The sequence below is a fragment of the Taudactylus pleione genome, unplaced genomic scaffold (genome assembly GCF_031769625.1).
Source record: "Taudactylus pleione unplaced genomic scaffold, aTauple2 ptg000027l, whole genome shotgun sequence".
In the NCBI taxonomy this organism is placed as follows: Eukaryota; Metazoa; Chordata; class Amphibia; order Anura; family Myobatrachidae; genus Taudactylus; species Taudactylus pleione.
In genome coordinates, this window is record NW_028284429.1 from 3,749,874 (window position 1) to 3,821,962 (window position 72,089).

The 72,089-nt window shown below is 45.9% G+C and overlaps 1 protein-coding gene across 2 annotated transcripts; it reads left to right on the forward strand.

Moving 5' to 3' along the window:
- The first annotated feature begins 1,819 nt into the window (after window positions 1-1,819).
- NAP1L4 (nucleosome assembly protein 1 like 4) lies at window positions 1,820-48,714 on the forward strand. Of its 2 annotated transcripts, none has more exons than XM_088451807.1 (14): window positions 1,820-1,926; window positions 19,930-19,989; window positions 20,150-20,249; window positions 22,157-22,298; window positions 23,669-23,761; window positions 25,087-25,206; window positions 25,687-25,758; window positions 26,088-26,227; window positions 28,238-28,383; window positions 32,334-32,350; window positions 40,344-40,463; window positions 40,789-40,818; window positions 42,029-42,085; window positions 47,934-48,714. In XM_088451807.1, the coding sequence occupies exons 2-14, from the start codon at window positions 19,956-19,958 to the stop codon at window positions 47,970-47,972; spliced, it is 1,110 nt and encodes a 369-aa protein (XP_088307933.1). In that variant the 5' UTR covers window positions 1,820-1,926; window positions 19,930-19,955; the 3' UTR covers window positions 47,973-48,714. The 2 variants fall into 2 exon arrangements, with proteins under 2 accessions (XP_088307933.1, XP_088307934.1); XM_088451808.1 differs by lacking the exon at window positions 47,934-48,714 and adding an exon at window positions 43,905-43,944.
- The last annotated feature ends 23,375 nt before the right edge of the window (window positions 48,715-72,089 follow it).

Genomic DNA, 72,089 nt, shown 5'->3' on the forward strand with positions numbered 1-72,089 from the left:
TAACATCTGACACTTATGTAATGCTGTAATGTTACCTCAGTATACAATAGTAACATCTGACACTTATGTAATGCTGTAATGTTACCTCAATATACCATAGTAACAACTGACACTTATGTAATGCTGTAATGTTACCTCAGTATACATAGTAACATCTGACACTTAGGTAATGCTGTAATGTTACCTCAGTATACAATAGTAACATCTGACACTTATGTAATGCTGTAATGTTACCTCAGTATACAATAGTAACATCTGACACTTATGTCATGCTGTAATGATACCTCAGTATACATAGTAACATCTGACACTTATGTCATGCTGTAATGTTACCTCAGTATACCATAGTAACATCTGACACTTATGTAATGTTACCTCAGTATACCATAGTAACATCTGACACTTATGTCATGCTGTAATGTTACCTCAGTATACCAAAGTAACATCTGACACTTATGTCATGCTGTAATGTTACCTCAGTATACCATAGTAACATCTGACACTTATGTCATGCTGTAATGTTACCTCAGTATACCAAAGTAACATCTGACACTTATGTCATGCTGTAATGTTACCTCAGTATACCATAGTAACATCTGACAAAAAGGTCTAAAAACACTGAAGCAGCAAACTTTGTGACAACCAATACTTGTGTCTTTCTCAAAACTTTTGGCCATGGCTGTAAATAGATAGCATAGGGACTGGCAGTAGTAATATATATAGATATAGGGACTGGCAGTAGTATATACAGTATATAAAGATGGCATAGGGACTGGCAATAGTAATATATATGACATAGGGACTGGCAGTAGTAATATATATATATATATATATATATAGATGACATAGGGACTGGCAGTAGTAGTAGTAATATATATAGATGATATAGTGACTGGCAGCAGTATATACAGTATATAAAAATGGCATAGGGACTGGCAATAGTAATATATATATATATATATATATATGACATAGGGACTGGCAGTAGTAATATATATATATAGATGACATAGGGATTGGCAGTAGTAGTAATATGTATAGATGATATAGTGACTGGCAGTATATCTATAATATATATATATAAATGGCATAGGGACTGGCAGCAGTAATATCTATCTATATATATATAGAGAGAGAGATGATATAGTGCCTAGCAGCAGTATATATAGATTGGCATAGGGACTGGTAGCAGCAATATATATATAATATAGTGATTGGCAGCAGTATATATAGATTGGCATAGGGACTGGTAGCAGCAATATATATATATATATATAATATAGTGACTGGCAGTGGTATATATAGATGGCATAGGGACTGGCAGCAGTATATATAGATGGCATAGGGACTGGCAGAGGTATATATAGATGGCATAGGGACTGGCAGCAGTATATATAGATGGCATAGGGACTGGCAGTTTTATATATAGATGGCATAAGGACTGGCAGCAGTAATATAGATATATATAATATAGTGACTGGCAGTAGTATATATAGATGGTATAGGGACTGGCAGTGGCATATATAGATGGCATAGAGACTGGCAGTGGCATATATAGATGGCATAGGGACTGTCAGTGGTATGTATAGATGCCATAGGGACTGGCAGCAGTATATATAGATGGCATAGGGACTGGCAGCAGTGATATATATAATATAGTGACTGGCAGCGGTATATATTGAGTAACATAGGGACTGGCAGCAGTTGGCACTGTCAGGGGCACATGCTGCTGAGGAGAAGTTGCCGCCTCGTGATCCGGGCACTGACAGGGAACAGCTGTAGTTATCAGAGTGACAGCCGCTCCGCCAATCAGCGCTCACTTGTGTTCCTGCCCCTTCCCGGGCTCGGCCAATGGGAGGCGCTGTGGCTGAGCGGCGCTGGACGAGTTGTTGTGTGGAGCCGGAGTGCGGGGATCTGAGGCGGCAGGTGAGCGGCTGGGGGCCGGTGGCGGGGACTGGGTGCAGAGCACGGCTGTGGTGCTGACCCGGGGTGGGGGAGCAGTGCTGGGGCGTCGGGCGTGCTCCGGTGAGGGAGGTTGACGGCGTCATGTGTAGGCCGGGGCCGGGCTGCATGGTGCCCTGTCATAGCCGGAACGTGGCCGGTAGCCAAGGCGCCCCCTGCCGGAGTATGCTGGTAGCGGGCCGCATGGTGCCCTGGCGTAGCCGGAACGTGGCCGGTCACAGTGCCCCCTGCCGGTGTAGGCCGGTATAGGCGGCTGTAGTGGGGGAGGTGGTATATAGAGTGTGGCTTTGTACATCTCATTGTCTGCATCAGGTGTAGCTATCCCTATATATCTCATCGTATAACCACCAGGGGCCCAGTGCCAGCTGTGACATGGTGCTGCCCCTATACCTCTCCTATCTGCGTATTGTTATGTTACCAGGCTCCATATGGGGCTGCTTATCCCATACATACACATACTATGGGCTGCATTGTGTCTTACACCCCCCCTTCCCCAGCACCCATATGGGGCTCCTTATACCATACATACACATACTATGGGCTGCATTGTGTCTTACACCCCCCCTTCCCCAGCACCCATATGGGGCCTCTTATACCATACATACACATACTATGGGCTGCATTGTGTCTGACAACCCCCACCCACCTATATGGGGCTGCTTATACCATACATACACATACTATGGGCTGCATTGTCTTACATACCCCCCCTTCCTCAGCACCCGTATGGGGCCTCTTATACCATACATACACATAGTATGGGCTGCATTGTGTCTGACCCCCCATATGGGGCTCCTTATACCATACATACACATACTATGGGCTGCATTGTGTCTTACACCCCACCCACCTATATGGGGCTCCTTATACCATACATACACATACTATGGGCTGCATTGTGTCTTACACCCCACCCACCTATATGGGGCTCCTTATACCATACATACACATACTATGGGCTGCATTGTCTTACATACCCCCCCTTCCTCAGCACCCGTATGGGGCCTCTTATACCATACATACACATAGTATGGGCTGCATTGTGTCTGACCCCCCATATGGGGCTCCTTATACCATACATACACATACTATGGGCTGCATTGTGTCTTACACCCCCCTTCCCCAGCACCCATATGGGGCCTCTTATACCATACATACACATACTATGGGCTGCATTGTGTCTGACAACCCCACCCCCCATATGGGACTCCTTATACCATACATACACATACTATGGGCTGCATTGTGTCTTACACCCCCCCTTCCCCATTACTCATATGGGGCCTCTTACACCATACATACACATACTATGGGCTGCATTGTGTCTTACACCCCCCTTCCCCAGCACCCATATGGGGCCTCTTATACCATACATACACATACTATGGGCTGCATTGTGTCTTACACCCCACCCCCCCAGCACCCATATGGGGCTCCTTATACCATACATACACATACTATGGGCTGCATTGTGTCTGACCCCCCATATGGGGCTCCTTATACCATAAATACACATACTATGGGCTGTATTGTGTCTGACCCCCCATATGGGGCTCCTTATACCATACATACACATACTATGGGCTGCATTGTGTCTTACACCCCCCCTTTCCCAGCACCCATATGGGGCCTCTTATACCATACATACACATACTATGGGCTGCATTGTGTCTGACAACCCCACCCCCCATATGGGACTCCTTATACCATACATACACATAGTATGGGCTGCATTGTGTCTGACCCCCCATATGGGGCTCCTTATACCATACATACACATACTATGGGCTGCATTGTGTCTTACACCCCCCTTCCCCAGCACCCATATGGGGCCTCTTATACCATACATACACATACTATGGGCTGCATTGTGTCTGACAACCCCACCCCCCATATGGGACTCCTTATACCATACATACACATACTATGGGCTGCATTGTGTCTTACACCCCCCCTTCCCCATTACTCATATGGGGCCTCTTACACCATACATACACATACTATGGGCTGCATTGTGTCTTACACCCCCCTTCCCCAGCACCCATATGGGGCCTCTTATACCATACATACACATACTATGGGCTGCATTGTGTCTTACACCCCACCCCCCCAGCACCCATATGGGGCTCCTTATACCATACATACACATACTATGGGCTGCATTGTGTCTGACCCCCCATATGGGGCTCCTTATACCATAAATACACATACTATGGGCTGTATTGTGTCTGACCCCCCATATGGGGCTCCTTATACCATACATACACATACTATGGGCTGCATTGTGTCTTACACCCCCCCTTTCCCAGCACCCATACGGGGCCTCTTATACCATACATACACATACTATGGGCTGCATTGTGTCTTACACCCCACCCACCTATATGGGGCTGCTTATCCCATACATACATATACTATGGGCTGCATTGTGTCTTACACCCCCCCTTCCCCAGCACTCATATGGGGCCTCTTATACCATACATACACATACTATGGGCTGCATTGTGTCTTACACCCCCCCTTCCCCAGCACCCATATGGGGCCTCTTATACCATACATACACATACTATGGGCTGCATTGTGTCTTACACCCCACCCACCTATATGGGGCTGCTTATCCCATACATACACATACTATGGGCTGCATTGTGTCTTACACCCCCCCTTTCCCCCCCCCCATATGGGGCTCCTTATACCATACATACACATACTATGGGCTGCATTGTGTCTGACCCCCACCCCCAATATGGGGCTCCTTATACCATACATACACATACTATGGGCTGCATTGTGTCTTACACCCCCCCTTCCCCATTACTCATATGGGGCCTCTTACACCATACATACACATACTATGGGCTGCATTGTGTCTTACACCCCCCCTTCCCCAGCACCCATATGGGGCCTCTTATACCATACATACACATACTATGGGCTGCATTGTGTCTTACAGCCCCCCTTCCCCCCCCCCCATATGGGGCTCCTTATACCATACATACACATACTATGGGCTGCATTGTGTCTGACCCCCACCCCCAATATGGGGCTCCTTATACCATACATACACATACTATGGGCTGCATTGTGTCTTGCACCCCCCCTTCCCCAGCACCCATATGGGGCCTCTTATACCATACATACACATACTATGGGCTGCATTGTGTCTGACCCCCCCATGTGGGGCTCCTTATACCAACATACACATACTATGGGCTTCATTGTGTCCTTCCTGGGGTCCCACTGGAAGGGGACATGGGGCCCTCCTCCTGCTGGGGAGGGGACATGGGTCCTCCCGCTGGGGTGACCTGCTGGGGAGGGGATGTGGGGCCCCCATCCAGTGTGTACATTTAGAGGCATGGTGGTGCCCTCTTTTGGCTTCTTTACAACCAGGGCAGCGTACATTAGGTAAGAGGAAGCCTGTAACACTATACACACGGTCAGGTTGGTGACAGTTGGTATGTTCCAGCACTTGGACGAAGTAATCCTTTTGTGTAGATACTGCACATTGCTCCAGCACACATGTTGCAACACATAAACCATGTCCTTCTATAAATAGCCAGCTTCTGGTTTCTTGGGCGCACTTCTCTATTAAAATAACATATTTTTTTTCCATATTTTTAACTTTTATGTTCTAAATACAGGTTCCTGCCATATACTGTGTTGGAGTCAGCATATGTTATCAGTAGCACAATATAAGTAACATGTTGGTGGATCAATTATTTTGCAGAGTTCCATTCCATGTGCAGTTATCAACATATGTCTACAGCTGTTCATGATTAATTTAACAGTACATCCTAATTAAGTTGTCTTGGAAAAATGCTAAAGAATTGAAAGGATCACTAAATCCCCCAAATTAAGTTTTCATAAATGAAACCTGATGGTAAGAAACATTATTCGGTAATGCCCTCACATGAATGAATTTGTAAATTTTTGGGGTGATCTCCCCTCCCCTTCCCTTCCCTCCCCATTAAAGACAGCTGGGGACAGATCTTTAGGATTCTGTCCTAGGGGATTTGATACATGTCAAACAGCTGAAATGTCAGTAAGTTAATCTGCTGTGACATGTGTGAACTTGTCCATTCACTCTGGGCCTTTCTACAATCCTATCACTCCCGTTCTGCTGGCTCAGATAGAAACGTGCCTTGTGTAGTAAGCAAAACGAAAGTTTACCTCGGATGGGTCTTTTTTTTTTTTTTTAATTAGCCTGAAGGGCAGTAGCCAAGAGTGAGCGTAGCCAGTCTGATAGCTGGCTTGCTCCCAGGTAGGGGGTAGTAGGGAGTTTAATTCCCAGATGTCTTTCTGTATGTGTAAATCAGACCCTGGAGACATCCAATCTGTGTGTGCATGTTTATGCAGTACATATCATTTCTGTTAATTTGCTTTTTTTTTTTTTTTTTTTTTAAATCATATGTATTATGTACTAATTGCAGCAGTGCATTAAAATCTGGGTCTGATTGTGTTTTTGCAAGAATCTATATATCCAGTTATGGGGCTGATTCTGAGGTGGGAGCAAAGTAGTTTATCTGGAACAAACCATGCTGCAATGCAGGGGGTGCAAATCTATTTATTATTTTACCTGCAGGGTAAATACTGGCTGCTTTTGCATGTAGCCCTCAAATGCTGGTCAGCTTTATTTTTACACAGCAATTTAGATTTTTGTATGAACATGCAAACTCCTCAATCTAATACACTCTGCACATTTTACATCTACCCCACCTGCAGTGCAACTTGGTTTTGCCCAGGTGCACATTTCGTTGCTCTTTTTTTGCATTGCTAAAAACTCAAACAGCCCCTATGTGAAGAGTTGCGTCCCTTTCGTATATAGATAGTTTGTCCTGTCAGTTATATAGCACCATAGACCTGTATGCCAGGCAGGCTCTGGAGCGTTCAGCTTTTCTGTATATGAAATAGAAGTGGCAGGAATATCGGGTTCTCTCTTGGTGGAAATCGTTCAGAATGCCTCTTGTTTCTTGTTCAGCGATAGGATTGCCTTATGGCTATATCACCTGCCACAGGCGAGCAGTAATGTCATCACACACCGCAGATACATCAGGTTTCCTGTTTATGTGTAATACCACTATGCACATTCTCATCAGAGGGCTCGGCAGTGCACAAGGCTGGGCCTCACTATCAGAATGATTGCCATCTGATGCTTCTGTGCCCCCCCCCCCCCCCCCCCAGATACTACCTAACAGCAAGTTGCTGTGTTTCAGGGTCTGGTGTTCCATTTGCGTCACTGAGCACTAGATGATGCTGTATATCTCCGGCGACCGCTGTCAAACTCTGCTTCCTGCAGCCTAACAAGTCGCCCTTTGTCTGTCCCAACAAGGCGGTCTGTGACCAAATACATTTCTTATGTGAGTTGGGGAAATATTTACTAGACACACAAGTGCTGATACGGTTATGGCACCAAGCAGTGACGTTGTTTCAGATTGGTATCCTCTGTATTGTTATAGCTGCAGCTCAAAGTTGCTAATTTATTTGTATAAATAACTTACAGTATAAAAATATATTGTATTACAAAAGGACCTAGCAAAGGCCCCAGCATCTGACGGCTTACAGATGACCCATACAAGTGGTTGTATAACTTGTGACATTGTTCATGGTTACTAGTATTTGTGTGTAAAACTTGGGACTTGTTGTGATATCTCTATTTAGATAGCATTGGTTCCACTGTATACTTGTGATGGAACTAATCAAGGTAGCATGAGAAGGAACGGGGTCTCCTTATATTTACAGGCTCATCATCCAGGCAGACCTGATTAATGCCAGCAAGTGTCCAGGGCTGGCTGGTCTTGTGCCGGGCAGAGTTTATTGCAGGATGATACAGGAGTCACTCTTCATTGTAATGCTGTCTGGTGTGTGTCCCAGTGACAGCTCCAGTGTGTGGAGTCAGCAATAGACTTTTAGCTGAATCATCCAAAATGGAAATGTAGTAATTGTACTATGTGCTGTGTGGTAGCCTGGTCCCCGGTGAGAAACATTAACTATGGGGGGAGAGGAGCGTTTCCAGTTTACATGGTCATATAACACAGCTGTAGGTTTTCTGTGAATGCAGCCGTGCGTCTTATCTGTGACACCATATGCATTTGATCAGAATTTTCATTTGTAGACTTTATCATCTGTGACCTCACTGGCGTCCAGTCAACGGGTAGCCGCCTTATCATCATGGCTGCCTAGGAGTAGGGAGTGGGCCCACTAGAATTGGTTTGTTTTCTGCTTTCTCCCCCAACATCCAAAGACACACTTGGGCCAATTTGCCAATAATCGTGTGATCTGCCTGATTTATTGTATAGTCATGAGCTTTTCGGTGTTTTACCTATAAAACAGTTAAAAAATAAATAAATCCACAAAGTTTCTTTCGATTAGTCCACAGGTTCTCAAACTCCGTTCCTCAGGACCCCAAACAGTGCATGTTTTCCAGGTCTCTTCAAAGAATCACAAGTGAAATAATTAGCTCCACTTGTGGAACTTTTAAAATGTCACTGAGTAATGAATACACCTGTGCTCCTGCTGGGTGACATGTAAAACTGTGTGAGGTCCTAAGGACAGAGGCCCTGATTCAGAGCCGGACGCTCTGACAGAGCGCTCGCTCTGAATAAGGGCCGTCCTTCTTGATTTTAGAGCGGCCCATAAGTCCTACGTTTTCCTGTGACTGTCATCCTCCTTGTGGGCAGACATATGCAAAATCAGTGTGGAGTTGCGGAAAAAGCGGTAACTTCTACTAAAATTCTGCATGATGTGTAGCACGGATATTGGGGCTTTTAATTTGTCAAAATATCACCACGTTTGTTGGGCCAATCATATTAATTGGAGAGTGTGTACCTAGCTTTAGTGATGACTTGTACTTTATCCAGCGAGTGCCGTGTTCCCCATTTACAGCCACCGAGTGTTCCTGGCTTTTTAGTAGTAACCATTTGTCCTTCATGATATCATCCATATACCGCAATGAAAGAAACATGTATAACGCATTTTGCAGTGAGTACGGTTTTCTCCACTTGCTGCCACAGAGCTCCGGACTAATTCTGGGTACACACTGTTGTGTACCCAGCACAATGTCGTCCGCTGTGGGTCCCGACGGTGTTGCCAGCATCGGCAAGTGTACACACACTTGCCGATGCCAGAAGCAATGGAACGACAGCGGGGGTGTTGTCAGCGACAATGTGTAATTGGACGATACGATCCACTGGATGTAATGGCCACTAGACGATAAGTTGCTAAACATATCGTCTAGTGTGTACCCGGCTTTACTCGTAGTAACCTTTGGTCCCTGATGATTTCATCTATACACTGCAGTGACCTAAATGTGTATATAGCACATTGGGGGGAATTCACTTGTTGTTTTGCGTGCCCGTTAGTAATGGGCATCCGATAGAGCGATTGAATTGGAGCTCCATCTCGGGCGCGAGAGCATGGATTTCTATTTGCATCCTCCTGATTTGTCTTATGGCCTGGTTCAGTATCTTCCAATTGTGATCACAGCTATGAATTTGCGTGGAATGCAGCTGCGAAAATATGCTAATGTATGTGCTCAGCCAGCATAAAGACGCCCACTACTGCGTTCTCACATTGTCCAATGTCGCTCTTCTGCGTAAACATTGGTACCATCGGCGCACAACAGCCAGTCAGACAGCATTTACACCAGGTCTGACCAGCTGCAAACACAAGTCTCCTCGCACACAGAGGGCTCTCATGCTGTGTATGTAATCTCAGTGGCTGAGTTCTGCATGCCCAGGGACCGGCGTTCAAATGAACAGACATGGCTGCGTTTTATCCGCCTCCTTCCTCTGTGCGTCTGTATTCACAGTGCAGTGTGGCTTATACACATGCGCGATAATAAACCATCGGCTGCTGTACTTCTGTAATTGCACTTGTGTACGCTACTGAATCAGGGCCTAATTCACACCCGCTCGCGAGCGCTGAACGCTCGCGAGCAGGTCGATGTTGGGCCAGTGCGCATGCGCACGACGGTGGCGGCTCCGTCGTGCGCGAGACCCGGATAGCGACGGGCAAGCCGTCGCTCCGGGGTCTCTACAAAGGGGGCGTGCTGTCGATGGTGAGTTACAGCACGCCCCCTTTGGGGGCGTAGCTGCCCAGACAGAGGCGTTCCCATGGGAACACCCACCGTCTGTGGCCGGCCCCACTGACATCACAAGTGATGTCAGTGGGAGTGCCTTCGGCTCTGATAGAGCCGAAAGAACTCCGGGCTTGCGACAGACGAGACCCTACCACAAGGGTCTCGTCGCAAGCCCGATGGTCGCGATGGTCTTGACCATCGCGACCATCTTTTTGGCCGCTCGCTATAGCTGTGGGTGGTCACCCACAGCTATAGCGAGAAGCCAGGAGGCCGCTCTAAAATTCAGAAGGACGGCCCTGATTCAGAGCGAGCGCTCTGTCAGAGCGTCCGGCTCTGAATCGGGGCTTCAGGCCCTTAGTATTGGCCATTGCATCCAGTATGGCCAAAATCGTTGACTATCATTTCTTTCTTTTATACAGACATACATGTAATATTGAGTCAGTTCAGATGAATACCTGTAATTCATGGTCATATAAATTCAATGTCCGTATTTCCAGTCTAAGGGCCAAATGTAATAGGGTGAGAGGTTAGAACATGTGAGTTTCTCACACTTTTTAAACTGGGCCAGCGTAATAGAGTCCTAAACTGGGCCAGCGTAATAGAGTCCTAAACTGGGCCAGCGTAATAGAGTCCTAAACTGGGCCAGCGTAATAGAGTCCTAAACTGGGCCAGCGTAATAGAGTCCGACAACAAAGTAACAGAGCAAACTCGCATGTTTTTCAGACTCAGAAAAACTCTCACGATTAGAAATCTCATCCATATGTTTTCCCATTTTGAAGGTAAAAGTCGACGAATGTGAGACCTTACTGCTAAACACTCACATTTTGAAACCTCTCGCCCTATTACATTTAGCCCTGAATGGCGGGCTTGTTGCCAGTGTTGGTAATGCCGGGCCCTGCACGGCTGCGTGCTGCTGGCAGACAGATGCTGGTTTGTGGTTACGGAGATCCCTGCAACCGCGGTGTGTGCTGTCAGGCCACGATCGCTAAACAGGTACGGCGAGTTTCTCGTGTTCCAGCGTGCTCTGTGTACATTAGTCCTCACAGGTCTCAGCAGGCTCATTTACATACCATCCACAAATTCATTTAATCAAATGTCCTGAACGTTTTGTGTAGAGAATGAGGACTTTTGGGCGTGTTAGTGATTACTAACCTCTTTGTTCTGTGCTTAGAACATGAGTTTTATTTTTTTCTTTTGTCTGTGCATGCCCTTTGATTTGCCATGCACAACTCAGACTCCCTATATTCTGCCTGTACTAACGTATTTGTTGTTTAAAGAACATATTTCTGTTTTATTTTGGTCACCAGACTGCAGTGGGCAAGGACCCCTCAGTGTTTGATAGATATTCATAATGCATATTTCATTGTAGCGGATTGTGCTGGATTATTCAGAATGGGTCAAACACCCAGATTACAAATATAACGCTTCGCAAGAGTTTACCGTCTAGAAATCCCCATTAATAATCCTTAACCTCAAACTAAGAGCCGTATTCAATTTGAGCCAAGCCGAGTTAAAGTTAATGCGGCCCGGACTTAACACCGACTTTGCCTGTTTTGTAAGCGTTAATAGTATCGCACGTGTGCACTCTTTACCCCGTATTCAATTTCAAAGTACACGTAATCTGCACCCGGCGATACTGTAACAAGCGGAAAGTACTGTAATTTTCGGGGGAATCAGCCTGTCACCCCCCAAATGATGCTCTAACATGGGGGTTCACTATGGTACCCCCCGATTTGGCTTGCTGAAGGAATTTGGTGTTTTTAAATGGGCTCAATAGCTACTAAATAGCGTCTCTCTATACCTGATGCAGAATAGTATTCAGGAGTTTTTTTTTCCAGAAAATAACTTCTCAGCAAATTTGGGGTACTTGAAAATGGGGGTCAGCATATTTAAAGTTGAAAAAACGTGGAAAATCCACCTGCTGCAAACACCTGCAATAAAAAAAAACACCTGGGGCATACTTGGGGACCCCCCCCAGAGTCAAGTTTGCTAGCTTTTAAGTTTGTTCCCCACAATTTTTTTTTCTCCCCCCTTTTACAAAATACATTTTTGGGTTGTCCTTAAGTTTTTTTTTTTGTTTTTTTTGACAGATTACCTTTTGGGGGACTGTCTGAAGGTTGCACGGGGGTTCCCGCAACTTTGCACCCCAAAATCCCAATTCTGCACCCTTTTTTCCGCCTGCCACTCATAGGCGAAACTTTACTGCCTATTACATTGCATTGACTTTCCACCTAGGCGAAAAGTCTTTCAAATTGAATACGGGAAAAAACCAAAACAGGCGATAATGATGTCATCTGCGGTAACTTAACGCGGATCCGGACTTAACGCTTCAAATTGAATACGGGCATTTTCCTGTTATTGAACATTGCTATACAGTAAATCAAAGCGTGATAAATATTATGATATATATATCTCTATCTGAAGAGTTTGTCTCGCTAGTTACCTAGGAGTATCCTCGTTTGTTGCTTATAGCGCAGTGAGGTAATCATGGGGGATGTAGGTGCCATCCCAGTGGTCAGGATGATGGAATCCCAACAGCAGTCAGAATCCTAATCGCCAGAATCCTAACAGTAAAGCTGCATACACACAACGATTTTTTGAACGATTATCGTTAAACGATAATCGTTTGAAAAAAATCGTTCACTTTCTGAGTGAAATGATGAACGATTATCGTTCATGCGCGTTCAAGTTTGTAGTTCAGTCAGACTTGTCAACTCAACGATTTTCAGCCAGGGAATATGCAAAAATTGTTTGTAGTTCATAAAAATCGTTCATTGCACTTTAAAAAAATGTGACAGATAATCTGACAGAAAATCGTTGTGGATGTGTGTGCAGCTTAAGTGTTAAGGTTAGGCGAGGGGAGGGGGGGAGTTAGTTTACTTGCCTGATTGGTTGAGATTTTGACTGTCTGGATGCTGCTTGTCTGTTTTCTCACCACTGGGAACCGGTTCCCAACCCCATCATGGCTGCTCCTGGAACATCATAGATAACTTTAAAAATAAATATCTGTATTTTCTCGGCTCTATTCCCGATTCCATCTAAAGCTGACGAGCATGTGACCTGTCTGTCTCTCTGCCGACGCTGCCATGTCTAATGTACTTTGGGCGGAATTCAATTGATTTCGCGGCCCGCATCTCCCGTCTAAAGTGACAGGAGATCGCGGGCCGCTATGCAATTGTGCCAGCTTTTCACGCTGATCGCTCCCCATAGAGGTCAGGTTTAGCCGCGTAAAGCAGCTAAACCCGACCAAAGTGCTAGGCGCGATCGCAAAAAGTGATGTTTGGGTGCCCAAACATGTCACTTTTCGCACATGTCAGCTCTCATCCCCCAGGGGCTGCGAGCTGAAATGTAGCGCTTGGCAGCTGATCGCGCCCGACAGTAGCAAGAATAGAATAGATCCGTCGGGCGCGATAGGGGATGAAAAGAATTGAATTCCGCCCTATGTGTTACTGCGCAGCTGACAAAGTGTACAGTACTATGTAATAATGTTGGTGGTGATGATAAATGCAGCTGTATTTTACATCACACCGGAGGGGAAGAAATCGGGGAGCCGACTGCCTAAATATCGGCAGCCGGCTTCCAGACTGTCTTATCCCGGCATGGGTGAAATGCCGGGCGTCTAGATGTAGACCCCCGCGTTTCCCCGACGCCGGGAGACCGACACCCGGCATCACGAACTTTGTAATGCCAGGCGCCGTGGGGGGGGGGAGGGTTAGGTTTAGGGCTCCCGGGGGGGACTTAGGGTTAGGCACCCCCTCGGGAGGGTTAGGGTTAGGCTAGGGGGAGGGAGGGTTAGGGTTAGGCACCCCCGGGGGGGACTTAGCGTTAGGCACCCCCCCCTGGGGGACTTAGGTTTAGGCAGCGGGGAAGGGGGTGGTTAGGGTTAGGCACTTGGGGGGGAAGTTAGGGTTAGGCACCCCTAAGGAGGGTTAGGGGAGTTAGGTTAGTGTATACTTGCCTATCCACGATCGGGATTTCCAGCGCTGTCGGGCTTCCGCTGCTTCTAACTCTGCTCCTCAGGCTGCCGCTGACGGGAATCGAACCGCCGGACATGCGGCCGGCGGTATATCATACCCATTCCCACCGGAGTGCATCCACACAACACAAAGCATTAGACCTTTCATGAATACTTTGCAGTTTACAACCTATATATTGAACATGGTGGATTTGTACAGTACCAGTTAAAGGTTTGGACACACCTTCTCATTCAATGGCTTTTGTTTATTAAAATGATGTTCAACATAGTAGATTAATACTGAAGACATCTAAACTATGAAAGAACACATATGGAATTATGTTGTAAACAAAAAAGTGTTAAACAAATCAAAATATGTTTCATATTTTAGATCCTCAAAGTAGCCCCCTTTTGCTTGGATGACAGCTTTGCACACGCTTGGCATTCTCTCTGTCAGCACCATGAGGTGTCTCCTGGATGGTTTTCCAACAGTTTTGAAGGAGCTCCCAGAGGTGCTGAGCACTTGTTGGCTGCTTTTCCTTCACTCTGCCGTCCAACTCATCACAGACCAGATCACTTGGGTTTAGGTCGGGTAATTGTGGAGGCCAGATCATCTGACACAACACTCAATCACTTTCCTTCTTGGTCACGTAGCCCTTACATAGCCTGGAGGTGTGTTTGGGGTCATTGTCTTGTTGAAAAACAAATGATGGTCCCAGTAAGCACAAACCAGATGGGATGGCATGGCGCTGCAGAATGCTGTGGTAGCCATGCTGGTTAAGTGTGCCTTGAATTTTGAATAAATCACCAGCAAAGCACCCCCCACATATTACACCTCCTCCTCCATGCTTCAAAGTGGGAACCACACATGCAGAAACCATCCGCTCACCTTCTCTGCGTCTCACAAAGACACGGCGGTTGGAACCAAAAATCTCAAATTTGGACTCATCAGACCAAAGTACAGATTTCCACTGGTCTAATGTCCATTACTTGTGTTTCTTGGCCCAAACAATTCTCCTCTTCTTGTTGTTCATCCTCAGTAGTGGCTTCTTCACAGCAATACGACCATGAAGGCCTGATTCACGCAGTCTCCTCTGAACAGTTGATGTTGAGATTTGTCTGCTGCTTGAACTCTGTGAAGACTTTATGTGGTCTCTAATCTGAAGTGCTGTTAAGTAGCGGTTTCTGAGGCTGGTTACTCTAATGAACTTATTCTCTGCAGGTAACTCTTGGTCTTCCTTTCCTGGGGTGGTCCTCATGAGAGCCAGTTTCATCATAGTGTTTGATGGTTTTTGCAACTTCTCTTGAGGATACATTCAAAGTTCTTGAAACTTTCTGCATCGACTGACCTTTATGTCTTAAAGTAATGATGGACTGTCGTTTCTCTTTACTGAGTTGAGTGGTTGGTGCCATAATATGGATTACAACAGTAGTCAAATAGTGGTGTCCACTGTGTGCTTAACCCTACCTCTGCACAACACAACTGATGCCTTCATAATGTGTTTGAGACCAAGTAATTCCACAGATTGACTCATGACAAGGCACACCTGTTACTTCAAACCCATTCCAGGAGACTACCTCTTGCCAAGAGTGTGCAAAGCTGTCATCCAAGCAAAAGGGGGCTACTTTGAGGATCTAAAATATGAAACATATTTTGATTTGTTTAACACTTTTTTGTTTACAACATAATTCCATATATGTTCTTTCATAGTTTTGATGTCTTCAGTATTAATCTACTATGTTGAACATAATTTAAATAAACAAAAACCATTGAATGACAAGGTGTCCAAACTTTTGACTGGTACTATATATACAGTACGGGATAGATTTATCAATGGTAGGCAACGTGTGGCACTCCACTACAATGTTTGTATGTCCTGACATAAAACCTATGGCACCGCATGCTGGGATGTGTAGTTCCACAGCAGCTGGAGTGCTACAAGTTGCCTACCCCTGAAATAGATCATAACCAACAGCTATACACGTCGATAAGGGAACGTCTGAGCAAGCTGCAGGGTAGGTTGGGTGGGCTACATGTCTGTTGTGAGCAAGAGAAACGTGAAGCTTTATAGTTGGGTGAGGCGGAACTCTGCGCTTTATCCCAAGTTCCTCATATAGTCCAGACTTTTCCCTGCTGTCCATCTCACTGGCAGTGCATCAAATTCAACTCTCTTCTGTTTAAATGTTCTGGTGTTGGCAATAAACCTGATCGTACTTAAAGGATGAATGCTGGGTGTAGTTCCATAAATTAGACATTAACCCCAGTATATTAGTCACAGGCCCGGATTAGCATTATTTGCATCCCTTAGGCCAATGTTTCAGCGCCCCAACACCTTCACTACTGTAACTGTTTGGTTTCCACCCTCACTATGCCCTACATATTTGTAGAGCATAAAAGGAATAATTGAGCCTTCATGTGCAAAATAAAAACATGAAGACAAATTCGCTGGGGTTGCCTGTAAACAAGTCTAGGCCTGATAAAGCTTCTGGGGAAGGGGGGGGATATACCTCCCAATCCAATAGGTATCCCCCATGTCTGTCGCTGTCCTGCATGTCCCTATTGGCGACGCGTCCGTTGATGAGAGCGCTGCTGGACCGTGGCAGAAGTTGGGGGACTAAGCCGGATCAGGAGGAGCGCTGGGCGCAAGGATAATCAAAGTTATGTCGCAGATAATCGCCCATATTGATTTAAATATCTCTGACCTTTATAATTGACTAATGCTCTACTGAGGACTAGGTTTAATTTTGTTTGACACAAAGTTCTTGCATGCTTTAGATCAGGGCTTGACAAATGTTTCTATAATCTTGGAGCCAGGATGAAAGTGTAGGAGCCAGACCCCCCCCCCCCTTCCCCCGGGGCAGCATTACTGAGCACCTATGCGCCAGGCAACCAACCCCCGTGGCCACACCACTAACTGGGTACCCCAGGTAAACCACCCTCCCACTGCCACTTTACTGAGCAGCTATCTCCCCTCTCCAAGCAACCAACCCCCAGAAAGACAACCCCTCCGTATCCAAAAAACCCCGGGCAAGCAAAGCCACCGCCAGCAGTGGCCGAACTAGAGTGGTGGGCCCAGGTGAAAGAATATGCTTTGGGCACCCCTATGTAGTGCCCCCATTAGTGGTCCCCCCTATGTAGTGCCCCCAGAAGTGATTCCCCCTCTATGTAGTGTCCTCAGTAGTAGTCCCCCTATATAGTGCCCCAAGAAGTGGTCTCCTCTATGCATTGCCCATGGCAGTAGTCCATCCAGTAGTAGTACCCCTAAACAGTGACGCCTATCAGCACCCCCCCCATACAGTGTCCACAGTAGTGGCCCACCCATACAGTGCCCCCAGTAAGGGTCACCTCCCCTTTGCAGTGCCCCCTGTAGTGGTAACCCCCTATGCAGTGCCCCTTAGCAAAACACAACTTACCTGAATCCCCTGACGCTGTCCGCTCCAAGTCCCGGTCCGCTCTTCTCCTGCATGGGAGAGAAGTCATGACGTCTCTCCCATCACCCGCTGCGGGGGGGGGACCCGGATGGCGGAGCTAATGAGTGAGCTCCAGCTGGCTCACTCCGCAGAAGCCAATGAGAGTCTGTCTGACTCTCATTGGCTGCTATAACAAGCACACAGCCGCCGCTGGCAGCTGTGTGTTTGTTACTGTGTAGTGTGCATCGCGGTTTGCACTACACTAGCGGCGGTGGCAGGGGTTGCTGCAGATCTGGTCGCCTTGGCGACCTGGCCCCCGGGTTTTGTCGAGCCCTGCTTTAGATCAATGAAAATGTCAACATGGGGGTAAATAAATCAGCACTTTTTGTGTCCTAAATCCGGCAAAATTCTTATTTAATCTCCTCCTCATTAAAATAGTGTAAGGTTCGATGTTACTGGTAGTAAAGTCTTTTATGTAAACCTCAGATGCCTCCTGAGCAGTATGAAATTTAGCACCAGCACTGTAATTGGTGTCCTCGTGGCCTCACCTTGGTGAGAGCTGTGTAACATATAACTATCAGGGAGGAACGGCTGCTACAGCCTCTAACTTTCTGCTTGTGATCTCTGTAGTGTATTAATGATTATGATGGCTACAGTTTCAGCCTCCGCATCAGTTTGCAGGGTTACGGTCGGTGCTATGGAAACATCTGTATAGTGTACAGTGTATACTGTTTGCACTGCCTGTATGTCTTTAATGTCTCCTAGACTTGTATTCATTTGACTGTCATTTTATATTTATACATGGAGTCAGCGCTAAGGCCATAGTTTACAGAGTATATGATTTATTTGAATATTAACACTTCTGTCTACAATCAAACCCCCCCCCCCATGCTTTTCTAGGAGCAAGACAGCTTAGTGACCTGACAGGCAAAGTGTGAAGATGCAGCAAACAGCGACTAAAATAAGAGGTGCTCGGGGGGCGTATTCAGTGTGATTCACAAGTTGACCCCAGTGTCTTATGTGTGAAATGTATGCACGTTTGGTGTTGTGTGTGTGAAATGTATGCATGTTTGGTTGTGTGTGTGTGTGAAATGTATGCACGTTTGGTGTTGTGTGTGTGAAATGTATGCACGGTTGGTGTTGTGTGTGTGAAATGTATGCACGGTTGGTGTTGTGTGTGTGAAATGTATGCACGGTTGGTGTTGTGTGTGTGAAATGTATGCACGGTTGGTGTTGTGTGTGTGAAATGTATGCACGGTTGGTGTTGTGTGTGTGAAATGTATGCATGGTTGGTGTTGTGTGTGTGAAATGTATGCACGGTTGGTGTTGTGTGTGTGAAATGTATGCACGGTTGGTGTTGTGTGTGTGAAATGTATGCACGGTTGGTGTTGTGTGTGTGAAATGTATGCACGCTTGGTGTTGTGTGTGTGAAATGTATGCACGCTTGGTGTTGTGTGTGTGAAATGTATGCACGCTGTGTGTGTGAAATGTATGCACGCTGTGTGTGTGAAATGTATGCACGCTGTGTGTGTGAAATGTATGCACGCTGTGTGTGTGAAATGTATGCACGCTGTGTGTGTGAAATGTATGCACGGTGTGTGTGTGAAATGTATGCACGGTTGGTGTTGTGTGTGTGAAATGTATGCACGCTTGGTGTTGTGTGTGTGAAATGTATGCACGCTTGGTGTTGTGTGTGTGAAATGTATGCACGCTGTGTGTGTGAAATGTATGCACGCTGTGTGTGTGAAATGTATGCACGCTGTGTGTGTGAAATGTATGCACGCTGTGTGTGTGAAATGTATGCACGCTGTGTGTGTGAAATGTATGCACGCTGTGTGTGTGAAATGTATGCACGCTGTGTGTGTGAAATGTATGCACGCTGTGTGTGTGAAATGTATGCACGCTGTGTGTGTGAAATGTATGCACGCTGTGTGTGTGAAATGTATGCACGCTGTGTGTGTGAAATGTATGCACGCTGTGTGTGTGAAATGTATGCACGCTGTGTGTGTGAAATGTATGCACGCTGTGTGTGTGAAATGTATGCACGCTGTGTGTGTGAAATGTATGCACGGTTGGTGTCTTAGGTGTGAAATGTATGCACGGTTGAAACATTTACATTACCAAAACATGAATTATGATGCTTTGCTCGCTGTCATCTACAACACTGACTGCACAGTATAGTAAGAATTTTGTGCTGTGAAATAGGAGTGTAAACTTTGGGCTATTGACACTACCTTAATTAGGGATGCAGAGTATGGAATGGAGGCTTTAATGGTGTTTATGTGCCTGGCCGCCCATGTTTAGCTGGTTCCTGCTACTCTCTGGAAGCAGCAGTGAGCCCAGTGCAAGCTTTGTATCGGGGAACATCCCAGCAGTGAATTACTCTGGCTGTTTAGGTTTTGGGAATTGCAATTACAGTAACCAATTACTTTGCTGGGAAATGAGCATTTTCTCTCATGAATATATTGCAATAGTTCTCGAATTGTCCTTTAATTAACACATTTAAATTCTGTTTCTTTTATAGAAAAGCCGACTACAGCCGGAGAGCCCATGGAAGGACATAAAAATGCAGGGGACAAGAAAGGTGAGTATTACGGCAATACAAGCGCCACCTGAATGACTACAAAATGACTAAAGTTACTATAGAGGTCCGAAATAAAGTCATTCAATAGAGTAACTAAAGGTCCAAGTGCTTTATATATTTGTTCTGACGATCGACTCTGATGTCTCTCTCCCATACACAGAGAAATTGGCGGATCAGATAATGCAGAATCCCCAGGTTCTGGCTGCTCTTCAGGAAAGACTGGACACGGTTTCTCAGACGCCATCAAGCTACATTGAAACGTAAGTCGGCAAATAACGTCACAAACTATTTCCAATACCTTGAATTGGCTGCATGCGGACGTTTTACGTGAGTCCTCACCGTGATCTTGCTCAGAAGAGCCGATTTATACATCGGTCAGCATTTTAAAACTGAAGTTTTCTCCTGATTTCTGTGATCATTCACAGGAGCCATAAGTAGATACATTGCACGGTCTCTTGTCATCGGTGTAATCTACATATCTCGCTTTTTGTTTTATGCTTCTGTTGAAGTACTATCTCCTCACATAGCTGCGGCCCTATTCAGTCAGTACCTGCACTAGGCTAAAGCTGTGCCCTCTCTGCACCAGCCGACAGGGACAGGGTAGCCGATAACCTGGCAGCGTGTGGCCAGGTTGTCGTGCAGCGTGTGGCCAGGTTGTCGTGCAGCGTGTGGCCAGGTTGTCGTGCAGCGTGTGGCCAGGTTGTCGTGCAGCGTGTGGCCAGCTTAATACAGCGCTGCCTGGACTTGTTCCTCTCCCTGGTTTCCCACACCAAGAGCAGTAACATTCTGGTGCAGGGTGACAGCTTCTGAATTGCGAGGGCCCCTGGCATTGGGATCCCGGAGTCCTTTTAGTTTTGAGTGAGGGCAGAATTTAGTATAAAAATATTTGTGTATGGAATTAAGGGAGCTACTTACCTCTGGGACTCCGGTGGTCGGTGAGCCGGCGCAGGGACTCCCCGCGGTCAAGATATTGACCGCATCCCGAATTAAGGATGATGGCAATTATTATATGATACATTTATTTTTATTTGTAATATTTTTAATACATATTTGTAACATACAGAGGACTAAATAGAATACTGCTGTTTCTGAGTACTTTGTAAAAATGTCATTGCTCTCGGTAATCTCTGCATGCTATTACAAATGTCTCCTATATCTTTGCTGCGTACACAGCGAACCTTGCCACACATGGCGCGAAGCGTGGGCCAGCGAGCGGATACGCGCACTGCTTTTGCACCCGTGCCGCATATATAAATGCATGATGCGATCGCAGTGCGCTTCATAGGCGTAGCGCATGCTGCTGCGGGTAATCGCATGGCGTGATGCGTGCGCACGTTTGTAGCGCGATCGGCAAAGATGTAGCAGGACATCTCCGTATCTTGCTTATTTTAGGTTCCATAATGCATTGCTCTGCTCTCTTAGTTTACGCTGCTGACGTCTTCCGCAATGCAGTACCTGAGATTACTGACATGCATGCCAACATAAGTGACCAGTACCCTGGCAGGCTTAAGGTGCGCACACACTAAGCGACATAACAGACAATATATCGTTCCGATGCGGATCGGAAAGATCTATCTGCCACATCACTCAGTGTTTACGGGTGATTGAGCGCTCCTTTGTGGTGGTAGTCGTCGCATCTTTGGGCATGCACGGCGGGTCAGACATTCCGGCAGCCGATGCCATACCTCTGGCTGCGGCGGTGGAACAATATATCGGGCAGTCGTAGACCAGATCGTGCAGTGTGTACAGACCGCCCGATATATTGTACTGTTGCATCTGCCGTTGCTGGGTACACATCGTCTAGTGTGTACCCAGCATTAGACTGCTAGCTTATCTGCAGCTGCCAGGGAACTAAAAATCGCAGAATGATGACATACCCGTATTACGTAATCCACATGTACACTGTATACCAGGGTCCGGCAACCCGTTGGATTACCATTTGCCCGTTGGATTACAATTTGCAAAACGATGGCTTTCAGAGCAGGCTGGGTCTTGTAGTTCCATTACTAGAGCAGCACATTTTCAATCAATGAATTTTCTTGTTTTAGTTGGTAACGTCTGCTTTACCACGGCCACAGGGAAGACAAAACTCCCTGATGATGAAATCCCTTTAGAACGGTCTTTATTAGGCCTGGTAACATCACAAATCTGTTTCTTTGTGTTACAGTCTACCAAAAGCAGTAAAACGAAGAATCAATGCCCTGAAACAGCTGCAGGAGAAGTGTGCGCACATAGAGGCCAAGTTCTATGATGAAGTGCATGAGCTGGAGCGGAAGTACGCCGCCCTGTACGAGCCCCTGTTTGATAAGGTATACACTGCACATATTATTATCACCACATCTCCCTGCCCACTGTCCAGCTCAGCCATGTCTGACATTCACTGCGCTGGGCCAAGCAGCCGGATCACTTCTGCCCTGACTGGGGCCTGTTGGTAAATTACTGCATACAAGACACTTTTTTTTTTATTTTTAGCATTTGTGGCCAATTGACTAGCGGCAAATACCGAGGTTGATGATGGATCCATCTTTATGCTGCTTAGTAAAGAACCTTTATAGGGTGAGCTCCTCTGTAGCTATCAGAATCCCATGTCCGGGACGCCACAATTTCAGCAATGCCTCACAGCGATTCAGTCTCCTGGTGCGGGTGACTCCTGTATGATGTGCAGTGCATTAGTGCCTGCCTTAGCACCATTCATTACAGAGTATGCTGATTATTGGATCCCCACTATTCTGATGAGGGGGGAGATTCCTCTAAAAATGAAAGGATGTGTACACCTGCCTCCTATACACTTTTTATGGGCTTTGCAAACAATGAATATTGTAACCTGACTTAATTTCATGCTGGGGGGGCTCTTGGATACTAGTCAGGCACAGTCTCCGTCATGTCGGGGCTTCTGGAAATTAGTCGGACACCTCCTGGTATAATGCCTCCTGGATATTAGTCAGACACTGCCTTTGCCATGTCAGGCAACCTGGATAGTGGTAAGGCACGGCCTCGGTCATGTCCAGCCTCCTGGATATTATTCAGACACTGCCTCTGCCATGTCAGGCAACCTGGATAGTGGTATGGCACGGCCTCGGTCATGTCCAGCCTCCTGGATATTAGTCAGACACTGCCTCTGCCATATCAGGCAACCTGGATAGTGGTAAGGCACGGCCTCGGTCATGTCCAGCCTCCTGGATATTAGTCAGACACTGCCTCTGCCATGTCAGGCAACCTGGATAGTGGTAAGGCACGGCCTCGGTCATGTCCAGCCTCCTGAATATTAGTCAGACACTGCCTCTGCCATGTCAGGCAACCTGGATAGTGGTAAGGCACGGCCTCGGTCACGTCCAGCCTCCTGGATATTAGTCGGGCGCCGTCTCAGTGATGTGACAAGTTCCTTTTAGAGTAGTAGGTTATATACACATATATATATATATTTGTGGACAGATCTATAAAGTAGAACAGACAATGGAGACTTGGATGATCCTGCCACATCGCTCAGTGTGTACGGGTGATTGCACGCTCCCTTGTGTCGTTTGTTGCATTTTCTGATCCGCTGGACATGTATAAACAGACACTAATGCCTGGGTGTTATGGATGCAGCCACCACTAGGGCACCGAAGGTGCATTGACACGGATGGGAGGATAAATGTGGCCATCAGGGATGCTGACAATGTGACTGCTTTATTTGCAGAGAAAAGTCATTGTTACAGGAGAGGTGGAGCCGTCAGACGCAGAGAGCGAGTGGCATAACGCTGGCGAAGATGAAGACAAAGAGAAGCTATCGGTAAGTAAAGCGACCTATTTATCGCGCAGCATGGCCCAGTTGGCATCGATGCCCGCTGCCTCCTGACAGAGGAGGGAGAGCCGGGCTACACAGGCACAGAGTGGCCTAGAGCCTTCATAGTTCTACATATTGTACAAATCCGTAACTTCTAGTTCATCTACGTCCCATCCAGCACTGTGACCACACCATGGTCCGTTATCATTGTATTCTTTCCCCAAGCAGTCTTAGGGCCTGATTCAGAGCCGGACGCAATTAGCGCTCGCTCGTCCAGAAAATAGGGGTGGCTATTCAAATGAACCGTTCGCTCTTTGCGGTCTGTTCACGCCTCTAGGTCTGAACGAGTGAACAAAACTTGCGGTCGTTTTTTGGATAAATATACGCCCCCTGGCCGCTCGCATCCTACGTCATGTCCGCTATTTATTAGATTAATCGAGTACATCGACCAGGGTATGAACTGCTCGCTATTCTTGTGGTTGGTTTTTGCTACCACAATCTTGTGAGCAGTTCTGGCTATAAAATAACCCAGTGACGTGGACAATGACGCTGCTGTATTAATTATGCACACCCTTAAAACGCCCGTTTTGACCTTTAAGCATGCCTGCGATCGGATCTCCACTCCCCGTTTTCAAACACCTTCCCCTGTTACCACCCACATACGCCTCTTTCTGTCACTCAAATTTTCAGGCATTCGCTATTTTGTGAGCACATGAATTTCGACCGCACTGACTGGTTTTGGCATGCGTATAACGATCCGTACGCATGCGCAGTTGGCCAAACATCGCTCGGAGCGAACGAGCGGCCGCTTACGAGCGGCTCTGAATCAGGCCCTTATTCTCTACCACTGCCAGCAAAGGACTTTTGAGAATTTAATTAAAAGGCCTCTGCCCATTTAGCGTTCATTGTATTGGCTGTGCCTGTGTGCGCTGAGTCGCTGTGCCTGTACGATAGCCTTGCGGAGCAGTCCAGTATTCTTTGGTGAAATCGGTGTTAGACTGTAGGTAACCTCTTTGCCGCGTGGCCGTAATATGTCTGCCTATTGTTTTGCCATATGTGGAACATTTTTGTGGTGGCGAGGAAAAGCTGCAGGGATAATACATGTAGCTTCTATGTTGGTGTAACGGTGAACATGTGCGTTTCTGCAGACTATTTCATGCTTATAAAATTGGTGACGTTTATTTTTTCAAACCAATGTTAATAAAACTCCAATGTTTTAATTAAACATAATGATTACACCGCTTTTATTGGACGCTACTTGTGGCTTATTCCCATATCTAGTACCTGCGTAAAGGACCATATAACTAATGTATGCTATTCTTTACCTGTAGGAGGATGTGAAAAACAAAATGACCATATCTGACACACCGAGTACAGAAGATCCCAAGGGAATCCCGGACTTTTGGCTGACGATATTTAGAAATGTAGACATGATTAATATCTCTTTACAGGTGAGTGGTTCATTTTATGACCTCATTAGAGGAGATGGGAGTACTCTCAGCAGCTTCGCCAGGGAGAGACATAAAGTAACAATAGTATCTGTTACTTATTGTGCCTGGCACAGACCAAGAGTATGCTAGTTATACAATACTTTTATGTTGGTATAAGTGTTGGTTGTGTATGATTGCTGTTTATCATATTTGTCTATGAGCCCCGTGATGGTATGCCCACCTGTTGGCGCTATGGCACTCAGACTGCTGTAACGTGAGAAGTTTGACCCTTCGTATGCCATTGTATGTACCCGAGTAGTGTGGGTCAGACTGGCTCATAGATTTCCTGGACTAGCTCCTCCGTTTCGATCCCGTACAATTAGGCAGCATGAGACCTACAAATGAAGCCCATTGTCCGTGGGTTGCTGGATCTGAAATATGTATCTTTAATAATTCTGCTTTTCCCTTATAGTTGTTATACAGAGAGTGCTTCTTTTGCAGGAATACGACGAGCCAATATTAAAGCACTTGCTGGATGTAAAGGTGAAGTTCTCTGGCCCCGGGCAGCCAATGGTGAGCAGTTGAGTGGGGACAATGTTATTGCCTCTGTTACTTGTTGCGTAGTAAGTTTACCTGTGATCACAGTGGTTTCTGCCCATACACTCTGCGGCTGTAACGGCTTATTAGAACATTTTAGGCCTAAGTTACCGGGAGTCGCTGTGAGCCTTTAAGGCCTCTCCCAAATAATATCCAACGTATGACATGCAAGTTGGGCCGATGGTACCCGCCACATGATTGTCCGCCTGGCTACTGAGCTATATCGGCCAGGCATGGCCGGCTTTGTTAAGGGTTTTGTTTAATTATCCTAATTCTGTTAGTAAACCAAATTTACTGTCTTTCAGTCTTTTACATTAGAGTTCCTCTTTGAGCCCAACGAGTATTTCACAAATGAAATACTGACAAAAACCTACAAGATGAAGTCGGAGCCGGATTCCACCGACCCGTTCTCATTCGAAGGCCCAGAGATTGTGGATTGTGACGGGTAAGAGCTCTACAAACAACCTGTTGGCTACATAGAATGTTCCTTGTATCTGGCTGGCTGTACAGTCCGATAAGATGAATTATACAACCCGGACATCCTCTACATGTGCACCAACGTTACAATAACTTCTGTGTGTCGCCCCCCCCACCCCCCACCCCCCCCAACTAAAGGCAAACAGCACGACTTGGGTGTTATCCCCATCAGCCAATCAGGCAGCATCTCCTCTTATGTATTGGCGTATTGTACATTTCTGGTGCAGGGGTTATAGCTAGTCTCGCTTGGAGGTGGATTTGGAACGATCTTACTTATGGTTGACTGAATGACTGCATGTTTTATATCCAGATTTAGAGAAACTCTTTTATTGCAGATGTACAGTAATATTTAAAGATCTCAAAAAAAAATAAATCCTCTTAATCTATGCCAAGTTGTGTGTGTGTGTTATAGTGCTGGCAGATAGGCGATGCACACTTTCTCGCTGTGCCCCCTGGAGTGCCAGTTGCAGTAAAGGTTATTGATGCTTTGTCTCCAGGATATGGGGCAGAATTGTTCCTCTGTAAGTAATATAGCGAGATGAATGGAGAAGCTTTTATCATTCGTGGGTATAGCTTGCCCCTCCACCTTTTATATGGGGAGGGATTACTATTTACATGCCAGTCCTGGCTGAAACCCTAATTTCCAGGAGAGGGTTTGGAGCAAGAAGAAGGATGTAGCAAAAGGGGCGCGATCTGGTTTTTGGAGCTCTTCTTCCTGATCAGCAGTCTGATTGCTTTGGTCCCGTGACTTTGTCCCCAGAGCTACATTACAGCAAATGTTCTACTGTTTCCATTTATTTAGTAGCATACTGGGTGAGAGGCTTTCTGGCACCTGTACAGGAATACACTCTGCAGTCTGGGAACTGTCATGAGATCATTGTACGCTTGGCTCATGGCTGTGATGAGGAGCTGCTTTCTGTTATCGGTCTCCTCTGAATTAAGGGCGAGCTTCTGCTTTGGTAGTAATTTGAAGCTACAGGCGGCATACTCCTATACAGTCTGTTTGGGTTGAGTGCAGATTTGGTTATACATGTGTGTGGCAGAATCGGTAATGTTGGGCCTTCCAGTGCTCAGGTGGCTGGATCTGTGAGGGCACCATTAGGGCGGTTGCACCATGATTGTATAGACTGTCGGGGAAGGTATCTGACCTAATTTACCATCGTCTGATATAGCCCATTAGATGTTGGTCTGGATCAGCGGTGGTTCATACATGCTGTGATGTGAGACCAAGGAGGTTTAGTTACTAAGCATCTGGGCATAAACACGATGGGAAGTGCTGGGTTTTAGAATCAAAGTTTAAAAGGGCAATGATTTTACCAGCATAACATGGAAAGTAAAATCATTGCCCTTTGAAATTTTGGACATAAACCCGAGGTTTGTGCCAGGTTTTGCAACCTGATGCTTAGTAAATAAACCCACAAGTGTAATTGGCAGTCAGCCGCCAGTGTATTAAATAGGCACCTATTTAATGTCCATTTCCTAGAAGGGCAAGCTACCCCATGGCTTTGCCCCACCAATACAGGCCTCAGGGGTCAGTTTACAAATTATTTTCCAGAGCCAGTAACTGGTAAATGTTCCCGTTTCATCCCTTGGGGCTGATTCTGAGCTGCTTGGACCTCTGAGCACAGACGCAAACGGCGAGTATTTGCATGTAGTGTACGTGCAGAGGGGGCTCTTTTTCTACACTTTGAATGTGCCCCTTTCCGTGTGAACCTACTGTACATAGAAAAGTTTATTTTAATTACGCTTTACTCCAATACATAGACCAGGGGTTTTCAACCACGGTCCTCAAGGCACACTAACAGTCCAGGTTTTAAGGATAGCAGTACATGAGCACAGGTGTCTTAATTAGCACCTCCGTTATTTTGATTTAACCATCTGTGGATGTTGCTAAAACCAGGACTGTTAGTGTGCCTTGAGGACCGAGGTTGGGAAACGCTGACATAGACCGTATTTCATATCCGTCTCCCTCCTCCAGGTGCACTATTGATTGGAAGAAGGGAAAAAATGTTACAGTGAAAATGATAAAAAAGAAGCAGAAGCACAAGGGCCGAGGAACTGTACGTACTATAACGAAGCAAGTCCCCAACGAGTCCTTCTTTAACTTTTTCACTCCCATCAAAGGTGAGACGTGATGCTTCATTATATCGCCGTCCGTTACCGGTTTCCTGTAATGGCCAATGTGCAATCCTGCTGTCTGTTGCTTGGTGGTATTGGCCACTAAAAGTAATGGTCTTCTGACTGTGTGATCCATGGCAATGTCTTCTCAATGGCACTGGATGCGCCCGGCCACAAAATTAAAGGTGCACAAAACCACTAAATTGGCCTGACGAATGTTGCGTGCCTGGAAAACCAGTCTGCAGAAAACCACTGTCCGCCTAATGTGTCCTGTCATGGCCACCGTAACATTCCCACCCCACGTGATTTAATGTCTCTTCTACCCGGATTTGTCTAGTCTAGATTGTCACGCCAAGTTTGACCAGCATCAAACAATAACTATTTGTTTACTAGTATTGTTCTACTGCACCTGCGTCTGGCTCCAGATGTATCATTTATTTCATTGTCTTGGTGTCAGTGTTCTGTTTTGTATAAGGGAGAATATATGACTGAGTTCTATTTAATTCTAATTTACTCTAAGAAGATGGTCTTTTTATTTTGGCTATCCTGCACAGACTATATTATGGTGTATGTATGTATGTATTAGGGGTGTGCACCGGACACTTTTCGTGTTTTGTGTTTTGGTTTTGGATCTGGATCTTTCTTCGTGTTTTGGATCTGGATTGGTTTTGCCAAAACCACCCTTCCGTGTTTTGGGTTCTGGGTTTTGTGTTTTGGATCTGGATTTTTTCTTAAAAAATAAAAAAAACCCGCTAAAATCACATAAATGGGCCTTTTTTTGTTCCTACGCTATTAATAACCCCAATAACATTAATTTCCACTCATTTCCACTCTATTCTGAACACCTCACACCTCACAATATTGTTTTTAGGCCAAAAGGTTGTACCGAGGAAGCTGGATGACTATGCTAAGCGACACAAGGGGGCGGCACAAACACGTGGCCCATCTAGGAGTGGCACTGCAGTGGCAGACAGGAAGCCAATCAGCGTTATGGTGCCCATTTGCATGTAGCACGAACCCGGGAGATCCGTGCTACATGCATCTGTGTGATTGGCACAGAGCAATGACAGGTCCGTGAGACCCGTCTGTGCTGCTGTGGTAAAAAAAAAAAAAAAAACCTGTGTAAAAAAAGAAAAAAATGGCGTGCACCCCCCCAAAAAAGAGCAACCAGCCCCGGGCATTAGTAACCCAGTGCTGGGTGTGCTTAAATACAGGGGACAAACGACGTAGGGGTCCCCTGTACTTAAGCACAACCAGCACCGGGCTAGTCAGAACCAGCGCTGGTTGCCAAAATACGGGGGACAAACGACGTAGGGGTCCCCTGTATTCTGCGCAACCAGCTCTGGGCTCTGATCCGGTCCTGGTTCTGGAAATATAGGGGACAAAAAATGAGTAGGGTTCCCCTGTATGTTCCAGAACCAGCACTGGACTTTTTCTAGCGGGGGGCTGATGCCACAGCCAGGGGAGCCCTTTCACCGGGCCCCCCAGCCGCAGCATCAACCCTGACCGCTAGTCAGCCCAGGCCGGGGATCCCTGGAGAGCTGGGGACCCCCCCAATAAAGGGGTCACCCTCTCCAGGGCACCCCAGGCCCAGGCTGATAGCCCGGGGCTATCCCCGCCACCCCTGGTGGCGGTGGGTGGCGGGTTGATTGTGTGGTGTGGTGTAAATAAAGAATATCAAACATTGTCTTTACAAGTAGAACTGCAAGTCCCAGCTAGCCTGCCCCGCATGCTGGTACTTGGAGAACCACAAGTACCAGCATGCAGGGCATTAAGGGCCCACTAGTACCTGTAGTTCACCTGTAAAAAAAATGTTTAAAAAAACACAGGACACACACACCGTGACAGTATAAGTTTATTAAACATACATACACACACACACATGTACACATACTCACCTATGTAACCCTGTAGCATCGGTCCACTTGTCCGGTAAAGTATCCATAGGGGACCTGTGAAAAAAAACATACTCACCATCTCCTATGCGAGGTTTTGTCCTCTTCGTTCCAAAGTAGGCATCCCCGGACTTGGCAAAAAAAAAAAAACGAAAACGCGATCCACGAACTTAGTACCGTTCTATAGAACGGTACTTCCCGAATGAGAGCTTAGCGGCGGGGTATCACCATGGAAACCCCGCTGCTAAGCGTTCATTGGCTGAGAGAGGTCATCTCCCGTCTCTCAGCCAATGAACGGCTCCCTCCATTGTAGTCAATGGTGGGAACCGCAGGGTAAACTTTAATAACCTTGCGGCTCCCAGCATTGACTACAATGGAGGGAGCCGTTCATTGGCTGAGAGAGACGGGAGATGGCCTCTCTCAGCCAATGAACGCTTAGCAGCGGGGTTTCCATGGTGATACCCCGCCGCTAAGCTCTCATTCGGGAAGTACCGTTCTATAGAACGGTACTAAGTTCGTGGATCGCGTTTTCGTTTTTTTTTTTTGCCAAGTCCGGGGATGCCTACTTTGGAACGAAGAGGACAGAACCTCGCATAGGAGATGGTGAGTATGTTTTTTTTCACAGGTCCCCTATGGATACTTTACCGGACAAGTGGACCGATGCTACAGGGTTACATAGGTGAGTATGTGTACATGTGTGTGTGTGTGTGTGTGTATGTATGTTTAATAAACTTATACTGTCACGGTGTGTGTGTCCTGTGTTTTTTTAAACATTTTTTTTACAGGTGAACTACAGGTACTAGTGGGCCCTTAATGCCCTGCATGCTGGTACTTGTGGTTCTCCAAGTACCAGCATGCGGGGCAGGCTTGCTGGGACTTGCAGTTCTACTTGTAAAGACAATGTTTGATATTCTTTATTTACACCACACCACACAATCAACCCGCCACCCACCGCCACCAGGGGTGGCGGGGATAGCCCCGGGCTATCAGCCTGGGCCTGGGGTGCCCTGGAGAGGGTGACCCCTTTATTGGGGGGGTCCCCAGCTCTCCAGGGATCCCCGGCCTGGGCTGACTAGCGGTCAGGGCTGATGCTGCGGCTGGGGGGCCCGGTGAAAGGGCTCCCCTGGCTGTGGCATCAGCCCCCCGCTAGAAAAAGTCCAGTGCTGGTTCTGGAACATACAGGGGAACCCTACTCATTTTTTTCCCCTGTATTTCCAGAACCAGGACCGGATCAGAGCCCAGAGCTGGTTGCGCAGAATACGGGGGACCCCTACGTCGTTTGTCCCCCGTATTTTGGCAACCAGCTCTGGTTCTGACTAGCCCGGTGCTGGTTGTGTTTAAGTACAGGGGACCCCTATGTCGTTTGTCCCCTGTATTTAAGCACACCCAGCACTGGGTCACTAATGCCCGGGGCTGGTTGCTCTTTTTTTGGGGGGGAGGACGCCATTTTTTTCTCTTTTTACACAGGTTTTTTTTTTTTTATTTACCACAGCAGCACAGACGGGTCTCACGGACCCGTTAGTGCTCTGTGTCAATGACACAGATGCAAGTAGCACGGATCTCCTGGTCCGTGTGTGCATCTGTGTCATTGAAATACACAGCAGCACAGACGGGTCTCACTGACCCATCTGTGCTCTGTGTCACTGTCAATCACACAGATGCATGTAGCACGGATCTCACGAGTCCGTGCTACATGCAAATGAGCACCATAATGCTGATTGGCTGAGAGCCGTGACAGACGGCTCTGTCAGCCAATCAGCACTTTGCCCATTAAAGGCAAAGGCATTTTTTTTTAAATGGCCGCTCGAGGCAAAACCTCGAGATCCGACAGCAGATCTCGAGGTTTTGCCTCGGGAGAGGGATCCGGGGCAGACAGGGAGATCCGAGCTTGGGCTCGGATCGCCCCGGATCCCCGAAGTTCGGGTGGGTTCGGTTCTCAGGGAACCGAACCCGCTCATCCCTAGTATGTATGTATGTATGTATGTATGTATGTATGTATGTATGTTCTCATTCCTTTATTTCACCTTTTTTTTTTTTTCTTTTTTGCCCCCTTCCCTGTAGTTACCGGAGAGGAATTGGTGAGTAATCTGTGGGGAGGTGGTTTCCATGCATAACATTCACCCATAGCATTTTCTCTACATTATACAATTACTTTATTAATACCCTGCACAGATGTGTCCACATTCATCTATCCTCCATGCGCTACACATAACACGGGAGCTCTGTGTGACTCGCTAGCTCAGAGCGTATTTTCATGCGACTTTTTACCTTCAAATGCGTCTTAATCGCACAGCGATGCGAATAGATGGCACAGATGATATGCAGCATGCCTATGTTCTTTTTTCCCCAATAAATTTTCATTGAAAGTTTCAGAGAAATCACATTGGATACAGAAAGAAGGGATAAAAACATAAAAAAAAGGGTAGAAATGGATGTACAAAATATGAGGCAAAATACTACAATGAATTACTTCTCACATAGAAAAATATAGGCTGACACAGCATATAACTGAATTTACACCGAAATACAATAAATTAGTCCTCCGAAGAAAGGGAATGCAGAAGAGTGATCCTGTCCTGTAAGGAGGAGCAGCCCTGCTCGTCCCTATGCTCATTCCACCTGAACCACTTCATATGAGGAGACGAAGCAGATGCGGAATATTTACTATATGCTGTCTCGAAACCGCTCGGCTTGTGGACTTTATTCTCAATAGCAGACAAGCTAGGTACCGAGGAGATTCTCCAAAGCTGTGCGATAGCCGCCTTTAGCAGCAATCAGGATATGCCCCATTATATATCCATCATCCAGCGTCATGAAACCAGGCAATCGAAGTATCCGCCTGTATATTCACCCCCGTGACTTAACTGATTAAAACAAAAATTTCAGACCACACAGTTTGCAGGAGAGGACACGTCCAAAAAAAAACATGAAAAATACTTCCCAAGCATCCGCAATTCCTCCCAAGATAATTTGGAGACAGAGGGACATATTTTATGCTGTTTTTCATGGGTAAAATAAACTCTGTGAATCAACTTTATAAACATTTGCGAGAGATTTAATACGTCGAGACATCTTAAAACACATACGGAAAAGGACTTCCTCAGTCCTCCACGTCACGCGTCACAGAAAGATCCTCCTCCCATTTCCTCTGACAAACCAATTTACTAGACTTGCCTTCCTTTACTTGTGAATCATACCACCATGTAATGCCACCTTTATGGTTTGTAGCCTGAAACCGCTCTATAATATATGCAGGCAGAGGCGGATATGATGAGGAAGGAAAGAAACTTAGGATCCAGTGACGCACCTGTAACTACATATAATAATCCTTCCTGGGGATATTATACTTACACTGGAGATCAGAAAAGGAAACCACTCTCCGTGTCAGACACAACTACCAAGTCCCCAGGGACCAGGAGTCAAACGTCTATTTGTAACATTCCAAGTGAAAAAAAATAGGGGACTGGTTAGACCAAGACATGGGTAGAATATCGATTTTACCAATAGACTATAAAGTGAAATTATCAGCTAAAATGAAGTTGATTCTAGAGTATGAATTATGTATGCGTGGGGAAAAAAGAATCTCTTTCGTTTGGGTGTTTAACTCTCCACACACCATAAATTTCGTATTCTGCCAGGAGTTAGTGAAAGCCTCCAGCAAGCTCAATAGGTTGTTGTATCCGAGGAGGGGCAACTCGAGACCTGTCAACCAAAGGGTCGAGAACCATATTGAAATCACCCCAAGGGCGTTTCTAGAGAGGAGGGGGGGGGGCCCGTGTGCAGTTTCAGACGCTGGCCCCTTCCTCTCTGTCTGGCGGCCAGCAGCGCACTGAGCTGTGCGCGCCCGGCACCGGAGTTCTAGACTCATGGCACTAGAGTGCGCCCAGAGTCTATAGAGGATGCGCTGATCACCGGGAAAATGGCCGCGGCAGCTATTTTCCCTGTACTGCGCATGCGCAAATGACGGGAAAATGGTCACGGCGGCCATTTTCCAGTTGTTTTTACAGCGCCCGACCCCCGTGCTGACGTGGGACTACGGAGAGGTAAATAATTCTATGGGTGCAGGGTTTATGGTGCGGGCCCCCCTGGGCACAGGGGCCCGTGTTCCCCCACACAGCCCCCTTACTGTGTTTCTGGAGAACTGAACGGAATTTCCTACAAAAGGACGACTGTCTGCTGTTGGGAGCATAAAGCAAAACGAATTCTGCTTTTTACACCTAAATTCTGTGTCTGACTCGAGATTTGGAACACTGTTACAAAACAGGTCAGACCCAGGACAGACCTTTTCTACTGCGGCGCCGATCTGGATTATTCCCGGATTGGCGCCGTTCACACTGGTGCAGTGGAACACATCTCCCGGCGCTTGTAGTTGACATAATCTCCAAGCGCAGAGAAATCCGGAAGTCCCCATGCTGTAATCAGGAGCCGGGTCAAATGATCGGGGGTACATGTTTACACTGCAGGGATTCATGGGTCATTTCCCGTGTAAAACCCTGCAAGTTACCTGGGTCGGATTGCCGGGTCACTCGATCCGGGAATCCATCACTGGCCCCTTTTACACCAAGGAGCTACCCGGGTTAACCCTGCAATAACCCGGGGTTTAGCTCTGGTGTAAAAGTGGTATAAGGTTGCAACCACCCCATCCAAACGGCCCACTAAAATTCGGTTCCTACCACTGGTATCTGTCGTTTTGAACTTTTAGCGCAGCACTCGCTGTCTAGAAATAAGGATGGCTACTCCAGCTGTTTTAGCGGGACCACTAGCGATATAGCAATGGGGACATTTATCATCGGTGAAGGCAGGGGAAGCAGACTTCGGACAATGCGTTTCTTGTACTGCAATAATGTGGGCCTTTAATTTATGAAAATAATTCAAAGCAAGTCTCCTTATGAGGGATATTGAGACCCTTAGCATTTAGGGATACTATATTTACCATTTTATAATATAGAGAACGTGCATTTGCTTACCCATCATATGCTGCACAGAAAATACAATACACAGAGAATTGTAGCAATATACATATGACACCCATACAACTAAAAACAGAGAGGGGAAAAAGCAACAAAACCTACAGAAGAAAACTGAAATTACCTCACTTGAAGCCAAAAGGGGCTGACCAACCATGGCAGCACAGCAGGGGGGCCGCAGAAAGGAGTACGGTCTCCCGCCACCATATGCATAACGTGCAAAAAAACCCTATATACAAAATAGTAAAATAGTAACAGACAAAACTGTAATACCAGATATAGATTATCCGACCGTGGACCCGTCCTGCTGATTCCACGATCAGGCAAAGATCTCTGAGAAGTCCCAATTACAATCCACTCTGTGAGGATCTTTTCACCCTCCTCCAGAGTGGCGATCGATGCCATGGAGCCATTGCGTGATATCCCTAGCTTCGTAGGAAAAGCCCAGCGGTATAAGATGCTAGCTTTCCTTAATGCAGAAGTAGTAATAATAATTGTATTTATATAGCGCTTTTCTCCCATTTGACTCATTCACTTTACAGACATCAGAAAACATATTGCAGGGTTGGTGCACACGTTTTTGAAATAACTTCCATGGGTTATATATTCCACCCAGAAAGGTGCCAAATGAGGCAGCCGTCTGGGGCGCACTACGTAGGATAACCCTGGGAGGAATAGGTTACACCTAGAATACATGACACAAAATGGGTGGTTGCAGCATCCTGATGCTAGGAGTAGGGTCTCAACATAATAGTCAGGTCCATGTATTTTTCATCCCATCCACGAGTGTACCAGGAGAGGCAGCCATGGTGGGCGTACTACGAAGGTTACACTGTGGGAGATAAACCATATAAGGACCCAAGGAATATATGGGAAAAGTGACACGTGTGGCAGTATGATATACCCTTTGTGACTAGATCCATGTGAAGTACATCCTGCCCATGGAGGATGCACTTCAGTGGATGTCTAGCACACCAGTATATCATACAGTGGATGTCTAGCACACCAGTATAGCATACAGTGGATGTCTAGCACACCAGTATAGCATACAGTGGAGGTATAGCACACCAGTATAGCATACAGTGGAGGTATAGCACACCGGTATCGCATACAGTGGAGGTATAGCACACCGGTATAGCATACACTGGGGGTATAGCACACCGGTATATCATACAGTGGGGGTATAGCATACAGTGGGGGTATAGCATACAGTGGATGCGTAGCACACCGGTATAGCATACAGTGGATGCGTAGCACACCGGTATAGCATACAGTGGATGCGTAGCACACCGGTATAGCATACAGAGGATGCGTAGCACACCGGTATAGCATACAGTGGATGCGTAGCACACCGGTATAGCATACAGTGGGGGCGTAGCACACCGGTATAGCATACAGTGGATGCGTAGCACACCGGTATAGCATACAGTGGATGCGTAGCACACCGGTATAGCATACAGTGGATGCGTAGCACACCGGTATAGCATACAGTGGATGCGTAGCACACCGGTATAGCATACAGTGGATGCGTAGCACACCGGTATAGCATACAGTGGATGCGTAGCACACCGGTATAGCATACAGTGGATGCGTAGCACACCGGTATAGCATACAGTGGATGCGTAGCACACCGGTATAGCATACAGTGGATGCGTAGCACACCGGTATAGCATACAGTGGATGCGTAGCACTCCGGTATAGCATACAGTGGATGCGTAGCACTCCGGTATAGCATACAGTGGATGCGTAGCACTCCGGTATAGCATACAGTGGATGCGTAGCACTCCGGTATAGCATACAGTGGATGCGTAGCACTCCGGTATAGCATACAGTGGATGCGTAGCACTCCGGTATAGCATACAGTGGGGGCGTAGCACTCCGGTATAGCATACAGTGGGGGCGTAGCACTCCGGTATAGCATACAGTGGGGGCGTAGCACTCCGGTATAGCATACAGTGGATGCGTAGCACACCGGTATAGCATACAGTGGGGGCGTAGCACACCGGTATATCATACAGTGGGGGCGTAGCACACCGGTATAGCATACAGTGGGGGCGTAGCACACCGGTATAGCATACAGTGGGGGCGTAGCACAACGGTATAGCATACAGTGGGGGCGTAGCACACCGGTATAGCATACAGTGGGGGCGTAGCACACCGGTATAGCATACTCTGGGTGGAAGTACATTGTACAGAATAGGGATTAGTAAATACAGCAAACAGTGCTGCAGTTCGGGCATGAGATTTTACGGATGACTGAAACATGTGAAATATGAAATGCACTGAGTGAATAGATCCACGTGTTTGTTCATCCTGCCTAATAATGAACCATCCGAGGCTGCTATCTGGGGCGCACTGTGTAGGTTACATCTGGCAGGGGGTGCAAGTAGCGGAAGTATAACGTCCAGGTGGAGAAAAAATTAAAAAAGAATAAATGGTGACCGCATTTTAAGTTAAAACCATGTTAAACTTAATCAGAAATTAAAAAAATGATTGTTATCTGCAAAAAAGCCGCAGCGTCTCCTTCACACGAGTGTGTGGGTTTGCCACATCCAGAGTTCGATTTGGCTGCAGCATGAGACAGCCCCGAACCCAGTCTCAGGGGGGTGTAAATGAAGGTGGAGGGGGGGGGCAGCATGCCTGTGTGTTCGTGAATTTGTTTACATTTTGGTTAGAAAGTAGGCAATAGTCCAAATCCAGTTCAAAGTGATAGACTGATGGAAGCGACGGACTGATGGAAGCGACGGACTGATGGAAGCGACAGACTGATGGAAGCGACGGAAGCGATAGAAGTGATAGACTGAAGAGAGCGTCTTTTAGCTAATGTAGCCTGAGAGCGATCACCAAACAGCTGAAGATGACCCAATATCTCCGCATTTTCCTCGTTTGGACGAGCAGCTTTCAGAAGCGCCTCCTTTTTATATGGTAATAGTGTAACCGCATTAACACATCCCTAGGTACGCCCTCCGGTGCCCTTTTTGGCTTTGTGGAGTCTGTGTAGACGGTCGATAAGAATGTCCGAAGACTGTGCTGTAGGCAGGAGTTTCCTAAAAAGTGGTAACTGCAAAGTCATTGTGCTACTGTTTGAAATATTCTCAGGCACGCCTCGTAATTTGAGGTTGTTTCGACGAGATCTATGTTCCAAATCGTTGATTTTATCCTTAAGAGCTGCCACTTCATTCTGCAGGGTATCATGCATAGTTATTAGATCATTGCGTGAGCTCTCACAACCTCACCCACCTTCGTCCCGAGGTGATCAGTCCGACCCCCAAGGTCATCAAGAGATTGCTGACAAGCCTGGAGAGCAGTGCCGATCTCAGATGCAACATCTACCTTAAATTGAGACGGAAGAGCTTCTATAGTACCCACCGCCAAAGCTTCACCATCATTAACGAGCAGCTGTGACGGTTCAGCCGGTGGAGATGAAGTAGTAGCCGTAGTATTATGAGATGTAATAGTACCCGGCTCGGCAGCTGAAACAACAGTACCCCCAGACCTGACGGGCTGCGGTGATGGTTTGAAGAAAGCGACCTTGGATATGGGTTTAGTTACTTTCGGACGTTCAGGAGCCATGATACACAATGCACTAACTGGTTAAGCTGGAGCAACAGAAGTAGAATACTATTAATCGCACACGGGCTCCAATTTCCAATTGTGAATTAGGCCATTGGTTAGGTAGATGGAGACCTATATAGAGGGATCGGCTACATGTCACAGGGCAGGAAACGGCACCAATTGTGGAAGGGAAACAAAATAACACACCTTGGTAATGGTGCAGTCACTGGTGATAGAGACCATTCTATGAGACCTACAATAAAGATTTAAGCAGCAGAGGTGTAAATTAAGTGACCTCCCTTTGCCGGACTTGATGTTGATGTATTATCAGGCAGGCGATAGTAATCCTTCCGGGGGATATCTCTAAAGATGGCCACAGCACTGTAGTGAGGCAGACACACGGACGGACCTCCACCGCTCTCCGCATGTTCCCTCCAGGCTACAGCGGCTCAGCACTTGCTCCCCGAACTGCATACAGATAGGGGTAGCCCCCCAGAGTCACACCAGCTGGTCCAATTCCACTCACGTGAATCCCGGCGATTCCTGACATGGACCCACATCCAAATCTAAGCAGCGGCTTTGTCACTGCGCTAGGCCCCTGCCGCGAACACCGGACACTTGTCACCGCGCTGGCTGGGAAGAACCCGACCGGTACAGGGAAGCCTCCCCACCAGGTATGTCCACAGGGCAAACGCTGGACTCGCCCAAAACTGTAATTACAGCAGGTAGTTACCGGAGCTCACCCGCGGCACCTTTGCTGCTCCGGACCTCCAAGCCACGCCCCCAGCATGCCTATATTCTGTGTGTGACTGCGGCTGTCTCCATGCGCAATGCTACGTTACAGTGGAACAGCCGCTGACACTGTAATGTAGCACTTTGCAGTCAGATACACCCGCAGTCGCACACAGAACATAGACATGCTGCATATCATTTTAATCAGCAGAAGCTACCTTGTACAATTAAGACGCATTTGAAGGTAAAAAGTTGCACAAAAAGACGCTATGCAATATTGAGTCATGCAACGGCATGGTGCGTCTAAGGGCTGTTCAACGCGCAAGGAGGCTAGATGTAGGAGGACACATCTGTATATTTGTATGACTCCAGAGTAGTCGCTCCTACAATTAAGGAAGTAAATCGAACGTATAGCGATAGAGCCAGATCATTCATAGAAACGGTGAGCCTGCCTTTGCTTTAGAGCTTACAATCTAAACTGGATATGGGGAAGGACACGGAGCCCAAGTGTTTGATTTTACAGCAAGGACCACACACAAACTTATCCAATAAATGTTCCGTAGCGTAAAAATAAGATTAATATCGCTGTTTATAGTGACACGTTTTGCAGAGTTGCTAGATGTCTTTCAGGATTGACATTTCCAACCCTACGGAGTATGTTTACCATGCAAATGCTGCCTAATTTATCCAGCAGTGCAATTTAATTTATCTGGTAATAGTGGGAAGAGGTTGAAACATAGGAGAGAGAGAATGTAGTAATTGTATAATGTTCCTATATGGCTGCAGCAGCATAATCCAGGTTTGTCCCCATTTGCAGGATGAAGAGACCGAGAACTCTCTAGCAGCCGATTTTGAGCTTGGTCACTTTTTCCGGGAAAGAATAGTTCCGCGAGCGGTTCTGTATTTCACCGGGGAAGCCGTTGAGGATGAGGACAGCGTACGTAAACATTCATGCTGTATCTTTCTCAGTGAGACTTGTAGTTTCAACCGTTTGTATTTTACTATTCTGATTTTATTCATTTATTGTATGTAATAACTTAAATTCCCTTAATGGGAAAATACTGAAGTCTGTTGGTTTATTTGATGCCCGTAGAACAGAGGTTGGCAGGCTGTGGCGCCGTGGTATGATTGCCAGTGCTAAGGAAATATTTCGTCATCGGCCGGCAGGACTCGCCAAGTCTTGCCGTGTTACCCGCTGTCCTAGCCGGCTGTACAGTATTGTGCTTTGAGACTTTGTATTGATTGTGATGTTTTTCTTGCAGTTTGAAGAGGGCGAGGAAGGAGAAGAGGAGGTATGTATGTTTGTTTCTTATGCAGGGTCCATAGGGATCCACAGGGATACCTTGGGGTTTAGGTGGAGATTAGGAGGAGACACCAGACACCCACAACTAAAAGTGTAGATTTGGGTTGAATTATAGTTAGTGAACAATTTCTTTGATTTATCATCGTCTGTCCTGGCTGGATCTGCGATGCCTGTGACACCCGGGTAGGAGTTATCCCTCTCCTGCTCGGGATAGGGTTTCTTTTTAAACTACTTTGGACTTTAAAAAAGTCCATTTCCCAGAGGGATTTGCCAGACCAGCCAGACAGGAGGAATGCTGGAGGATTGGTAAGTGACCGTTTCTTCTGTTGCTTAATCTTACTCTTTAAATGTAGTAATTTCCTGATTGGTAACCAAGAAAATGTGTGTGCGGTGCTTGAGCCCTAGATTCCAAGAGCATTTTACTCTTTCTTATGCTGGGCATACACGGCAAGATAAAATGTCTGTCAGACCGACAGACATTTTATCTGGCCGGCTGCCAGCCGCAGATGTCCGCGGCATACACTGTGAGAGAAATCGCAGTGTATAGCCCGACATCCGCGCTCCCCCCCGGGGGAGGAGACATTTCCCTGTTCCTTCCGTAGGAAGGAACACAGGAAATGTCTATCTGTCGGCTGCGCTGGGCATACACTAACCCTCGGTCGCCCCCCCCCCCCCCCTTCCACGCTACAATTATCGCGGCGATCCGTCGATATCGGGCGGATCGTCCCGATAATTGCAGCGTGTATGGCCAGCATAAGTGTGTGTGTGTGCGTGTGTATCCTCTGCACATCACAAGGTTTATTGGCACTTGTGATGGGTACAATGTGCCAATATCTGAGGGGTTTATAAGGGGTCTATACACCACTCTCTGTACTGAAGGGTTTTGGTCATGGTCACTGTGAGATGCTGCATGTAGTCCCCTCAGGTCTCGTATGAAGGGAGGGGATAAATAAGTCTTGCTATTGGGGTTCACCTTTTGGGATTTGAGCTTGGTAGAGGGGAGGACAAAATACTTTTTAAAACTCTAATCCCTGCGTTACCACGTTAGTCATTTTAGTAAGTTATATTACAGTCCTTAGTGTCTTATCTATGGCTACAACTGTATCCGCTTACTGGTCTATATAAGCGTGTAGATAGGACGATTTCATGTCACTAACCGACCACGCGGAGGCTGATGTCATGGCTGTTCTGGTTTGTAGGAGATGGAAGGTGAAGAGGAGTGTGAGGAAGACGATGATGATCCACATCCTGTAAAAGTAAGTCCCGCTGTACTACGCTGGGATGTTATACGCTTCTATCAGGGAATCCTTTCATCCAAATGTATCGTGCAGCATTGTGTAATAGACTTTGCTTACATTAAGGGCCTTTTTAGTGCAGCACCCAGCGTAAAATATAGATAGGCCTTCAACACCTGATCGCTAATTAACGTTTAACGTCGCATCTTTAGAACGGTAAAATGACGGCTAGAACGTGACTTTAGGAAATAACGCAAAAAACTGTCATTTGTGAGAGTAAAGTCCGTTGCCCCTAGTAGTTTCCATGTGTACATTTTGCTTCCCTTATATTGCACAATATCACCGTGTACTTGTAAATTACTAGGTGATGGGGTCCTGGACTACAGAGCGTATATGCCGGTAGCACTGGCTGCAGAGCGCCGTATGTACGGAACGGAGTGCAGCGCTGCTTATAAGTATATAGGTTACATTACATGAATGGATTCGTCTCAAGAATAAAACATTAAACCTGTAATCTAATATGAATTATAAACCGTGTATGATCCTGTTCCATGAACACACTTATTATACTGACTAATGATACTGGGATCACAGGATTAACATATGCAAAAAATACAACAAAAAACCTATTAATATAAATGTAATAAATTTCGTGCGTTCTGATCCTCACTTTATAAAGTCATATTGTATACCCAATGGTGCCGAATGGGCTGTTCTGGACTTCAGCGGCTGCGTATCTCTGAGGAAGTCGTCCTATCCCTACCAGATCCGATTAGTATAAAATCGGACAGACGGTAACCACCGCTGCCCACGTATGCACTTATGCCCCGGCCACGCTAATATTACCTGTGTCGTTTTAGACCTGACCAGAGTGCTAAATACTCGGACACATGTACGTCCAAATGGCGGAGCTCCAGGCGTCTGCAGTAGGGACCGTTGCGGTTTATTATGGGGAATATAAATTATAATAGAAGATGTTTGGTAAAACATGGCATCTCTTCTGTGGTCATGTACGTTACCTTAACAGAGCAGTAGAATATGTTTTGTCCTCTGTTTCCAAGGTATAACTTTATTATTAAAGCTGAAAGGGATCTGTACTGTAACATTGTTTTTCCTTGTTCCAAATGTGTGTGTCATGTGACCTGATGGGTGCATGGTGGTAGCTGCGTCCATCTACTATACACTGTGGGGGCAGCTGGACCAAGGAGAACGGGTTGTCCGTCCTATAGGACCTAATGACCTCACTGAGCTGATAGGTCCCCCCAGTGTCTGCCTCCATGCTGTATAGACATTGATGGAGTGCGTTACACTGATCTATAATCCCTAAGCTTTAGATGTTGCTGATTCTGTGCTTTCCTCCATTCTAACCTGCTGTGACAAATGCAAGACGGCATGCCACCCCTACTGCATAGGCTGCTGGATGATTGCTAGGCCAGACTGAAGGAGCAATACAGTGTCCATAGCTGGGGCAGTGATGGGTCTCCGGAGGCCGCTCTCAAGAGAAGTGATTTTTATCTCCGCTGCTACATTGCAGGAAACTTCCATGTCTGGTGGCACCGAACGTCCACCGAATTGCTGCAGGGAAAAGTAGATCACAAGATGCACAATAGTATATACAGTATATTTTGCAGACTTATTCCAGTACTACAAATGATCCGATGGTGGAACCTTTATATACAGTAACACATGTTGTAATAACTGTGTAATGTAAACATTTAAGTGTTGTTATAACTGGCTGTAGATTTCCAGCTCTGATATAAATCACGTGTTTGATATCGCAGGTTTTCACTCCATGTTCACTCCGATTGATCTTTTCCATTTTTTTTTTCCCCCCGCTTAGGTGTAATTTTTTTTCTTGTTTGTCATTCATACAATCCTAGGTAAGGCAGAATTCCATTCCTAACATACTCACCCCCTACCCCCCAACCTGTCACTGTATTTCTTTACCCACAGCCTATGTCTCCTCATCCTGTCTGTCGGGCTCTAGTGGAATATATCTTCTCTTCTGTCCCAGCTGTTTCCAAAACACTTCTATTTAGCACCACGTGGCTACTTTTTGGGGCAGTTCCACTTTTTTTTTGTACAGTTACCACAATGACGTAAGCAAGAGTTATACAGAATTACCAGCTGCGCACTAAGGCTTAGAGACATTATGCAGCGGCCTCTCCTAATTTGCGCCTCTCTTCCTGCTGTGTTGCTGCTAGACCTGACTTCCCGTGTAGCCTGCAGAGATCAGGCGTGACCGTCTTCTGTGTGCCGCAAAGCTGCACATGTATTTTGTAACCAGGGGAACAGTGAAAAGTTTGTCCTATTTATATGTTGTGTTTATGTTCAGATTGGAGGTCTGCGGTAGGAAGAATGAATGACTTTTGGAGTTGTAGGGAATGGCAGATCTGCGTAGTAGGGAGCAGTGATCACAAGCCCTCGTTTACAGAGTGTGAAAGCCTACCAGTACTGGACAGTGATTACTCATGCACATAATTACACAGATTACACTATCCCTGCTTTATTAATCTTTCTGCTCCACAATTAACAGATGTATAAATAACAGATATGTAATATGTTGTCTGTACGCTGATTGTGCCTGGTGCCCCGTACATCATGACACCCCCTAGTGGTTACATATTTGTATAATACATTGGAGATCTCAATTTCTGGAAATCAATGAAATGGTACCGGACCCTCTGGGGGGAGTTCAATTCGTCACTAGAAATGTTCCATGTTTCACGCCCAGAGCCATTCAATTTATTCATAGCTTTACTGTGAGGTAAACCGTGGCTTAACGGGTGCTAGTCCATAGATTCCACGCAAAGTGCTGGTACCTGTGGGTTTTCCCGCGCATTAAATGCAGAAGTCTGCATTTTAACACAGATTTTTCAGCCTCAGGAGCTGCAAGGAAAAATCCACCCTCTGGGGCTAAGCGTGCGAGTTTCCCACAGCTAATTGAATTGGGCAAGCCCCGTGATTAATTGAAATCCCTCTCTACGACTCACTAATTAACTTGTAGCTGGGGGTGACACTAAAGACCCCCATACATCAGCAATTGGTTGCAGCAATCGTGCAATTTGCAATCGATTGTGTATAAAAATCTTTCCCTTTTTCAATCCATTGCAGATTTGCCACAATCGATCGAAAAAGGGAAAGATTTTTATACACAATCGATTGCAAATTGCACGATTGCTGCAATCAATCTCTGATGTATGGAGGCCTTTAGGCTGGCGGGAGTGTAGCCATCTCCTGCAGCCTGTGGGTGACACTACAGGGAGAATCTAGTCCGTAAAATGCATCCTAATCATTCATAAGAGCAAACAGTGATCAGGCTCCAGTGTCACTAGTCCCTGGAGATATTTTGTCATTCTTTGTGCTATATGATGACAGCCTATGGTCTCTTAAACATTAACATTTGTGAGGAGTTTTTAATGTGCAAAGTTAGACCCCAAGGATCTGATTTACAAATCTGAATAGAATAGGTGATACGCTTTGTAGCAGAGTGTATCTAACCGGTACCTGTTGCTGTAGATCCATATGTTCTCCTCTCTCTGTACCAGTTCCCTACTAGCTATAATTATAATGATCCTTTTTATAGTCCACTATATATGTTACCGCTACTGCTGTTATTTCATTAATAAGAAACTGTGCAGACTGGATATTCCCAAATTGCCGCCCATATCCTGTGCTGTAATCCTCCCAATATCCTATTACCGTTTAAGGTGTCAGCTGACCCTGGTCACTTGCGTGGCAATTTAGGCAGTGCCTATTTTGGTAGTTGATGATGTGCCACCAAAAATGGTCCAGTAATTATAATAGGCAAATTTTAATAATTATATGAAGGCGCCAAGGAAAAGTGATCTTCTAAAGATACATGACCACAGGCTGAGTGGTGATATGATAGGTCACAGAGGTCTAAGATCATTTAACATCCATAATAATTTAGAGTATGGGGTAGATTATTCTACAGAATTCAGCGTATACCTTGTATGTACGTTCTGTCTTGGTGATATTTTAAAGGGGACCTAAATATATTTTGGTCGGTTGTGCAGGAGGGTTAACTTGATTGTCTCGCCTTCCATGTAGAAACAGGTCTCTCGATTTTGATTTAATTCAGAAGTTCTTCATTGCATTTTACCATATTTTTTATAAACTGTACCGTAAGACCAGGCAAGACCGCTGCTTTGCTACCATTTGCTTTCTCTGAAAAAGGCTGTAACAAATGTATGGCGTGTGAAATAGCCGATTATCCCAAAGTATATGCAGCAATAGACGCCTCTTATATGGACCCATAGAATGATTTAGTTTTCTGTACTTCCTTCCGCTGATACGCATTCAGGACCGCGTCATTACCATGGAAAGTGTACTAGGCTAATAGTGACTTTTGCCTAAGATCGAGCTAATCGTTTCCTGCAGTCACGTCAATCTTATCACGGATTATGTGTTTTCGCGGGCGGTAGCTGGAAACCTGCTAGTAATCGGGGATTTTTTTTCGGATAACAAAATGAATAAACTGCGTTAGTCTAATGGACGTTACTGCGTGCTGGGATGTAAACGGGGAATGGGATGAATCCTGTAGTTAAATAGAGCTGGATGGACCAGTTTTGCACATTGGGGTTCAGACTTAAAATCAGTGCAAATTTAGGGTTGGAAGGGGGCACAGGCGAGCTCGGCGCTAAAGTCCGGTGTTAAAATGTAAATTTCCCAGTGTTTGTGGCAAAGCAGGAGGCCTGGTCCATGCAAAAGAAAATGTATATTTGCATAGTGTGTGTTGCTATGTGCTTTGTCCAGGTACAGGTTTGCATTCTTTAAATGGACCTACTCCTAAATCTGTGATCCCTTGTGTAAAAACAGAATGTAGGCTGATTTTAGAGAACATCCTATGTAAGACGCACACCAATCCATCCTCTGCGGTCATTGTTCTCTCAATTTACCTGGCTAAATCAGAACACCTGTGTGCTCAGTGTGAGAGGTGTCAGTGCTGGCTGAAGCCGGGAATCTATAGGCGTCCTTCTGTGGTTCCGATATATCTAGAACATGCCATGGATATTTGCCTGGTGTTAGGTGGTCAGGCGCAGAGTGGCATTGAGAATAGATCATGTCATGGATATTTGCCTGGTGTTAGGTGGTCAGGCGCAGAGTGGCATTGAGAATAGATCATGCCATGGATATTTGCCTGGTGTTAGGTGGTCAGGCGCAGAGTGGCATTGAGAATAGAACATGCCATGGATATTTGCCTGGTGTTAGGTGGTCAGGCGCAGAGTGGCATTGAGAATAGAACATGCCATGGATATTTGCCTGGTGTTAGGTGGTCAGGCGCAGAGTGGCATTGAGAATAGAACATGCCATGGATATTTGCCTGGTGTTAGGTGGTCAGGCGCAGAGTGGCATTGAGAATAGATCATGCCATGGATATTTGCCTGGTGTTAGGTGGTCAGGCGCAGAGTGGCATTGAGAAGGTACCTGCTGTATAACTAGCGCAGATGTGGGAGCATTTGGTGAGATTGTCAGGGAATAGCTCTCTTTGTGGGGGATATTAGTGGTATTGTGCGTACCTGGGGGTCTCGGTAAGACAAAGGCTTTGGTAGAATTTGTTCCTGACGCTGATTACACTACTGCAGTTGTTAATAACACCATGTGTGTATCCCACAATGCCGGCTGTGATCTCAGTGACTGTTACTTGCGGCACTTTCCATTCAGAATGGACGCCTTCTCCAAGCGCTTGTCTGAAAGAGCCCTGACGTGTGTTTCCCATACTCCTTAGTAGCCGGAATAGATACTCTGATGCTGCTAGCGCCACCGGCCAGTTACATTGGTGATTTTGTGATGACCTGCCATGTGAAATCCAATGACCAACTTGTCGTTCTTTCATTCCACGCAGAAAGAATCCGTGCAGCCTGCAGAGTGCAAACAGCAATGATGGAGCGACAGATGCAGTTATAGGACGCAACACTTTCAAATGGTCAGGAGTCTACCCTTCTGCCGCCGATTTTTACTTTTAAGGCATACATTTAATTTTTTTTTTTTTTTTTTTTACGTGTGAATTTTTTATTTTCTCAGTTAGAAGAATAGAAGCACAGTCCAAGTCTGCACTTTCCTTTTTATTTTTTGTTACTTTTTTTTTTAATTCTAATTATTATTGGTTGCCATGGCTTATTTTGTTTAATGAACTAACCAAATGGGACAAAAAAAAAACCCAGCCGGTCTATATCGCCTGCATACACCGGGGGGCAGTGTTGTGTTATATTGTATCCTGAGAACACAGACTGCCCTTTCACCAGGGGATAGTAACCAGCTCCTCATGTCTCTGATGTCAGAAGGTCATTGATAGGCTGGAACCTGGTAAAATGTGGAAGGTTTACCTTCAGTGATTTTTCTATTGCCCTGGCAGGTTTGTTTCAGCTGCCCTTGGATACGAGAACACATGAGCTCAGGTCGGTGCATTTAGTCCACTTGTATCTACAGAGCAGATCTGTTCTATCTCAGGGAAACGGAACAAATAGTCTTCATTCTAGCACCCTGCACTTGTCACACCCCGTGCAGTTCCTCTTTCCTGCCTGGGGTGTCGCTCTCTGCTATGGTGCTTCTAGCACACTCTGGTCTGTATGTGAGCAGTTTGTTGCATCAGCAGAGGGTGCTAGAAGCAGCAGAGCAGAGATCCACACACCAGCCAGGAAAGAGGAACTGCACGGGTTGTGACAAGATGCAGGGTGCTAGAATGAACACTAACAAAGCAAATCTGCCTGGGAAATAGAATTGGCCACCTCCACGTCATGCAGACCTTGGTTACTCTATAATTGTATGCCTGACAGAATTTAACATTTATACACATTTGAACCATGTAATTATATAGATGTTCTACTTATTTAAATTGTACAGTGTATTTAAAGTTGCAATAAAATAAGTTAAAACTACACTGAAAACATTGATATATTTTTAGGTCACTAAACACCTACAGGGGGGAAATTGTCACAGAAAAAAAAGTGCGGCTTAAATAGCTTTTTAAACGACCGTCTCTCCCTCTCAGCCCGATGGTCTCAGCTGTCAGCCTTTCCGGTGTTTTATAATGAGAATATTTCAAGCTCACTCAGTGTTTTGGTTAATAGATTACAAGCGTTAGTAAAAGCGTGATAAGTCTGCGGTATAAAGCTGCCTCGCAAGCTCGGATAGGAAGGTGGGATGCTGCTGTATGTATTACCCAGAGAGGACAAAGCAGGGTTTTCAGCCCCTTATGTTCTCCCATGCGACAAGTGAGCACACAGCAGTTTTCTGGACTTTGTTTTTTTTATTCTGTGTCCCCTAACACTGGCCTGCTGACCCCACGGGTGACTCTCGTACAGTGGGCACACTCTCCCGGGCTTAGTGACCCCCATGTGGAGGGTAACACTAGACTCAGGAGACCTGATTGCTTGGCTATGGTTACATAACATTGGGGACATTTGCCTCCATGTATTATAGAAAGAGATTTAAGCCTAACCCTCTTCTGGGCAGGATTTCCCATCGGTTCGGGGATGGTCGCCTCTGTGAGAAGCGGCTGTTGCCCCCCCCAGCCTCCTGACTAATAAGTAATGCATATGTACAGTATCCTGATCATCCTCCTCATGTTTAGATTCTGCTGTTTCTCTCGCAGACCTCCTATTTATTGATTCATCCATGTTTATAAAGACAGGTCTCTTTGTATTTGACATTATTCCTTGTTTTCCATTCGCAATGTCGGGATATGAATAAAGTAAAATGACTCAGCCTTTTGTGCTCCGTTTTGTGTGTCGTACAGATAAAGCTGGGCTAAAAACACATGAGCAATGCCATTTACACCAATAACCTCCAAAAGTACTTCTTATAGGGTACACCGCCTGTAATGCTCTGCTCGTTCCTCTCCGCCAGGTACCTGCATGACGGAGTATGCCAATTACTGAGCTACCACTCAGAACCCCCTCCCCGATTTGTCTCTACCAACATGCTATTCCCACGCCGGTCCCCTATACCATGCCACCATAAGTACATAGTTACTTAACCGCACTGCCCCAATCAGACAGCCTCATATTCCCAAGAACACCCCTCCCAAAGCGGCAGCCTCAGCATGCAGGGGCTTTTGGTTCTACACCATCTGGGGGGCAATAGCAGACCTATATTCCACCTGTCACCCTTTATGCAATAGTGGGTGAACTACATAACTCAGCAGAACTGGCATGTTGGGCTTGAGCTTCATAAGTGTAAGGTAAAATGTTGCCTGAGGCTGCCTGCTGTATCTCTACACCACAATGCTCCCCTATCACGGTTTCCTAAACATTTATGTACCTACCTCCCCTTACAACTGACTGTACTAAATATGATGTACCTACCTCTGCTCAGCCAACTGTGCTAAAATTGATGCATCCACCTTTGCTCACAGCCTACTGTTCTAAATATGATGTACCTACCTCTGCTCACAACCATCTCTGTACTGACAATGTACTTACCTCTACATTGTCAGTACAGAGGGTGGGTTGTGAGCAGAGGTAAGTACATTGTCAGTACAGAGATGGCTGTGAGCAGAGGTAGGTACATGGTCAGTACAGAAAGTGGGCTGTGAGTAGATGTAGGTACATAGTACAGAGAGTGGGCTGTGAGCAGAGGTAGGTACATAGTACAGAGAGTGGGCTGTGAGCAGAGGTAAGTACATTGTCAGTACAGAGATGGCTGTGAGCAGAGGTAGGTACATGGTCAGTACAGAGAGTGGGCTGTGAGCAGAGGTAGGTACATAGTACAGAGTGGGCTGTGAGCAGAGGTAAGTACATTGTCAGTACAGAGGGTGGGCTGTGAGCAGAGGTAGGTACATGGTCAGTACAGAGAGTGGGCTGTGAGCAGAGGTAGGTACATAGTACAGAGTGGGCTGTGAGCAGAGGTAAGTACATTGTCAGTACAGAGGGTGGGCTGTGAGCAGAGGTAGGTACATGGTCAGTACAGAGAGTGGGCTGTGAGCAGAGGTAGGTACATGGTCAGTACAGAGAGATGGCTGTGAGCAGAGGTAGGTACATGGTCAGTACAGAGAGATGGCTGTGAGCAGAGGTAGGTACATGGTCAGTACAGAGAGTGGGCTGTGAGCAGAGGTAGGTACATGGTCAGTACAGAGAGATGGCTGTGAGCAGAGGTAGGTACATGGTCAGTACAGAGAGATGGCTGTGAGCAGAGCTAGGTACATGGTCAGTGCAGAGAGATGGCTGTGAGCAGAGGTAGGTACATGGTCAGTGCAGAGAGTGGGCTGTGAGCAGAGGTAGGTACATGGTCAGTATAGAGAGTGGGCTGTGAGCAGAGGTAGTTACATGGTCAGTACAGAGAGTGGGCTGTGAGCAGAGGTAGTTACATGGTCAGTACAGAGAGTGGGCTGTGAGCAGAGCTAGGTACATGGTCAGTACAGAGAGATGGCTGTGAGCAGAGGTAGGTACATAGTACAGAGAGTGGGCTGTGAGCAGAGGTAGGTACATGGTCAGTGCAGAGAGTGGGCTGTGAGCAGAGGTAGGTACATGGTCAGTACAGAGAGTGGGCTGTGAGCAGAGGTAGTTACATGGTCAGTACAGAGAGTGGGCTGTGAGCAGAGGTAGGTACATGGTCAGTATAGAGAGTGGGCTGTGAGCAGATGTAGGTACATGGTCAGTACAGAGAGTGGGCTGTGAGTAGATGTAAGTACATGGTCAGTACAGAGAGTGGGCTGTGAGCAGAGGTAGGTACATGGTCAGTACAGAGAGTGGGCTGTGAGCAGAGGTAGGTACATGGTCAGTGCAGAGAGTGGGCTGTGAGCAGAGGTAAGTACATTGTCAGTACAGAGATGGTTGTGAGCAGAGGTAGGTACATGGTCAGTGCAGAGAGTGGGCTGTGAGCAGAGGTAAGTGCTCACAGCCATCTCTATACTGACCATGTACCTACCTCTGCTCACAGCCCACTCTCTGTACTGAAAATGTACCTACCTCTGCTCACAGCCCACTCTCTGTACTGACCATGTACTTAGTACAGAGGGTGGGCTGTGAGCAGATGTAGGTACATGGTCAGTACAGAGAGTGGGCTGTGAGTAGATGTAAGTACATGGTCAGTACAGAGAGTGGGCTGTGAGCAGAGGTAGGTACATGGTCAGTACAGAGATGGCTGTGAGCACTTACCTCTGCTCACAGCCCACTCTCTGCACTGACCATGTACCTACCTCTGCTCACAACCATCTCTGTACTGACAATGTACTTACCTCTGCTCACAGCCCACTCTCTGCACTGACCATGTACTTACCTCTGCTCACAGCCCACTCTCTGCACTGACCATGTACCTACCTCTGCTCACAGCCCACTCTCTGCACTGACCATGTACCTACCTCTGCTCACAGCAACTGTAAATAAAAATTGTTACATCACAATTATGGAAATGCTGGCGACCTCAGTAATATTGATGAACGCAGATGATGTCTGACTGCAGGCAAACCCTGGACTTTATCGCCGCACACCTATCATACGTTAATGAGACTGATGAAGATGCAATTGGGAGCTGGGGGGGAAAAAAAAATATATTTTTTTTAAAGCGATTTCATCAACCACTAAATGAGTAATCTGGAAATACAAAAACAGATCGTACACAGGTAGTGAGTGTTTGCCTTCTGCATTAGTTTGTTGTGCTTTCAACAGTGAAAGGAAGATGGCTAAGGCCCAACATAGCACCACGTGGAATGTACCAGGCTCGTGGGGTGTGACCATTCATATTACATTCCAAGACGGTTTATGTTCAGCCACTAGAGGGCACTAAAACTTTACACTACAATCTAGGGGCTTAATCGCTTTTCATGAGTAAAACTTTTTCTAAGTAACTTTATGTGCTGTGGTTACAACATAATCCAGTAGAAATTAATGTTTTTGGGCTAGGACAGGTTTTGGTTTTGTCACTGTGGGCGTAAGACCACGAGACAAGTGTTCCGCCCGATACCAGCACTTATTGTTGGGGTTTTTTTCAAGAACTGATGTGTCCTGAAAAATCCACGAAGAGGGACCATTTTTTATTTTGTTCTTTTAACATCAGCAATTTTGAAAACCTGTAGGTCTGATCTGGAAAAAAACTGAGATTATCAATAAAAAAATCCCTGCTTTTTTGCCACTGAAAAATATTGGGGCTAATTTGATACTGGGGTATGTATGGCTCTCTTTTGATGAGATAAAAAAAATCCTAAACTTTGCATCATTAATGTTAAGATGGCCATACACTATACAATTTTCTGTCAGAGATCTGTCCCATCTGGCTGGTTGGAATGAAAACCTGGTAATGTATGGGAGCAAATGACAGTCCATCATAAGGTTTTAAACACTGAAAAAAGGACAAAAAAAAATTGTTGAAATTGGTTATTTCTGTGTTTTAACCAATTTGTCAGAGCAGCCATTTTTGGTTATTTTCCAGTGTTTATGAGTAAATGGGCGATTGTCACCTGCTCCCACACATTACCAGGTTTTCATTCCAACCAGCCAGATATCTGACAGATCATTGTATAGTGGATGCCAGCTTTAGAAAGCATGAAAACATGGTTGATCACGCTTTGTAATAAATAGTAATGTTTCACGCTATTTAAATAATAAGCCGGATTCAAATTTGTTTTCATTAAAATATTAATGCAAATAAAACAGCTTAAAAACAAATAAGCTCTTTATTTAAAAAAATAAAAAATGAACACCTGTTTTTCCAACTGTGACAGAGGCATATTAACACTCTGTATAACACAGGCGTGAGGTTAGTCTTTATATGGTTCTCTTTATAATAACCATACGTAGCTTTTCACCAACTGGTGCGCAATGTCCCCCTCTGTCTTATTGCAGGCGTAAGAGTTGGTCTGTAGGGGTCAGAGGTACGTGCTGTTATGGCCAGGTCTGAAAGATTAGCTAGATCACCTCCAGTCTGCCCCCAGGTAAGTATTAGCTAACCTAATTCTATCCCCTCACCCTCCCTTATGGGTGCCTGAACCTAAGTCCCCCCCTGGAACACTGAACCTAACACTTCCACCCCCCCCCCCCCCCCCCTGACACGGCTGTCCGCATTGAGCGCCTGGCGTCCCTTCGATCGGAATGCCGGGCGTCTGTCTCCCTGCGTATGTTTAATGACAGGCGTCGGCATATCGATGCCTGTCTTTAGACCCTTGCCGGGATATGGCAGTCGGGATTTGGTCCGCCGGCTTCCCGACTGCATACCGAGTGTAGAGGGCATAGGGTCCAGTGGAGCTGTTACCTGCGCACGCTGGAGGCTGTGGTTTTTCCGGCTGGGCCTGTGCTCGCTACGGCACCATCTGATTTATATTCATGAGGTGCTGGAGTTTTATAGCCTGTGTAAGGCCAGGTGTTGTGGAACTATAACTCCCAGCACGCTCTGCTAGCTATCAGCCCCTGCAAATGCTGCCCAGGCCTGCAATAGTGGACCAGGAAAATGTATTTGTCCTCTGTGCATTATGACATTGCCCAGTGCTGAGTTGATCACTCCTGAGAACCATTGGCAGCGCCCTGTCCTGTAACCTGGATAACTATGTACTCAGACCACACTGCAGCATTACAGTCATCCTGCCAGTAGTTAATGCTGAGATGTGAGGGACTTACACACTGACTGCACAATTACAGTGTAGCGTGTTAGGATTATTGTATTAGAAGGAAGTATCTGTGCTATCAACACTGACTTTAGTCACCTTCCAACAAGAGACCACGGATGATTGGATGATGACCTAGTGGCTGCTGATATTGCGTCATGGTGACTTTGTGCTTAGGGCCTGGGCTTTATGGGTTACTTATCAAAGATTTGTTATTTTTTGTGTGTTTATTGTTTTTATTTGATTTATTTTGTCCTTTTGGCACCGTATTTCCTACTAACTGATCCGAGGCATGGAACAAGTGTTGAAAATAGATTTGTCACTTCAAGGCATATACAGAAATAGCGCAAGAGTTATAAAGCAGCGCTGGTCAATGTCTAGGTAAAGCCTCAAACTTTGCTCCTTGCTATTATAACTGTCCGTTCTCAAAGCCTCCATACAGCGACCTGTGGGCCTGGTTCAGAGGTGTAAGCGCACCCGATGGTTTATGTACATTTCCGATGGTGTGAGAGCTGTGTATATGTATGTATATATGTGTGTGTATATATATATATGTATGTATGTATGTATATATATATATATATATATATATATATATATATATATATATACACACACACACACACACACATTATTTATATATATATATATATATATATATATATATATACATACAGATCCCGCTCTGCAAGATTACACGCAGTGCTGCAACTATTGGGCAGCAGGAAAGGGGCACCGATGGCTAGAGTTCTAGAAAACGGAGGCGTGCCACCACCCTTTTCTGGGCGTGCTGAGACTACTGGCTGTGTCCTTGGGTTCAACTTCACTGCTCCCAGTAGCGTGAAAGCATCGGCCATCCTGAGTAACCTGCGCAGGCGATCGATGGCTGGGTGTCCAGACGAAGCATCAGATCAGTGAAGCCCGGCACTGGGTGTCTTATTCCTTAAGAAGTCTCTTGCGCCTTTTGCACATTGTAGCCCAGCCGCTGCATGCAAACATACAGCGTCTGTGCTGCGAGTGTTAAATGAGCGTTCCAGCCAATGTATCGAACAGGCAACAATGTTTCTGAACGCTGCAGGCAATTATGAAATATACGTTAGACGAGGCAATCGCGTGTCAGACACGGTTTGCCATTGGCTTACACTATTTCCTGAAAGATGTCTTTTTTTTTTTTTTTTCCTTATTTTGTTTTTCGGTGAAGAATCACCCAGTGATACGTGACGTATACTAGTCTGCCCTGCGCCTTAGGCCGCCATGTTGTTACAGGGTGGTTTTCAGTCTCAGTTTAGTCTCGAAACAACAAGAAAATCTTATTAAATTGACTGAGGTACTAATTAAGTCTCCTGTGCTCAAGGTGGACTTAAAACGTGGACTGTAATGGCGGAGTTCGGGAAACTCTGAGCTAGACCAGACACAAAAGATGGGGGGTACAGGCAGAGGGCGTCCTTTAATCCCTGACTCACATTTTCTTTTTATTTATTTTCAAATATCCTGTTTGTAGGAATCCAGAGACAGCTCCCAGTGTGAGGATACAGCTCCTACTTTTACTACATTACTTCTTGGAGCAGCCTCAATCATGGCTGTAATTAATCGTGAGTGGGGGACAGGGGCGTATCTATAATGGGTGAGGGGTGTGCAGTGCACATGAGTCCCTACATCCAAGGCGGGACTGCACACCATGCGCCCATAACTAGCCTCGGGTCCTGTGCAGCAGGTTCCCCTCCCCGATTAAGTGACTGCGGCACCACCTATCAGGTGATATCTTGCGGAGGTTGGTGCGGCTTGGTGATAGGAAGGACAGGACAGGACCTTTTGCTGTCTTCTGCGTGTGTGTTGTTTCCTGAATATCACTTGGGTAGATGGCGCTGCCAGCAGAAGGGAAGGTTGTTGAACCCCCGGCCCATCTGGCGGAGGCAATTCACAGAGGACTTTCTGTTCTTCATAAAGGATCCCCCCTCCTCTAATTAAGGCCGTCAGTGTGTTAGGCCCTTGAAATTCTGTCATAGTAAAAATAAAATTTGAAGGGTTGTAGTCACACGCTGCCATCCGCCATCTTTTGTGTCCTGTGTAGTGACTGGGAACACGTTATACATATGTGACCAGAACGTGTGTTGCTGAACATCAGCATCTTAAAGTAAACTCACGTAGAAGTTACTCAGAATACAGCTCCAACTTCATTTCAGTATAATCTATTGTTATGTATATATATATATATATTATACTATATGTGTGTATGTATTTATTATTTATTTATTTATTTATTAACAGTTTCTTATATAGCGCAGCATATTCCGTTGCGCTTTACAATTGGAAACATTGATAGAACAAAACAGGGTAATAACAGACAGACATAGAGGTAAGAGGGCCCTGCTTGCAAGCTTACAATCTATATATATAAAAAATTAGGAACACACACAGTCACATAATATTGAGGAGGTGCCAGGTCTGAGAAAATAGATATCCATAGGAGGTCCCAAACAAAAATGCGAGGAACCAGACCAGCCCATAATGCTAATTCAGTCATCATAAAAATATTTAATATAACAATCTAGTGCATAAAGAGGACAATGCAAAAAGGGATCAAAAACAAGCTATAAGACATAATGAGGCAATACTTAGCAATTCTGATGCATGTTAATATGAAAAGACCAGGGAGCTGAGCTCATAACCTGGATAGCCCCGACAGCCGTTTCGTCTACCTTCATCATCATATTAACATGCATCAGAATTGCTAAGTATTGCCTCATTATGTCTTATAGCTTGTTTTTGATCCCTTTTTGCAGTGTCCTCTTTATGCACTAGATTGTTATATTAAATATTTTTATGATGATTGAATTAGCATTATGGGCTGGTCTGGTTCCTCGCATTTTTGTTTGGGACCTCCTATGGATATCTATTTTCTCAGACCTGGCACCTCCTCAATATTATGTGACTGTGTTCCTAATTTTTTTATATATATATATATATATATACACACACACACACACACACACACACACACACACATATGCATAAATATTGGGACATTGACAGAATTTTCATATTTTGGCCTCTATTCACCACCACAATGGCTTTGAAATAAAACAAATAAGATGTGCTTTAACTGCAGACTTTCAGATTTAATTTGAGGGTAATTACATCCAAATCAGGTGAACGGTGTAGGAATTACAACGGTTTCTATATGTGCCTCCCACTTTTTAAGGGGCCAAAAGTAATGGGACTATCAACTCAAAAGCTATGTCATGGACAGGTGTGGCCTATTCCCTCGTTATTTCATTATCAATTAAGCAGGTAAAAGGTCTTGAGTTTATTCTAGGTGTGACATTTACATTTGGAATCAGTTGCTGTGGACTCTCAATATAAGATCCAAAGAGCTGTGACTATCAGTGAAGCAAGCCATCATTAGGCTGAAAAATCAAAACAAACCCATCAGAAAGATAGCAAAAACATTAGGTGTGGCCAAATCAACTGTTTGGAACATTCTTAAAAAGAAAGAACGCACCGGAGAGCTCAGCAACACCAAAAGACCCGGAAGACCACGGAAAACAACTGTGGTGGATGACAAAAGAATTATTTCCCTGGTGAAGAAAAACCCCTTCATGACAGTTGGCCAAATCAAGAACACTCTCCAGGAGGTAGGTGTATATGTGTCAAAGTCAACAATCAAGAGAAGACTTCACAAGAGTGAATATGTAGAGGGTTCACCACAAGATGTAAACCATTGGTGAGCCTCAAAAACAGGAAGACCAGATTAGAGTTTGCCAAACAACATCTAAAAAAGCCATTACAGTTCTGGAACAACATCCTATTGACAGATGAGACAAGGATCAACTTGTACCAGAGTGATGGGAAGAGAAGAGTATGGAGAAGGAAAGGAACTGCTCATGATCCAAAACATACCACCTCATCAGTGAAGCATGGTGGTGGTAGTGTCATGGCGTGGGCATGTATGGCTGCCAATGGAACTGGTTCCCTTGTATTTATTGATGATGTGACTGCTCACAAAAGCAGCAGAATGAATTCTGAAGTGTTTTGGGCAATATTATATGCTCGTATTTAGTCAAATGCTTCAGAGCTCATTGGACGGCGCTTCACAGTGCAGATGGACAATGACCCGAAGCTTACTGCAAAAGCAACCAAAGAGTTTTTTAAGGCTATAAAGTGGAATGTTATGCAATGGCCAAGTCAATCCCCTGACCTGAGTCCGATTGAGCCTGCATTTCACTTGATGAAGACAAAACTGAAGGGAAAATGCCCCAAGAACAAGCAGGAACTGAAGACATTTGCAGTAGAGGCCTGGCAGAGCATCACCAGGGATGAAACCCAGCGTCTGGTGATGTCTATGCGTTCCAGACTTCAGGCTGTAATTGCCTGCAAAGGATTTGCAACAAAGTATTAAAAAGTGAAAGTTAGATTTAGGATTGTTTAGTTTGTCTCATTACTTTTGGCCCCTTAAAAAGTGGGAGGGACATATAGAAACCGTTGTAATTCCTACACCGTTCACCTGATTTGGATGTAATTACCCTCAAATTAAGGGCCTGATTCAGAGCCACTCGTAAGCGGCCGCTCGTTCGTTCCGAGCGATGTTTGCCCAACTGTGCATGCGTACGGATCGTTATACGCATGCGCGAACCAGTCAGTGCGGTTGAAATTCATGTGCTCGCAAAAGAGCGAATGCCTGATAATTTGAGTGACAGAATGAGGCGTATGTGGGTGGTAACAGGGGGAAGGTGCTTGAAAACGGGGAGTGGAGATCCGATCGCAGGCGTGCTTAAAGGTCAAAACGGGCGTTTTATGGGTGTGCATAATTAAAACAGCAGCGTCATTGACCACGTCACTGGGTTATTTTATAGCCAGAACTGCTCGCAAAATTGTGGTAGCAAAAACCAACCACAAGAATAGCGAGCAGCTCATACCCTGGTCGATGTACTCGATTAATCTAATAAATAGCGGACATGACGTAGGATGCGAGCGGCCAGGGGGTGTAGTTTCCCAAAAAACGGCCGCAAGTTTTGTTCGCTCGTTCAGACCTAGAGGCGTGAACAGACCGCAAACAGCGAACGGTTCATTTGAATAACCACCCCTATGTTCAGGACGAGCGAGCGCTAATTGCGTCTGGCTCTGAATCAGGCCCTAAATCTGAAAGTCTGCAGTTAAAGCACATTTTGTTTGTTTCATTTCAAAGCCATTGTGGTCGTGAATACCCCCCGTCATCAGGACACATGTTGAAGGGGGGGTTGAGCTCAAAACGTTGCACAGTAAAGCACTGGATTTTGTTGAAACTGTCTGAGAATGGGAATGCCGCTTTTTTCGCGAAAAAAAATAAAAATATATAATTAACATTTTTTCTTCTAAACCATTAATCTGCAACAATATACAGTATAAATGAATTGACTGTATGGATAAATTATGGAGGCAATGACTTTCGCTGGGTGGTTGCTGTACTACGCAGCGGCTCCATCAGACAGTGTGTTCAGGAGCGGTTATCGGAAGTGTCTATACGAAGCGTCATGACCCTTCTGTGTGTAGTACTGTATGTAAACACAGCTGACTAAGCAGGAACTGACGTAATTATTTACATAATTGCCACAGTGCTCTGGCTCTTGTGTTAACTGGAAGCCGATTAACCATTAATGAAAATGTTTCAGTTAGGAATATGATTTGTAAATAGCTTTAGCTCAACATTTAATTAAATACATAAAAGAGACCACAATGAATAAGGAGGACCAAAACAGCTGCTTTTTTCCAGCTGTGGGAAGGTTTTAGAGACTCCATTACTCTGGACCTGCGATGCCAAATCTATTTGTGTTTCAGAAATACTTCTTGGTATGAAACCAGGATATTACAAGACAACCCGCCTATCTCTTTATCTGTTATAGGTTAAGATGGAACTTGTTTCCTGTTTGGACCTTTTTTTTTTTTTTCCCATTGTTTACTTTGATTGGATAAATATTTGGGGGGTGTGCCTGCCATATCTAGATTGCCTTGAATAATATACTGTATGTTATGTCCTGATTTTATTTTACGAAGGAAATGTTTTTATGTATATATATTATTCTATTGATATACTAATTCCCTTAAAGGGCCTGTGTTTTATTTCTAATTTACCATTATTTTTGTTGGATAAGTGCTGTATTGCTCTGATGAATAAAATAAATTAAGATAAAAATGAAATACATAAAGACAAAACTTAAAATATTTCCAGGGCCGGTCTGATGTCGAGAAGATGGATCGAAACACGTTTTGCCTGGAGAACTTTTCTCCACTACAACCCCCATCATGATAAACTTACTACATGATATGGAACACCTTTTTACATTTTAAATTCTCCACTAAATATTTATGTACATATAAAATACAGCAGAGGTACTTTTATAAGTAATCTATGGGGTCCCAGCTCACGTTGCACATTTATCTGCCTATCACGGAAGGCAAATTATCCTCTCGCATCCATCGGCTGCGAGCAGACTTTGCCTCCTGCAGTTAAAGTGCGGAAGCCCCAGCTTTCGATTAATTGAATCTGCCTTAGAAGCAGGGACGTAAATTCATGCCAGGCACCTTGAGGCAAAATAGAAGGGGGTCCATCTTGCTCCAGCCCCACCAGTGTTTTTCACGCTCCAGTCAGTCCCCTTCTGTCTCAAGCCAGCCCCCAGTATCTCTCCAGCCAGCCCCTCCTGTCTTTCCTGTGAGGCTTGCGGTGTCTCTCCTGCCCCCCGCATCCCTCTGGCTCCACTAGCCTCCTCCTGGGTCTTCTGGCTGCGCTTGCCTGCGCCTCTACATGCTGTGGCTCCTCTGACAGCGGTGTCGCGTATTTTCAGGCACGACCAACAGTTCGTGCAATATAGTTTTTTTTTCTTGTTTATTGCAACTTGCAAAAAGCTAATCAAACTTTTTTGCACCAGCCAGCGCCAGTGGTGTCTGAAGACGAAACAGCAGCTCCGCGGACCCCACAAATAGACCCATAATGTACCACCACCTTCGCTTTTGGCAGCGGTTATAGATGGATTTATCTGTGTGCCCCACTGCCAGCAAGCGATCGGAGGCCAGTGCCTCCAGGAGTTCCGCCTCAGTCACATAGGAGTCCTGTGACCATATAAAGGAACGAGACCGTAAACCAAGCTTTGTTATAGAGGTCACAGAAGTCCAAGGTGACGGCTAATATATGTAATTTGGAGTGGCGGTCTGGTATTCCTTATGACATACAAGGTGGTATATTTGTTTACTAAAGATGGTTTTTTCAATGTCACTGATTCTCAGGCTTGTTTTGCGTGTACGACTATCGCCATTTTAAACCCAACCTTCGAAGCTGCTGAGAATCTTCGGTTTAAAGGAATAAAAAACAAATAATAAAAACAATCTTTGTCAAATCTAGACCTCAACGTTTCCTTGTTAACCCTACCTCTATGGAGTCTTAGGCAAAACGTTTGATGCAGATGGATGCAATATGCTTTTCCGAAACGTTAAATCGCAACCAGGCTGTCAAATTGAATTCCCCCCCCCCCTTTAAATCCTGTTACTGTTACTTGAAATTAGGGGCAAATCTGCAACCAATCTGCAATTCGTTTTAATCTCTCAAGCACAAGTAATGCTTTGCAACGTTATGGACTTGGCCTCATGATGGCTATTTTCATACTCGTGCCCCACTCACTGATGCCCAAAGACCTGAGTCGCATCATGGCATATTAGTGGATAGGCCGAGAGGATATGCCAGGCATCAGTAAACGCCTCCCCACTACATGGTGGCGTGAAACGCGTCACTGCACTCGTCCTTACGCACTTCACCCACCGTCCGGTGAATATCAGACTATAAGAAATAGTTGGTTGCTATGGGCAACTTCTCCACGATCTCTCTCCAAGGCTTGGTACATTTCCCCCTTTGTCGTCCAGGAGGTTTCTCGGACTTCCGGAAGAATCGGCATCTAGGGAACCAGTAGGATGATGACAAATATCTGATTGCAAATGATTGTAGAGCAGATTTATATCATTGAGTGATGATGTAACCCTGATCTGCGCAGTGGGCCTGGTTCGGAGAAGTACGCTATTACCGTCGCTGCTGTCACAGACGCCGGGATTTATATTGAGGCATCCACGGGCTCTATTGCAAATCCAAAGCAACTCCCTCCTAATACGCAGCTGCAGATCCTTTGATAATCGGCCTCCTGGGTAACCTTAAGGTCGGGCAGAATGGCTGCCTGAACTGAGACGCCGGATCCATGCTATGTGCGTATGGGATCGCAAACAGCGGCAGCAACACACCCCAAAAACGGTAGCGTTTTTTACGGCACATCCCGTTACCTCCCCCAAACGGTTCTTAACGGTCAATCCCTGACTAAAATGACGCTGCTCGTGACTACAGTAATGGACTTTGACGCATGCGCAGTGCGACCCCGATACACGTGCAGATAGCCGATAATCGCTCAGCTGCAAAAACATCGGCATAAGCGTACATGGATGAAGCTGGCCCAGTGTTTAGTGACCCTCATTATTGTGGAAGAGTCATGCTGGGACATTTGATCCAATAATAGCCGCGGAGTGAAAGGCTTAAATGCCTGAGTTATAGCACAACCTTTATTTTTCTTTTAATGCCCGGATTTGGATAAAGAACATTGGGCCTGATTCAGGGTCGGACGCAAACTCGATTCACATACACCGCCGATGTTTTGCCATCTGCACATGCGCAGGATCTGTACCGCACGTGCAGATTAGTGTCTGCGATGGCGGTCGCAGTGCCCCCCATTTGGGGACGGGGCGGAGAAGAGCTGCTTTCTTGAAACCGTAAGCGCATCGGCCCAGTTTTCAAGGCCCAAGGTCTGCCTCTTCTGGCGCAGATTTCCTGGCCTCTGTAAAGTGATCATGTCGGACATCCTGAGTAACCTGATGGTCACGCAAATGTGATCCAATGCTGCATCTCCCGGTGCAGCGGTGGATCACAGGATATGGCAGTTGCATATTGTAGCACAGCCGCTGTGTACTAAGACGCAGCATCTGTAGCTATTGCGCACGTCTGTCAGGCCCGTAGGTTTGCTTTGGAAGGAGCTCTAACAATGCGCTACTTTCTAAACTTCGTGGCTGATTCTGAGTCGCACACAAGGCCGATAATCACAGAGTTGTGTGACTTTTGCTACTGCGCGTGCGCGAATATACTAAAAGCTCGTACAGTGCGTGTGTTGCGCCGTGTGCAGGCACAGAGGCACAGCTTAAATTACGATGCACAGTATCAGAAATGAAATATGCTGGGAGGTGGCACTTCGGACGTGCCGAGCTGGTCTGTCTTATGGGCGCCTTATGGGAGTGTCTTAGATGAGTCACTGAACTTGTTGCGTACTGTCAAAACTGGATTATTGGCTGAGACAAGATCAGTTTAAAATTGAATCACAGCGACATTTTGCGAAATGGCCGCCTAAGCGCCATTTTAGATAAACTCACACTTTAGTACATGTGGCAATAATACTATTAGCATCATGCGCATGCATCTGTGACCATCGCCATAAGTTACGGCGATTCACCAAAAGCCCATTTCATGACTTTACGTATTATAAAGGATATATTTCAGAAATGGCTTTACAGTATGTCAAAATTGGATTGCATTAGCTTAACAGAGCAAATGGCCACGTGACCACTAGCTTGTGTAGAGAAGCTTCCTGGATAACGTCTGCTCTCACTCCAGGTGGCCCGGCTAGAATACACACCTTACCTTAGCAGGCTTCCTGCAATGAAATAACTTCAAAGCCAAGAGTGTTATCTTAGGTCTGGGTCTTGCAGCTGGGCTAATTTGCATTCACACAAGAGTCTGGGAGAATAAAGGGCCTTTTCTTTTGAGCCTGGGAAAGGGGGGGCTGGTGAGAGAAGGGGCATGTGGAACTATAAGGCTCAGCATTCAACACTGCTAGGTGTTCACTTAGTAAGTGAGATTTAAGTGCACCATTCCTCATACACACATTAATACACACAATTGCGCTATTAACTAGTCGCATATTAGCGAATGCATAAGACCTTGTGTGAAAACACTGTTTTATTAGCTTCATGCGCACGCATCTGCCCCAAGTTAACTAGCGTCTTTATATCAAACCCCGCATACTCACACATTACATATCCACATAAAAGGTTTAATAAGCTTTAAGGTATAAGATTTAAGTTTGTTCAGTTAGTATAAATGCTGTGAAATAAAGATATTTGATAACTAAGGTTTTATACATGCTAAGAAAGCCGTGTTTGGTTTCGTATTGATGCGTACTCTTTCAACAGAATTCCGGTATTATCGGTGTGGAGATCGCATCATGCATTCTCAACTTATGGACCGCAGAGATTTCAAGCAACAAAATGTATATTATGAACAACTGTTAGGATGTTGCATGGGGGCGGGAGGGCAGAGACCCCCAGTTGTTAGAGGCTGGGATGAGTCTATTTGAACCAGCCTGTTAAACGCTCTGTAACAGATGCTTCCCCCCTGGGAACCAATGGCATAAGCAAGAAACTTCTCTATTGTCCTGTCTATTCTGGGGGGTATAAATATGGGTGCTCATGCACTGGGTTTTTAGTCTTCGTGCTGAATGCTGATAGACAAGGGGTCTCTTGCTGATGCCTAACATCTGGACCAGAATGCGCTGCGTATGTATACTGTACTTGGGTCTGTATAATTCCTTTGCGCTGAATTGTGTCTTGATCAATAGCGTGTAACTGACTGTACCTTTACCTGAATAATACAAGTGCTTTGGAACCACAGATTCCAGGTCTTAAGTCTTTATTTACTGTATGACTGCGTACGCAAATTATCGTCATCCTTAGAGGTTTATAGGTAGGATATTAGAAGGTACAGGCAGGGGTATATAGAGGTTAATTTCAATATCGTCAGTACACAAACGTTTAACCGCTCTCATTGGAGGCCAAACTCGGCCAGAGAAAACTGCACATAGAATGGAGCCAGCACAAGTTTCGATGGTGGTGCAACAGTCAGCTAATTACATGTACCCGCAATGCTGCACAGCCCAAAATCCTGTCATCACATCCTCTCTCAACTTTGGCTACGTGAAGACACCCCGTTACTGCCCAGCTAGTCAGTTATCAGTCGCAAGTGGAGTGGCGTTCAGTTTCCCGTCCGTTTCAGTCTGCACTACCCATGGTTGCATAGGTTTAGGTTATAGAGCAAGTGCAAAAACACACAAGGAGGCTGATTGTGAGTCACAGGCAAAAGTGCGCGCAGCACAGTCTATTGCGAGTTTATGCAAATGGTGCTACAAACTCCTTCCCTTGTGTGGATCCGTTCGGCCAAATGTGGAGGACTGAGACGCCCACTTTTATCGACCGTGCACGCTGTAATACCGATTGGTCCTTAGACGCCACCATCAGTCGACTTGCACTAGTCCTATGGCAGGTGCATTTTCTCTATCTGACCATGGCCTCCGATGCTGTGCGGCTGATAACGCAATCGATTGCACGGACACGTCCACTGAACAGACCATTTATGCGCACACTACTAGCCACTTCCGGTCACCGCCCAGGAACGCTCGTCCCATTTCTGCAACATTTCTGTCCCGGTCGTGCGTACACTCTGTGTAACGCAGGCGCCGTAATGGGTTTCTGACATTTTTATGCATGAGCAATTGCAAAATAATTGCTCAACTACATGAATATCGTCACTGCATACGAGTCAGGGCAAAGATGTGCTCCGCAAACGGACTTGCGTCCATCTCCGCATAAGCCCCAGAGTGCCATTCAGGTCATAATAACTTCATTGGTCAACCACTGTATAATGTGTGGACTCCATAACAATCGCTTTCCATGGGCAATATACAGTTGGATTTAATTGGGTAAGAAGGAAATCTGGGTCCTATAAAGACCCCTATTGTACACATTTTGTGGTCTTCTGCTTACAAAAAGTGGGTAAGACTGTGCAATGCAATTAAATGTACTGCGCTGTGATCTTGCCAGATATCTGGGCAGCAGTACAGAGATTTGAAACAGTTTGGTGAAATGAGAAATGTAACCTTGGTCTCTGCGGTGAGAGGGTGCAGTGCACCATGTCTGTCTGGCATCCCATCTCACCCAGTCATGCTGTAAATACCATATAATATGCATTGATTATGTGAAGAGGTGCCCAGTTGTGCCCCTTGAGATGTGTCCAGCTGAAGGAGGTCTGTGCCCAATGCTGGAAGTGGGAGAGCCCCAAGAGCTGTCAGCATTAGAGGAGGCCTGGATAATAATGAGTTCAATAGTGGTCTCAGGAGTTAGGCTCAAGAATAATGGGTTCCCTGATAAATTTAAATCAGAGGCCACTTTTGAAACCTTTGACCCTCTTTTGTAACAATGTCTCCATCCTGCAGTCTTGATGCCCCTGTAGCATTATCTACCACCCCTGTGTCCTGAAGCCTCCGTTGAAGCACGTGTTCCCATTCTAGACACAGACCACTAAATAACAGTCTGGGGACAAGCAAGTGCGGAATTATCCCATAAGGAAACGCTGCAGACTGAGGAGACTGCCCATGTTGATGGAGTTAGATGCTCTGGACGAAGCCACCATTTGGAGGTGGTCCTCCCATCCCCTTAATCACTGGAAAGTTCCCTAGGAAAGATAGGGTGAACAAATGGAAATTGCACCACTCCAAAGAGAAGATCTTCTGGCTGTCCAAGCTGGGAGGCCCAACAGATGACACTTCTGAAGTGAATTCAGGAGGAACCAGAAAAAGACACCCTGTCTCTGTGATAGACTGGACTTCTAGAAGCTTTGTATGGTCTACAAATGAAAAAGGAGGAGGACTGTGAATGTGAAGAAATGTCCAGTCATGCCCCTTGAGATGTGCAAAACTGGAGGAGGAGGACATCTTCTGGCGCTGGATGTGGGGGAGCCACAGCGCGCAAGAGATGCTGCCGCTATTGAAGGCCCAGTGGAGAAGAGCCAGCCATGGATGGAGAGGCCAGTGGGAGAAAATACACTTACCTGGATGAAGAGGGATATTCCCATAAAGCAGCCGCTGTCACTGGCGCCTAGTATAGTAAGCTTCCAATGATCTTCATCAAGAAGATATGTCGGGAGAGGTGACCTGCTGCCAATCAATTTGAGGATCAGGCACCTACCCCACCAGAAGGGCACAGTACAAAACAGCAACCCCTTCAGTGCCCGTTCTGTGTCAGCACCACTAGACCCAAGAAAGCCTCCCCCTGGCCACCAATCTCCTCTTGGTTCCCTGACATCATACTTTGGGCATTAGGCCCAGCTGCCATTCATGGGGGGTAGGAGCTTGGTCTACCTGCCCCTACTTCAGGTGCATCCAGAGTTTTGGCCACTTGGCCTTTGCACTTATTACTCAAATGAGGGGCTGAATTAATATCAGCCACTGCCACCACTGACCGGTTAGGCCTCACCCTATAAGGAGACCTGGCTCCACTACGCCATCAACAGTATTCTGTTTGGTGCAGTAGGTGCTAAACCTACTATGGTAATAAAGGCACTTAGGCCTAAGGCACATTAGGTGAATTAGCCGCCAGTTTATCACACGGTTTATTAGCCTTTAGAGGCCTCAGACCCTGAGTAACTCCTACATCTGTTTTTCCACCAAAAAAGGATTTTTTTGTCCCTCCAAAACCAGGTACTATAGGGAATACTAGGCAGGTAAAGGGGTAATTCCCTTTTTGGCACTATTAGGTGATTTGGCATAGTAAACCCTATGTCACCTATGTCTGATTTTATCGATCTGTCTCGGGTATTGAGGCTACAAAGCAGGGATGGGGAACCTCAGGCCCAGGGGCCATATAAGGACCCCGGAATCATTTGGTCTGGTCCTCTGAGCTTTTTTATGCTAGCCTCATCTGGCTATCAGGGTGCCTAGAATAACACCCTGTAACCAGAATCTATGCAGCAGTTCCGCCTGGGGCGTCCTTAGGATGCTTCAGGCGGTCACACTGCTGCCCTTACAGCTCCCCGGAGCATCCTCAGGATGCTCCGGGCATTGCTGTAATCACTGGTGATTGTGGCCCTGCCCCCTTGTGACATCACATTGAGGGGGTGTGGCCTGCACCAGGCCCGCGAGTAATGTTATATATATATCGAAATGGCCCTCGGCAGAAAAAAGGTTCCCCACCGCTGCTATAAAGTGACCCAGCCATGCAACATGGTGCTCACAGACAGACCTCTTCACTTTAAAGGTTTATGTTATGAGATTATGTCTCCTTCTAGTTATGGTAATTATGCACCTCATTAGGGATCTTTGGTAATCTTTAAATTGCAGTTGATGTTTTGCTTCTTCCCTTGGCGAGCTGTCCAGCCTACATACACTGAGCCCGGGGATTACAGCGCGTCCGTGAGTCAGGTCGCTGCTAAGGATAAAGACATATTCCACCTTCTGACTAATTTATTGGCTTCTTCATGTCGCCCTGCAGCTGTTACTAAATGCATTGCTTTATTGTCTCCTTACATATTATCCAGGTACAGTTATACAGTATATTGCTGTTCCATACAACATACATTTTCACTATACATATGAATATACTGAACGCGTTCCACCGAGTTTTGCACCAGGAGCTATTTAATGACACTATTCATATGTATCCTGCTGTGAAGAGATTTGTTGAATCTAACAGCAACAAACATAACTGTTCCTGGATAATATGTAGGTTTTACTGAAAAGCGAAGAGAAAAATAAAGCAATGCATTTAGTAAAAGGTGCAGGGTGTAAATGAAACACAATTTTAAAATGTATTTAATGCAAGGGTATACAACACTGAGATATTCAGACTTTGGGTCTGGGGCTGAAAACGATCTATAATGCTGTCAGTTCTCCCCCGTGCCCATTAAACGGCTCGCCAAGAACAATTTACAGTATTGCACTCACTCAGTTCTTGCAGGGATTATATGAAGTTCTTGCAGGGATTATATGCAGTTCTTGCAGGGATTATATAAAGTTCTTGCAGGGATTACGTATACGCAGTTTTTGCAGGGATTATGGGGCATATTTAATATAAAATTTGGTGTGCTTCCGAATATTAAGAATCCTTATCGCAGTATATCGCGGTAATAAGGATTCTTTATCTGCTGAAATGTATCAATTGAAATCGTTGGGACACGGGTTCTGATAAGAGCCCGTCCCGGTGATCAGGAGATTGTACAGTATGTGCTATCAATTTACTTCCCGCTGCGGACACCGGACAGGACGCCACTGCACATGTGCAGCTTTCTGGCTGCGCACGTTCCATGCGGAAAAGTCGCCGCAATTCACATCAGGCTCGCTTGCAGCCCACAAGCGATAGATCAGAGAGACCCCTCTCTAGCAGGACTGCCCCATTGCAGATAATGGTGGACAGAATGCTGGAGATACCTGCGATTTCTCCTGCTTTGTATATTAGTACATACCAGCCACACTTAGGTATTTATCAAAGATTGGAAAGAGATGAAATTGTAACAGATAAAGGGGCCCATTTATTAACGATGACATTGGCAGTGTGACCTGGGCATTACATTACCGCCCATGATGGCATTGGAAAATCCGATCGTATCGCCAGGTTGTATCATCTGGCACATGCAGGGACAGAGGCTCAGAAAGGAGCCAGTTCCTGCGATGTGCCTGGAGTGCTGTCGGGGCCGTGCGCATGCACAGTCCTTCTGACTTCACATTGCCAGTGGATGGTCCCTATTGCATTCCGGATGTTGGTAAATCTGGCAGCATCACATCCCGGAATGGAGAGATCACAGCAGGTATCGGAGATATCTGCTATGGTCCCTTCTTCATACATGGGGGTGATCCGAAATATTTGCGGTTAGCCCCGGAAAACGGGTGTTTTCGGGGAATAAGCTGCAAATATTTAATGATAAATGGGCCCCAAAAAGTACTAACTAATCAGCTCCTAACTTACAGTAACAAATGACAGTTAGGAGCTGATTGGTTGGAACTTTATCTCTCACAATCGTATCTCTCTCCAAGCTTTGATAAATGCCCCCCTTAATTATGACCTTAAAATTGCAGAAACCGCACTTTCCGCTAATTTTATTGGCAGAATCGATTAATAAATAAGCCCCTATAGGAGATTAATAAAGTAAAACTATTGTTGGCTATCAGAAGACAAGAATGATGTTTTGCGTTACAAGTATTTCTCTATGACTTTGTACGTGTACCTTTAAAGCTGCGCTGGCGTTTCGGGCCGCCCCCTGTTATGCTGAGCGTTATAGCAGCGTGTTGCTATCTGCTGCCTCTAATTGTAAGGCTTGAATTGATTATTATTTTTTTGTTGGAGAAATAGCGTGACCGTGACTGTGCCTCTAATTTGTGCCGTGGAGACTGAATTTCAAACAGCTGTAAAGATCTCAAATACACCGTGAACTGTAACCGCCACGCAGGCACGACCGGAGCTAATCCCCTGCAGACATACTGATTGCTGTATCCTGAACCCACTCCCCACATCACAGCGTGAGTGCGGAACATGTTTGCTAACCTGAGATTTAACAATGGTCTAATATTTCACATAAGATCAAACAGTATAGTCACTTATTACTCAGGTGCTTTCGGAGATCAGTAACTCTCAGCACTATCCTCAACATGCACAAGATGACTGCATTAAATAGGTGGAATTAATGATACACCACACAGAGGTCCTCATTCAGACCCACTCGCGAGCGGCTGTCCGCTCGCAAGTGGGTCGATGGTCTGCGCATGCGCACGACGGAGGGAGCTCCGTCGTGCGCATGCGCGAGACGCGACGAGCGAAGGACTTTCCTTCGCTCGGAGTGTCTCTTCAAAGGGGGCGTGCTGTCGATGTTGACTGACAGCACGCCCCCTTTGGTGGGCGTGCCTGCCAGACTGAGGCGTTCCCAAGGGAACGCCTACCGTCTGAAGCCGGCCCCACTGACATCACTAGTGATGTCAGTGGGAGTGATTTTGGCTCTGATAGAGCCAAAATCACTCCTGGCCTTGCGGTTGAAAAACTCAACCGCAGGCTTTTGCTCGCAGTTTCGATGGTCGCGATGGTCAAGACCATCGCGACCATCAACCTGCACGCTTGTATATGCTGTGGGTGGTGACCCACAGCTATACGAGCGTCCAGGAGGACGCTCCATATTAATGGAGGTGGGCCCTGATTCAGAGCGAGCACTCTGGTCAGAGCGTCCGGCTCTGAATCAGGGCCAAAGTTTTCATGCTTCAGCAATTCCACTAATTTCAGGGAATCATTAGGTTAATTAGTGGTTTAGCCCACAAATAGTGGCTTCCATCGTATGCAGGCAACTAGTTGAAGTACCTGGCGTTGCCCGGGTTTAATTCTTCAAGTTATCAAGTTTTATTATGTGATGTTGTCCAAATCCATCCAGTGGAAGGCCCAGAGCAGGCTCCCCAGGTCAAAGTTCTACCCAGCGTGCACCAATGGAATGTCCGATTGGGACCCTAATCCCTGATAAAATCTGGCCAGGATACAACTGGACCACCTCGCGTTGGTTTCATCCCACTCAGTGCAGGGGTGCACCTTCAAGTTATTAAGTTTTATTGT

Excerpts from the sequence above, each read along its gene's own strand:
- NAP1L4 (XM_088451807.1), top strand. The coding sequence starts at position 19,956 with ATGGAAGGACATAAAAATGCAGGGGACAAGAAAG. Across the intron at positions 22,299-23,668 it reads ACGAGCCCCTGTTTGATAAG|AGAAAAGTCATTGTTACAGG; the intron begins GTATACACTGCA and ends CTTTATTTGCAG. Across the intron at positions 42,086-47,933 it reads ATGATCCACATCCTGTAAAA|AAAGAATCCGTGCAGCCTGC; the intron begins GTAAGTCCCGCT and ends CATTCCACGCAG.